The sequence below is a fragment of the Stenella coeruleoalba genome, assembly GCF_951394435.1.
Source record: "Stenella coeruleoalba genome assembly, chromosome: 8".
Taxonomy (NCBI): domain Eukaryota; kingdom Metazoa; phylum Chordata; class Mammalia; order Artiodactyla; family Delphinidae; genus Stenella; species Stenella coeruleoalba.
In genome coordinates, this window is record NC_137154.1 from 8,724,059 (window position 1) to 8,796,147 (window position 72,089).

At 38.6% G+C, this 72,089-nt stretch overlaps 1 protein-coding gene across 1 annotated transcript; it reads right to left on the minus strand.

Annotated features, from left to right (window-relative positions):
- Positions 1-1,162: 1,162 nt before the first annotated feature.
- LOC307190785 (solute carrier family 22 member 10-like) lies at positions 1,163-40,606 on the minus strand. Its single transcript, XM_079930204.1, has 10 exons — positions 39,961-40,606; positions 38,927-39,030; positions 12,465-12,619; positions 12,194-12,362; positions 10,711-10,834; positions 10,130-10,245; positions 6,884-7,098; positions 4,710-4,818; positions 3,708-3,911; positions 1,163-1,554 (listed from the first exon to the last, which is right to left on the minus strand). The coding sequence occupies exons 1-10, from the start codon at positions 40,360-40,362 to the stop codon at positions 1,494-1,496; spliced, it is 1,659 nt and encodes a 552-aa protein (XP_079786330.1). The 5' UTR covers positions 40,363-40,606; the 3' UTR covers positions 1,163-1,493.
- Between the last annotated feature and the right edge of the window lie 31,483 nt (positions 40,607-72,089).

A 72,089-nucleotide genomic window follows, 5' to 3' on the forward strand; every position in this document is an offset into this window, starting at 1 on the left:
CTAGTCATATATGTTTAATTTTGATATATATGGTGTATATATGTGTCTTTTTAAAACTGTTTTCTGTAGATAATTAAGTTCTGTAATTAAAAATTTTTAAAAGAAAAAATAAAGAATAGGACAAAAGGGAAATTAACAGGAAGCAGAGAAACACATAAAGTTTGGTAGCAAGAGAGAGAAAGATGATGAAGAGGGAGAAATTATGACATCATGCTCCATAGGATTAATGGAAGCTGGTGTTTAACAGAAATCATTGAATATGTCTAACATAGCAGCAGATAAGGGAACAGTTTCTGAGAAAACCCTCTGCTTGTAACCTGCCTGTACTGATTAAGCCTACTTCATTTGTATTTTTCCCCTTTCTCTAACTGCAAACCCTCCAAACTTTATGAACCCTACATAGTTTATCATCAGACTTCTAACCACCCCTATAGATAATACTTCTGATGTATGAGTCACTAGAGTAATGGGGGCTTAAGTTGTTTTCCAAAAATTTGGAGTCAGCTCCTGCCCAATACACCTGGCTAAGACTAGTTGAGCCCACTGACCCTAAAGCTGGGCCTGCACAGAAATGAGTTACTTCATCTTTCCCCAATCTCCAATCACCTTTCCACATGCCTGAGACCACTCTGCTTCTTTATATCATAAATATCTCAAGCCTCTGGCCTTGGAGATGCATATCTGAGATTTATTCTCCTGTGTTCTCACTTGGCTACCTCACAAATAACACTTTCTCTGTTGCAAACGCCAGTGACTCAGTGTTTGGCTTGTTGTTCGACGGGCAAACAAACCTGGTTTGGTTACATATTTGGTGAGCAAGCCGGGAGATAACTCCAGGCAATCCTTTTGCCCATGGTTCTTCAGCCCCTTACCAGTATTGATAGCCTGTGGATGAGTCCAAACAGCTGCCTGGTAGGCACTCCACAGGATTTCCCCCAGACCCAAAAAGATCAGTGTTTTCAAGTCGCTTAGGCATATCCCAAACAACTCAATAATATTTTTAGGAATAAAAAGTATCTAGCATCCAAGAAGTTAAGACACAGTGCTTGGCATCCATCAAAAATCAGGTAAGTAAAGTTATAGGAAAATAAAATCCATGATAAGGAGAGAAACTATTAATGAAGAAAAAGATAAACTAAATAGTCCTATATCTATTACATGAAATAAATTTATAGTTAAACATTCTCCCACAAAGAAAACTACAGTGGAAATTTTACCAAATATTTAAGGAAGACATATTACCCATTTTACGCCAACTCCTTCAGGAATACAAGAGGAAAACATGTTTCCTAACATTCTACGTGGGCACCATTTTTCTGATCATGGAATTACATGTTCCAAGAAATCATATGTTTAATTGCAAATTAATGCCATGATTGTAAATGAGATTCATGTTCCAGTATACTTCCTTGCTAGTATGTAAAGATAAAGGAAAACTCCCATTTTTTTCTGCATATTTTTATTTTCCTCACCAGTCATCTCATGAAATCCACTTAAAATTTTGTCACTTTAATGTAGAAATCTTTTTCATGTGCTTCTCTTGAGAATTTTTTGCTGGAAAAACAAAACAGAAAAAACCAAATCAACCAACGAGTTAGCAAATAAAAACACACATTAAAAAATAGAAAATAATAAAAGTAAGTTTGGATGCCATCCGTGCACAAGTACAAACTGATCCTTAACCATCAGCTTTTTATGATACAATAAAATCCATGAGAGATTGACACTCGTCCTGCAAAAGGCTCTGCTGACTGTGCAGACCCAAGAAAGCAGTTAGAAAGTGCTACTCTCACTTGGTCTTTTTAGATCTCTGACAAAAGACACCTTTGGAAAGTCAAGGGGTGAGTTGAAAATCTTAATCCCATTTGTTATGCAGTGAAATGTGTCCCTTCAAAAATTCATATGCTGAAGCCTTAACTCTCAGTATCTCAGAATATGAGATTACCATATTTAGAAACATGGTTCTTGCAGATATAATTAATTAAGATGAAGTCATACTGCAGTAGGTTGGGCCCCTAAACCAATTTGACTGGTGTCATTATACAAAGGGGATATTTGGACCTAGAGACATGCCAGGGAGATGCCATGTGGAGATTGGAGTTAAGCTGCCACAAGCCAAGGAACTACCAGAAACCAGGAGAGACCTGGAACAGACCCTTCTCTAGAGCCTTCAGAGGGAGCATGGCCCTGCCAACAACTTCAGCTCAGACTTCCAAGCTCCAGAACCGTGAGACAATGCATTTCTGTTGTTTAATTCACTCAGTTTGTGGAACTTTATTATTGAGGCCCTAGGTTACGAAGATAGCATATTTCTCATATTAAAAGACTTTTACTAGTTTCTTTTTTCCCCTGTCCTTGATACTTTCCATTACTTGTAGTGACAAAATTTGCCTGAATCTTACAAGCACCTACACAAGATTTATTTCTTTATTATCTTATCAAAGAGAGTCTTTATATTTTTTCTTTAAAAAAATTTTTTAACATCTTTAATGGAGTATAATTGCTTTACAATGGTGTGTTAGTTTCTGCTGTAGGACAAAGTGAATCAGCTATATATACACATATATCCCCATATCCCCTCCCTCTTGTGTCTCCCTCTCACCCTCCCTATCCCATCTCTCTAGGTGGTCACAAAGCACCGAGCTGATCTCCCTGTGCTGTGTGGCTACTTCCCACTAGCTATCTATTCAATATTTGGTAGTGTATACATGTCCATGCCACTCTCTCACTTCGTCCCAGCTTACCCTTCCCCCTTCCCGTGTCCTCAAGTCCATTCTCTACGTCTGCATCTTTGTTCCTGTCCTGCCCCTAGGTTCTTCAGAACCTTTTTTTTTTTTTTAGATTCCATATACATGTGTTAGCATACGGTATTTGTTTTCCTCTTTCTGACTTACTTCACTCTGTGTGACAGACTCTAGGTCCATCCACCTCACTACAAATAACTCAATTTCATTTCTTTTTATAGCTGAGTAATATTCCATTGTATATATGTGACACATCTTCTTTATCCATTCATCTGTGAATGGACACTTAGTTTGCTTCCATGTCCTGGCTATTGTAAATAGTGATGCAATGAACATTGTGGTACATGACTCTTTTTGAATTATGGTTTTCTCAGAGTATATGCCCAGTAGTGGGATTGCTGGGTCGTATGGTAGTTCTATTTTTAGTTTTTTAAGGAACCTCCATACTGTTTTCCATAGTGGTTGTATCAATTTACATTCCCACCAACAGTGCAAGAGGGTTCCCTTTTCTCCACACGTTCTCCAGCATTTATTGTTTGTAGATTTTCAGAATGGCCATCATCAAAGAGTCTTTAGCTCAACATGATCTTCCTAACATTGTTCCTTCACTGGTCATCCCATTTCTTTTCCCTTTATATCCCCTGCTCTATGGATCTGAGGATCATGAAATACTATCATGAGGGCAGGTAGGATATGCCCTCACAGTAGAGCTAATTACTGTCTCTTCAGCACTAAAACTACCAATGAGAACAGGGCAGAGAGGAATCTCTGCAGTCTAGACTGGAACTCACAATGGTTAGAAATGACCTTGCCACTTGTGAAGGCCATGGCCCAAGATGGAAGTATCCCAGGCAGGCTCAGCCTTTCCAGTGATCTGAGGGACCCACTCTGTGTTTTGTCTTTCTCACTCACAGATCCAAAGCACACAGTCTCTCCCAGGGGATGGCTAGAAGCATTACTCACTTATTTTCCACATCCTGGATGGTGTCAAGCAGAGGCAGATTTCTGGTTTCAGGTTGGAAAGGGACAACAAGACTCGCAATAATGGGACATACTCCATAGATGATCCAGGGCAGAGTGGGTAGATACACCACCAGGGTCATCAAGAGGGGAGCCAGTGCTGACCCACACCTACTAGCCATTACATCTAATCCCAAAGCTTTTGCCCTGAAAGATAAACAAGGATACATAATAATCCAGTAAAAATCCACACGGGTAACTCATGATCTATTATTTTGATGTGATTATGGAACACACTAAAACACAATTATTACCCATGTGGGCTTTACGAAACACTGGTTTTTGTGATTCGCTCTGTGATTTTCTAGCTGTCTTGGACAGGGTCAAAATGTGTTAAGACGCGTTTTCATCATTTTAATAAAAACAGATGTACTGAAGTACTGCTTAGCACAGTACCCGACACCAGGTCAGCTTTTCTGATAAACTGTGGTGATAATTGTTTTTTAGTATATTGTTACTATTACAAATAATTGCTTTATAATTAACATTTCTTATTATGTTATTCCACGATAAGCATCAATTAGCTGGGAAAGCCCTATTTTTTGGCCCTGGAGGGATATTCAAAGTTCTTGGTTTTTTATTTTTCATTTTCTATTCTTGTAGTAGTACATTTTCTATTCTAGTAGTACAGTTTACAGCTATTAGATGATAAACGATAAAAAGTCACTTTTTAGAAAATCCGTATCCAAAGCCAACCTCAAGTACACAGCAATTAAGGTTAAATCCACTTTTTTGGTTTGTTTTTATTTTCTAATATGTTTGGTGCTTTATATTTCTGTTTTACACTCATAACTGGAACTTACAAATGGGCAACTACTACCTTATTATTAGTGGAATTAGAACATTTTCCTGGTCCCTTTCCTAAACCACAAATTATATTAAACTACTGGATACTATATATCAATCTTTACTCAGGCTTTGGAAGGATATAAAAAATCCTTATACCTGAGGAGAGTGGGGATGAGTTCATTACAGTGGACAGAATAACTGGTGATAGAAGCGGCACCACAGCTGATTCCCACACTTGCCAAAGTCACACACAGGGTCTGCATTTCTAGAGAGAGGAAGACCAGTGAGGTTAAGAAAGCTGTGTTAAAGGAATCAGCCACCACCAACTTTATTCAGGACAAACAACTCTACAGGTTATTTGTATGTTTGAAATAGATTGTAGAAAATATCACAGTAGCAGGATCATGGAGTCTTATCAACTGAGAAAGATAAAGTTATCAACATAGGTTGTAAAATGTACATAAAATTGTCTCGGTTAATTGTAGCAAATCTCTCTGTATATCTGAGATTTGCCAGAGAAGAAGAAGAAAAGGTGAGTGTGGCAGAAATTTGCTTTTAGTTATTCTGTCCAGTACTTGCTCTATGCTTATTATAGAAGGTAGGACTGTCACGTGGACAATTACTGTGTCTAAGCCTCAGCTTTGACCTTGAGGACTTTACAATTAAAGTGCAGAATTTAAAGTGACCAGTCATCCTGGTTTTCCTGGGAATTAGGAGGTTTTAGCGATGTGAGATTTTCATTAATAAAACCTGGAAAGTCCCAGACAAACCTCAGTGAGTCAGTCAACCTCGTGTAGATACAGAATTGCCATGGGGTGAGTGTGGCCCAAGAGAGTAATAGAGGGACAGGGCTTTTCTGTTAGTGGACAGGCTGAAGAGAAGCTGGGTCTACATCAGTGTTAGACATGAGGAACCAGGAACGGAAACTTCTATTTGGAAAAAAAGAATTGGGGACCACTAAAAAAAATTTCAGAGAACCAGTTTTCTGCACAGTATAAAAAGAAATCTAATTATAGCTTTATCATATTGGAAAGAACTCTCGTGCAAGGGAGTAAGCCTGCATCATTAAGGATATTCTAAAGAGCAGAGTCCGCCCATCTGTAATGCTGTGAAGCATATTCTTGCATTGGGAGATGGTGAAGCATAGCGCTCACTAAGGTTCTACTAATCATTACATATCATTTCTCTATTAACTTGTAAAGTAATCTAACAGGGAATGGACAAGGATTTTTTTTAATACCTATTTTAATTAATTTATTTTTGGCTGTGTTGGGTCTTCGTTTCTGTGCGAGGGCTTTCTCTAGTTGCGGCAAGCGGGGGCCACTCTTCATCGCGGTGCGCGGGCCTCTCACTATCGCAGCCTCTCTTGTTGCGGAGCACAGACTCCAGACGCGCAGGCTCAGTAGTTGTGGCTCACGGGCCTAGTTGCTCCGCGGCATGTGGGATTTCCCAGACCAGGGCTCGAACCCGTGTCCCCTGCCTTGGCAGGCAGATTCTCAACCACTGCGCCACCAGGGAAGCCCCGGACAAGGATTTTAATCTGCTTAAATTCTATTCCTACTGTTCACTCCTTCATTCCTTGAAAAAGGGGGATTTTTTTCATTTCCTGGGAGACTCTCATGAGCAAGAGCTGCAGTCATGGTGACTTAACACCACATTCATATGTGGGTATGTAGAGACGGGGAAGTGACTAGTCATCAAAGCTGGTAATGAAGAACCCAAACAGAGGGAGTGACCATGCTGTGTCCTCACCTGGGGGATCATTGCAAGGCTTCACTCCTCCATACTTGTTATTTGAAGTGTGAATGGACAAAAGGCAGGTAAACAATTGCTGTCTTAGAGAAATAATCTGGGATAGATTGTACCAGTTTAAGACACTTCACAATGTGATGAGATGAACATATGCCTGATTTGCCCCTCGCTGACCTTTAGTATTTTTCCCAAAAAATTTTTAGCAGAATTTCTCATAAACCATCAGATTGGTTTGGGGGGAATACTTAGCACATAACTGGTACGTTTTTTTTTTTTTTTTTTTGCGGTACGCGGGCCTCTCACTCTTGTGGCCTCTCCCGCTACAGAGCACGGGCTCCGGACGCGCAGGCTCAGCGGCCATGGCTTACGGGCCCAGCCGCTTCGCAACATGTGGGATCTTCCCGGACCGGGGCATGAACCCGTGTCCCCTGCAGCGGCAGGCAGACTCTCAACCACTGCGCCACCAGGGAAGTCCCTGGTACCTCTTTTTAAACCTGACTTCAGACAAGTGTGACCAATACAATCCCTGAAGGGTGGGAAAAAGACACTTTTTTCCCCAAAGTCCAGTCTTCTCTCACCTTGGGGCACAAACGTGTTGGTCAAAATGGAAAGTCCCACCAGGAACATGAAAAGCATCTGGGTTGGTCGACGGCCCATATAATTCAATACTAGAAGTGCAAGACATCGGGCTAAGGCAGTGAGAACGCCAAAGATTACCTGGAACAGGAAAATATTGCTCCCAAAGTGCTGTAGGTTGATAAAGATGCCAAAAACGGGTATTGTGCTTGCAAATCTGTAGTGAACAAAAGAGGAAAGACACAAGCTGTAAGATTTAGAGCCAACATGTTGCAATCGATTATTATATTGACACAGGTAGCCAATGACCAATGTTTGACAATTAAGGTGTAGTCTGATTTGTATAACACTTCCTTTTAGGGTGATAACGTTACCATTAAAATAACAAGGAAAACGATATTCCTTTTGTCCTTCTTTTTTTGAGTCCCTAAGCATAGAGTTAGCAGTGACGGGAAAACATAACCTGACTCAATCACCGAACTGGATGGTATAGAGAATTTGAATATATAAGCATTAAAACTTAAAATTTAGGGAAATCATTTCTTTTTGAGAGTCGTCTGTATGATGTGAGTCCTCCCTCTATTCCGCCAACCCCAATACTGTAAAGCATTTCCCTTTCCTCAACTAGTGACTGGAACTGCAAAGAAACTACCTGTGTCCCTTGACTGGGAGCATAGTGTCCTGGTTTCAAACACAGTTCTGGGAAATTTAAAGTTCATATCAGAGTTCTTGGGATAAAAGAAAATGTAAGAATTCAGGAAAGCAAACATGTACCAACTGTACCATCAGAAGTGGAATCAAAGATTCCCACTGAGGATCTACCTTTTACCCAAAGAGCATCTAAGGGAAAGGAGTCCACATAAAAGATCTATTTCACCCAGAGAGAGACAGATTTAGGTATTGCCATAGAAGAAACCATCACACTAAATAGACATTTCTCCAAAGAAGATATACAGACTGCCAACAAATACATGAAAGGATGCTCAACATCATTAATCATTAGAGAAATGCAAATCAAAACTACAATGAGATATCACCTCACACTGGTCAGAATGGCCATCATCAAAAAATCTACAAACAATAAATGCTGGAGAGGATGTGGAGAAAAGGGAACCCTCTTGCACTGTTGGTGGGAATGTATACTGATACAGCCACTATGGAGAACAGTATGGACGTTCCTTAGAAAACTACAAATAGAACTACCATACGACCCAGCAATCCCACTACTGGGCATATACCCTGAGAAAATCATAATTCAAAAATAGTCGGGGATTCCCTGGTGGCGCAGTGGTTGAGAGTCCGCCTGCCGATGCAGGGGACACAGGTTCGTGCCCCAGTCCGGGAAGATCCCACACGCTGCGGAGCGGCTGGGCCTGTGAGCCATGGCCGCTGAGCCTGCGCGTCTGGAGCCTGTGCTCCGCAACGGGAGAGGCCACAACAGTGAGAGGCCTGCGTACCGCAAAAAAAAAAAAAAAAAAAAAAATAATCATGTACCAAAACGTTCACTGCAGGTCTATTTACAATAGCCAGGACATGGAAGCAACCTAAGTGTCCATCAACAGATGAATGGATAAAAATGTGGCACATATACACAATGGAATATTACTCAGCCATAAAAAGGAACAAAACTGAGTTATTTGTAGTGAGGTGGATGGATCTAGAGACTGTCATACAGAGTGAAGTAAGTCAGAAAGAGAGAAACAAATACCGTATGCTAACACATATATATGGAATGTAAAAAAAAGAAAAAAAAAGGTCAGAAGAACCTAGGGGCAAGACGGGAATAAAGATGCAGACCTACTAGAGAGTGGACTTGAGGATACGGGGAGGGGGAAGGGTAAGCTGGGACAAAGTGAGAGGGTGGCATGGACATATATACACTACCAAATGTAAAATAGATAGCTAGTGGGAAGCAGTCGCATAGCACAGGGAGATCAGCTCGGTGCTTTGTGACCACCTAGAGGGGTGGGATAGGGAGGGTGGGAGGGAGCGAGATGCAAGAGGGAAGAGATATGGGGACATATGTATATGTACAACTGATTCACTTTGTTATAAAGCAGAAACTAACACACCATTGTAAAGCAATTATACTCCAATAAAGATGTTTAAAAAGAAACCATCACAGAACACAGCAATTGCAAACAGATCTTTTCTTATCATTGTAGGTACTTTTTCCTTCCACTGTGATTATCTAGAATTCAGAAACGTAAGTCTGTGTCCTAGTGGATGTGAAAAGGTCAAAAAGCACAATGGAATTAAATGAATAAGCAGTCTACTAGGATATGTCTGGGAAAGATAAATTACACTATTCAATAGTCACTTTCTTAAGCTTGGCAGTGGGTGTTTATCGTCCTGTGTGCTTTTTGTCCATGTGTGTGAATCTTCAAAAATTCAGAATTTAAAATTTCTCCTCCTGACGATACCAAAGTAAATACTTATGTCCCCTCAAGAGATAATGAGCAAGACTTTAACAGAAGCCCTTGTGCTAACACACAAAAAACTGTATCCAAATTGGAAACAAATAAAAGTCCATCGATATTGAAGTACATAAAGAAATTGTAGTGTATTCATCCAATGGAGACTAAAGCACTGGGGAGGAGAACAACCTACTGTCACGTGCAACAGAATGGATGAATCTTCATGAATGAGCATGAGGAGAGACGGCCTGTCACAGAACCCTTCCATCATTTATATTATGTGAAGGTCAAGGTCAGGCAACACTCATCTGCAGTGAAGGAGATCAGAACCACTGTTAAGTTTTATTTGGCACAGGAGAGGGCGATGAGCAGAGAACAGTGTCGGGCAAAGGTGTGGAGGTGAATATTGCTGAACCAGAGAGTTGAGGGGAAGTCTTGGGGAATTAGGATTTTCTATCTTGATCTGTATGTTGGCTACCTTTTTACATACTGACATATTCATTGATTTGTAGATATTTCTGACCTCTTCATGTTTCTGTTTGCAACGTTTGCTTCAATTAAAATTGAAAGAAAAATGCAGAAAATTAAGTGCCCAAATCTGTACCGTGATGGAAGTTCTCAACATCCATCTCCAGAGAAAAGACTGATAGTGTGATACGACCTAACTAAATTTTCATCATATAAGCAGTTCCATGTGAGTGTTATTTGGTGTGATTTCCTCATTTTTTCTCCAAATCAGCACCTCCCTCTCACAGCACTGTTAAAACCTATGAAATACATAGACTCATGTCCCCACTCTTTGAATGTTGTCATGCACTGCGTGGCGCCCACCTCACAAAGAGCAGGAGACAGATCCTCTTACGCAGGTTGGGTGTACGGAACAAGTCAAATACAGTGGTTTGGGTCTGTGCGGCCTCCAGCTCCTCCTGCATGGTCGCTCTCAAACCCTTCAAGAACGACAAACGTGTCATTTGCCAACACAGTGCCAGGTACTGTGATGAGCACTGGCACCCGATAGGAGAGGAGAGATGTGTTCCCTTTCTTTATAACGTAACATATTACACATGCAATCACAGGAGTGAGCATGGTATGAAGAAGGATGCAGGGAGTTAAGGGAGACTCCAGGAAATTAAATGGCAACAATGATATTTTGAAAATGAGGCCACAGAGGTGGGTAGGGCACCCAGGAGAGTACATAGGGTTTAGAGTCAGATCAGGAATTGAGCTATAGGAAGAAGCTCTGTACAGTGCTCACAGCTTCTTTTCTATGAGATGGCCATGAAAGACCAGGGAATTTGCATTCTCGACTAGCTGCCCTTGTTAGAAAAGCAGTTTGTCTATAATAAGGAGAAGGCACGTGTCAATTTGTATCTTCTCTCCAACCCAATAACCACCTTCCCCTTCCTGCTCACCTCCATGTTCAGGGCTGCTTCAGCATTCTTTATTCCATTTCTGTGAGCAACCTTTTTAAGTTCCTTTAAGCCCTCATCTGGTTTATTGGTGATAATCAGCCACCGAGCAGATTCCACCAGCCACCTGATGAGAGACGGACACACTAGTGCAGGCAGCTATCTCTCGCTTATTCGTCCTGCGGTTAATTACAACATCTGCTTTTTGCCTTCCATCCAATATCCACCACCAATTGAAGTGGTGGCTATTAGATGGAAGGCAAAAAATGTACTACATGCATAGGATCACAGACTTTGTTTTCAAATTGCCTCTCTGCTTATTCACCAGGAGATTTTCCAAGAGGCTTATGAAGCTTAAGTTTGAGAGTCCCTCACTTGCATAATTCCCTTCCAAAGCTTAGCATGAGATCTGGCAAATTTGTGCCGTAGTATATATTCTATATATAGTATATATAATGTATATTATATATATTATTATATATAATGTATATAATGTACATTATATATATATTATTATATAGTGTATATAATGTATATTATATATAGTATATATAATGTATATTATTATATATAGTATATATAATGTATATTATATATATATTATTATATATAGTGTATATAATGTATATTATTTTGACAAAAGAAGTCCCCAAATTATGTAAACTTTTAGGCCAACAAATATTGTGAATACTCCTGCCACTACCAGAAGTGTCGGTAACTAACTACATAAATGAGTCACTTATTTACATCTGCTTTAGTTTTCTTATAACTAAATGGAAACAATAAGCACATCTTCCTTGTTATGAGAAAAGAATGACTTAGCAGATGAGTCTGACATGGATTACACTCTTCTTTCTCTCTGTACTCATCTCACTATAGTAATTCTGTAGTCATCTTTCTGCGATCTACTAAAGCTAATTCTCCCTAGAGTGGTTTTAAGTGTAGGGATGGAATTATCCATAAATAAATATTTGTTAAAATTATTTAAGGGAAGAGGGAGTGTTGAACACGTAATGTAAGTCATCCAATCTGCATGTCATTTTCACTTCTGGAGAAATACTGTTGCTATTTTGTTAAATTGCTCTATGAATAAATTTTCTGCCTCTTCCTTTATCCAATTTCATCTGCAACATAGAAGATCATGGAAAACTTTATTGTACCTTATTCATTCCAAAGCCAAAAAATTGAAGGTATATCTTCAAGTCTATAAGAAAAATAATACTGGAATAACTCAATGACCACAATACTGGGTAAGACTTAGGAAGCAAAATGGCAGAAAATACCTTGAGCTCCCTGGAAGGAAGATCACTGTTACTCCCTATTCTACTTCTCAAATCTCAAATTGATCAGAGTGAACAAATGAGAAATGCTGGTTTAGGTCAAAACAACAGGAAATGGTCCAGGGAATAAGAAAATCAGTATATCCCAATTCAATATGCATTTTCATCCTAGGTTCCCTTAAGTGGAGTGAGAGAGAGGCTCATACCTTGAGGAGAAAAAGAAGACAAAGAATGGTATAGACACCACCAGCTGCAGGGTATGCCAGTCTCGAAAGACAAAAGCCAGTCCTCCCAGCATTATCTGTCCAATACTAATGGCACAGGTTATCAGTGTTATTACCATGGCTTTTGACTGGGACCTTGTCCACTCTACAACTGAAAGAAAACCCAAATGGGATATTAATGTTACATAAGGGTGAAATTTCAAGGTTAAATTCAAGGCTTGCAAAATCAAGAAAATCAAAACTGTTGACTTACTGAGCATCCAGTTATTTGTTATGATGACCACAGCAGAACAACCTGACCAGAAGCGTAGTGAGCAGTAAATGAGGAAGGTGGGAGCAAAGGCTGCACAGGTCCCAGAGACGGCGAGCTGGAGCGAACACCACCTGAGAATCAACTTTCTTCCAAACCTAAGAAACAGAGAGGCAGGTTAGATTATGGGAGCAATGATAATTTGTGGTAAAAAAAAAATTAAGAAAACAAAGCATACATTGAAATTTAGACAATGTTTTAGCAAGTGATTCTTTGTACCTGAAACCTTGAGTAAACAAGAGCTAAATCAACAATGGAAATCGCTTCATATTAACACTCTGGTTTACAGACTAACATTACTATACTAAAACTTCATCATCCAATCCCCAGGAGGACTCTGACAGGAAGTGATACCATACGAAAGAAACTACAATGTTGGAAATTGGAATATACCATGAGCATTCATTGTACTAACATATGTATTTACCATAGTGGAGAGTCTGTATAGTGAGCTAAAAGTGTACTTTGGTCTCTAGCACCAGACAGGTGAAGATGCAACTGATACAAATGATCAGTGAAGCAATGCATCAAAGTTGTTGAAGATTTATGTAAGAGTCACTCTTTGTTGAATCTGTATTTATAAACCTCAAGTAATGTGCTTTCCTAGAATAGAATATAGGAGCGCCATAACCCAGACAGTGACTATTGTATCAACCTCTCACAGGAAAGAATTATGTAAAATAGAGAATGAAGGGAAAAAGAATGTGAAAGACAAATAAGGAAAAGTGAATTTTGTCTTTCATTGGGCATCAAGAGAAGAGGGTCTTAGTAGAGACATCGTGGACTAAACGAGATGTGGTAATGTAAATATAAGCCCATTGTCTGAAATAAAAACAGACAGACAGTGTTTGGTATTAGGAATTCCTCTGCAATATTTTAAAATAGAATCAAATAATTTCCCCCCAAACAGAAAATGGGATACATGAGAACAAACACAACACCAAATAATCATGTTCATAATCACTATCATCATCAAGAAAATAATTTAGAAAACAAAAAATGAAATGGTAGATGGAAAGAAAATTCCAAAACAATCACATCAAACTAATTGCTAATGACCTAAACACTCCATCGAATGATAGAGATTACCAGAGTGAGTTAAAAAACAGATGTACTAGGCTTCCCTGGTGGCGCACTGGTTGAGAGTCTGCCTGCCGATGCAGGGGACACGGGTTCGTGCCCCGGTCCGGGAAGATCCCACGTCCCGCGGAACGGCTGGGCCCGTGAGCCATGGCCGCTGAGCCTGCGCGTCCGGAGCCTGTGCTCCACAATGGGAGAGACCACAACAGTGAGAGGCCCGCGTACCGCAAAAAAAAAAAAAATTTCATTCTTTTACATGTAGCTGTACAGTTTTCCCAGCACTTCTTATTGAAGATGCTGTCTTTTCTGCATTGTATATTCTTGCCTCCTTTATCAAATATAAGGTGGCCATATGTGCATGGGTTTATCTCTGGGCTTTCTATCCTATTTCATTTATCTATATTTCTGTTTTTGTGCCAGTACCATACTGTCCTGTTTAGTGTAGCTTTGTAGTATAGTTTGAAGCCAGGCAGCATGATTCCTCCAGCTCCGTTTTTCTTCTCAAGATTGCTTTGGTGATTTGGGGTATTTTGTGTTTCCATACAAATTGTGAAATTTTTTGTTATAGTTCAGTGAAAAATACCATTGGTAGTTTGATAGGGATTGCATTGAATCTGTAGATTGCTTTGCGTAGTATAGTCATTTTCACAATGTTGATTCTTCCAATCCAAGAAAGTGATATATCTCTCCATCTGTTTGTATCATCTTTAATTTCTTTCATCAGTGTCTTATAGTTTTCTGCATACAGGTCTATTGTCTCCGTAGGTAGGTTTATTCCTAGGTATTTTATTCTTTTTGTTGCAATGGTAAATAGTAGTTTTTCCTTAATTTCTCTTTCAGACTTTTCATCATTAGTGTATAGGAATGCAAGAGATTTCTGTGCATTAATTTTGTATCCTGCTACTTTACCAAATTCATTGATTGGCTCTGGTAGTTTTCTGGTAGCATCTTTAGGATTTTCTATGTATAGTATCAGGTCATCTGCAAACAGTGAGTTTGCTTCTTCTTTTCCGATTTGGATTCCTTTTATTTCTTTGTCGTCTGTGATTGCTGTGGCTAAAACTGCCAAAACTATGTTGAATAATAGTGGTGAGAGTGAGCATCCTTGTCTTGTTCCTGATTTTAGGGGAAATGGTTTCAGTTTTTCACCATTGAGAATGATGTTGGCTGTGGGTTTTTCATATATGACCTTTATTATGTTGAGATAAGTTCCCTCCCTGCTTACTTTCTGGAGGTTTTTTTAAATCATAAATCAGTGTTGAATTTTGTCAAAAGCTTTTTCTGCATCTATTGAGATGATCATATGGTTTTTCTCTTTCAATTTGTTAATATGGTGTATCACATTGATTGATTTGCATATATTGAAGAATCCTTACATCCTGGGGTAAACCCCACTTGATCATGGTGTATGGTCCTTTTAATGTGCTGTTGGATTCTGCTTGCTAATATTTTGTTGAGGATTTTTGCATGTTTGTTCATCAGTGATATTGGCCTGTAGTGGTCTTTCTTTGTGACATCTTTGTCTGGTTTTGGTATCAGGGTGATTGTGACCTCGTTGAATAAGTTTGGGAGTGTTCCCCTCTTTGCTATATTTTGGAAGATTTTGAGAGGGATACGTGTTAGCTCTTCTCTAAATGTTTGATAGAATTCACCTGTGAACCCATCTTGTCATGGGCTTTTATTTGTTGGAAGATTTTAAATCACAGTTTCAATTTCAGTGCTCGTCATTGGTCTGTTTATATTTTCTATTTCTTCCTGGTTCAGTCTCTGAAGGCTGTGCTTTTCTAAGAATTTTTCTATTTCTTCCAGGTTTTTCATTTTATTGGCATATGGTTTCTTGTAGTGATAAAAAAAAAGTGATGTACTTTTATACTGCCCACTGTAGTACTTAAAATATTGTCAGTTGAAAGATGGACCTAGAGTCTGTCATACAGAGTGAAGTAAGTCAGAATGAGGAAAAAAAAATACCGTACGCTAACACACTTATATGGAAACTAAAAAAACAAAAAACATTACTGATGAACCTAGTGGCAGGGCAGGAATAAAGATGCAAACGTAGAGAAAGGACTTGAGTACACAGACGGGTGAAGGGAAAGCTGGGACGAAGCGAGAGAGTAGCATTGACATATATACACTAACAAATGTAAAATGGATGGCTAGTGGGAAGCTGCTGCATAGCACGGGGAGATCAGCTCGATGCTTTGTGAGGACCTAGAGGGGTGGGATAGGGAGGCTGGGAGGGAGGGGATATGGGGTTATATGTATACATATAGCTGATTCAACCTTTTATACAGCAGAAACTAACACAACATTGTAAAGCAATTATACTCCAATAAAGAGGTAAAAAAATGTAAATTGACAGAAAAAGATATAGAATTAAAATAGTAATAATAATGTGGGAGTCTTTATATTAATATCAAATAAAATAAATTTCAAAACAAAATACATTTCCAGAAAAGATAATGCTGGAAATGTCAAATGTACCTTAACTTAAAAAAAGTTTGAAATACATGAAACAATATTGACAGAATTAGACACATAATTCACAATGATATTTGGAGATATGTTTGAATGTTTTTAATGTCATATGATAGATACAATACTTGTCATTTTAATCTTTTTTAGATGTACAAACCTGTGATTAATTACATTCGTCATGTTGTGCTACCATCATTGTCTTTTTTCTGAGACATTTACGTCAACACAAAGAGAAATTCTATCACCATCAAGCAGTAATTTCCCATTCATTCCTGCCCTCTTATTCTTCTGATATCACTAATCTACTTTCTGTCTCCCTTAATTTGCCTATTCTAGATATATTTCATATAAGTGGATGCCTACAACATTTGTTCTTTTGTGTCGGGTTTATTTCATTTAGCATAATTTTTTCAAGGTTCATTCATGTTGTACCATGTACCAGAACTTCATTCTTTTTTGCTGTATTTGATATACAGCTGTCTAAGTCCCTGTGTTTAGAGTATACACCTAGGAGTGGAATTGCTGGTTCAGATGGCAATTACATGTTTAGATTTTTGAGGATCTGTCAAACTGCTTTCCACAGTGGTTTCACCAATTTATATTCCCACCATCAATGGACAAGAGTTTCAATTTCTCCACATGCTCACCAACACTTGAAATTTCTAATTTTTTTGAAGTACTGTTGATTTACAATATTATATTAGTTTCTGGTGTACAGCACAGTGATTCAGTATTTTTGCAGATTATATTCCATTATAAGTTATTATAAGATAATGGATATAATTCCCTGTGCTTTAAAATATATCCTTGTTGCTCTTCTGTTCTATGCACAATAGTCTTAACTCTCTTAATACCATACCTCTAATATCTTCCTCCCCACTTTCTGTCCCCTTTTGTAACCACTAGTTTGTTTTCTGTATCTGTAAGCCTGTTTTTTTTTTTTTGCATACATTCATTGGTATTATTTTTTAAGATTCCACATATAAGTGATGTTATAGAGTATTTGTCTTTCTCTCTCTGACTTATTTCACTAGCACAATATTTTCTAGGTCCATCCACATTGCTGCAAGAATTTCATTTTTATCATGGCTGAGTAATATTCCATTTTAAATATATACTACATCTTCTTTATTAGTCTGTTAATTGCTCCCGTGTCTCAGCTATTATAAATAGTGCTGCTATGAATATTGGGGTGCATGTATCTTTTTGAATTAGTGTTTTCATTTTTTTCTAGATATTATCCCAGGAATGGAATTGCTGGGTCATATGGTAGCTCTATTTTTAGTTTTTTGAGAACCTTCCATACTGTCTTCCACAGGGGTTGCATCAATTTACATTCTCACCAATAGTGTACAAGAGTTCCCTTTTGTCCACGTTCTCACCAATATTTGTTATTTGTATTCTTGTTGATAGCCATTTTGACAGGTATGAAGTGATATCGCATTTTCTTTTTAATTAACATTTCTCTAATGATTAAAGATGTTGAGCATCTGTTCATGTGCCTATTGATCATCTGTATGTATTCTTTGGAGAAATGTCTATTTAGATCTTCCTATTTTTTTATCTAGTTGTTTGGTTTTTTTGATGTTGGTGTGTATGAGTTATTTACATGTTTGGATATTAACCCCTTATCAGTCATATCATTTGCAAATATTTTCTCCCATTCAGCAGGTTGTCATTTCATTTTGTTGATGATTTCCTTTACTGTGTGAAAGCTGTTAAGTTTAATTTTGTCCCAACTGTTTATTTTTGGGTCTATTTCCTTTACTTTAGGAGACAGAGCCAATAAAAACATTGCTTTGATTTATGTCAGAGTGTTCCACATATATTTACTTCTAGAAGTTTTATGGTTTCTAGTCGTACGTTTAGGTCTTTAATCCATTTTCTTTTTTTATTTAAGTGTATATGGTTTTAGAAAATGTCCTAATTTCCTTCTTTTACATGAAGCTGTCCAGTTTTCTGAGCACCACTTATTGAAATGACTGTCTTTCCTCCATTCTATATTCTTGCTTCCTTTGTTGATCAGAAGTGTATGGGTTTATTTCTTGGCTCTCTATTCTGGTCCATTGATCTATATGTCTGTTCTTGTGCCAGTACCACATTGTTTTGATTACTGTAGTTTTGTAGTATACTCTGAAGTCAGGGATCATGATTCCTCCAGCTCCGTTCTTTCTCAAGATCATTTTCGCTATTGATGGTCTTTTCTGATTCCATTCAAAATTTAAAATTATTTGCTCTAATTCTGTGAAAAATGTTCTTGGTATTTTTATAAGGATTACTTTGAATCTGTAGATTCCCTTGGGTAGTATGGTCATTTTAACATTAATTCTTCCAGTCAATGAACACAGTATATCTTTGCATCTGTTTGTGTCCTCTTCAATTTCTTTCATCAGTGTCTTGTAGTTTTCCAAGAACAGGTCTTTCATCTCCTTAGGTAGGTTTATTCCTAGGTATTTTATTCTTTTTGATTGATTGGAAATTGAATTTTGTGTTTGATTTCTCTTTCCGATAGTTTTTTGTTAGTGTATAGAAATGCAACAGATTTCTGTATGTTAATTTTGTATCCTGCAACATTGGTGAATTCATTGGTGAGCTCTGGTAGTTTTCTGGTGGCATCATCGGATTTTCTATGAATAGTATGACATCAGCAAACAATGACAGTTTTTTTAAAAAATTGTTTTCTTTTATTTCTTTTTATTGTATTTGCAAGGTTAGGACTTCCAATACTATTTGGAATAAATGTGGCAAGAATGAGCACCCTTTTCTTGTTCCTGAACTTATAAGAAATGCTTTCAGTTTTTCACCAGTGATTATGATGTTAGCTATGTGCTTGTCATATATGGCTATTATGATGTTGAGGTATCTTTCCTCTATGCCCACCTTCTGAAGATTTTTTACTGTAAATGAATGTTGAATTTTATCAAAATCTTTTTCTCCATCTATTTAGATGACCATATGGTTTTTCTTAATTCTTCAGTTTCTTAATGTGGTATATCACATTGATTTGTTTGCAGAAACTGAAAAATACTTGCATCCATGCAATAAAGCACACTTGATTATTGTGTATGATCCTTCTGATATATTGTTGGATTCAGTTTCCTAATAACAACATGTTATTCAGGATTTTTGCAACTATGTTCTTCAGTGATATTTGCCTCTAATTCCTTTTTTTGTGACAGCTTTGTCTGGTTTCGGTATCAGGGTGATGATGGCCTCATAGAATATGTTCAGAAGTGCTCCTTCCTCTGAAATTTTTTGGAATAGTTTGAGAAGTATATGTGTTTTTGTTTTTTATTTTATTTTATTGAGGTATAGTTGTTTTACAATGTAGTGTTAATTTCTGCTGTACAGCAAAGTGATTAGTCATATATATACATGACTATATATATGAATATATATATTCATTCTTTCTCATATTCTTGTCTTTTTTGGTTTATTACAGGACATTGAATATAGTTCCCTGTGCTATACTGTAGGAACTTGTTTGTCCATTCAGTATATAATAGTTTGGTTCTGCTAATCCCAAATTCCCAATCTATCCCTCCCCCACCACTCCCCCTGCTTGGCAACCACAAGTCTGTTCTCTGTATCTATGAATCTGTTTCTGTTTTGTAGATAAGTTCTTTTGCATCTTATTCTAGATTCCATATATAAGTGATATCATATGCTGTTTGTCTTTCTCTTTCTGACTTACTACACTTAGTATGATAATCTCTAGGTCCATCCAAGTTGCTGCAAATGGCATTACTTCATTCTTTTTTGTGGCTTAGTAGTATTCCAATGTATATATGTACCACTGTATATATTTACCTTCTTTAGAGAAGGATAGATATTAACTGTTCTCTACATGTTTGGTAGAATTCCCCTTTGAAGCCATTTGACCCTGGACTTTTGTTTGCAGGAAGTTTTTAAATTAAAGATTCTATCTCACTTCTACTGATCAGTCTGTTCAAATTGTCTGTTTCTTCTTGACTCAGTATTGGCAGGCTGCATGCTTTTAGAAATTTGTTAATTTCTTCTAGGTTGTCCAATATTTAGATGTACAACTAGTCATAGTATTCTTTTATGATTTTTTTGTTTCTCTGTGGTATCAGTTGTTATTTCCCCTCTTTCATTTCTTATATTGTTTATTTGGGTCCTCTCTCTTTTCTTCTTAGTGAGCCTGGCTACAGGTTTATCAATTTTGTTTATATTTTCAAAAAACCAACTCTTGGTTCCATTGATCTTTTCTATTCTTTTAATCTAAATTTATTTATTTTCTTTCTGAACTTTATTACTTCCTTCCTTCTAGTGACTTGTGTTTTGTTTGTCTTTCTTTTTCTAATTATGTTTAGGTGATTTATTTGAGAATTTTCTTGTTTTGGGGGGAAGACCTGTATTGCTATAAACTTCCCTCCTAGAACTGCTTTTGATGCATCTCACAGTTTATGGAAAGTGTGCTTCATTTTCACTTGTCTCAGGGTATATTCTGATTTCCTCTTTGATTTTGTCATTGACCCAGTGGTTTCTTAGTAGCATGTTATTTAGTCTCCACATGTTTGTTCTTTTCCCATTTTTCTTCCTGTGGTTGATTTCTGGATTCATACTGCTGTGGTAGCAAAAAATGTTTTATATTATTTCTATCTTAAATTTGTTGAGACTTGTTTTGTGGTCCAATATGTGATCTATCCTGGAGAACATTCCATGTGCACTTGAAGAGAATGTGTATTCTGATTTTGGGGGGAGGGGGATGTACTGTCCTGTAGATATCAACCAAGTCCAACTGGTCTATTGTGTCTTTAAGACCACTTTTGCCTTACTGATTTTCTGTCTGGATGATCTGTCCACTGATGTTAGTGGAATGTTAAATTTTCCTACTATTATTGTATTATTGTCAATTTCTCCCTTTATGTTTGCTAGTGTTTGCTTTATATATTTAGGTGTTCCTCTATTGAGTGCATATATGTTAGCTAGTGTAATATCCTGTTCTTGTATTTATCCCTGTATTATTATGTAAAGCCTTCTTTGTCTTTTTCTATAGGCTTTGTTATAAAATCTATTATGTTTCATATGAGTACTGCTACTTCTGATTTCTTGTCGTTTCCCTTTGAAATATCTTTTTCTATCCCTTCACTTTCAGACTCGCTCTCAAGTTGTCTCATGTGGGCAGCATACTGAATGTCTTGGTTTCTTTTCCCAATTAGCTACTCTATATCTTTTGATTGGAGCAGTTAGTTAATTGATATTTAAAGTAATTATTGATAGTGGTGTACTTTTGCAATTTTATTACATATTTTCTGGTTGTTTTTATAGATCTGCTTTCTTCATTTTATCTTCTTTTAGTTCCTACTATTGTGATTTGATAATTTTCTTTTTTAAATATTTTTCTTAATTTTTATTGGAGTATAGTTGATGTACAATGTTGTGTTGGTTTCAGGTGTACACACTACTATATATAAAATGATGATTTTCTTTAGTAGTGGCTTGGCTTTCTCTCTTTTTGATTTTTTTATATTCTTTTTATAAATTTATTTATTATTTATTTTTGGCTGCGTTGGGTATTCCTTGTTGCACGCAGGCTTTCTCTAGTTGCAGCGAGCAGGGGCTGCTCTTCCTTGCACTGCACGGGTTTCTCATCGCGGTGGCTTCTCTTGTTGAGGAGCATGGGCTCCAGTCATGTGGGCTTCAGTAGTTGTGGTGCATGGGCTTAGTTGGTCCGTGGCATGTGGGATCTTCCCCGACCAGGGCTCGAACCTGTGTCCCCTGCCTTGGCAGATGGATTCTTAACCACTGTGCCACCAGGGAAGCCCTAAAAATATTTATTTATTTATTTATTTATTTGGTTGCACCCTGTCAGTTGCGGCAGACGGGTTCCTTAGTTGTGGCATGCATGTGGGATCTAGCTCCCTGACCAGGGATTGAACCCAGGCCCCCTGCACTGGGAGCATGGAATCTTAACCACTGCACCATCAGGGAAGTCCTGATTTTTGTGTATTTACTATAGGCTTCTGATTTATTTTTACCATGGGGTTCGTGTATGTTGACTCATAATTATACCCACTTGTTTTAAACTGGCTGTTAATTTAAGTTCAAACACATTCTAAGACATACACATTTTTATTCCCCTCCCCCACATTCCCCTCCCCCACATTTGTGGTTTTGATGTCATATTTTACATATTCATGTTTATCTCTTAACTGTTTATCTCATAGTAGTTATGGTTGTTTTTACAATTTTTTGACTTTTAATGTACAACTGGCACACTTAGTGATCTTAAATTCTTTCTATATATTTGTGTTTCCTAATGGGATTTTCCCTTTCTTATAGATCCTTACTTCTTTTCTATTTGGAGAAGAATATTCAACATTTCTTTTACGATATGTTTATTATTGATTAATTCTTTCAGTTTTGCTTTTCTAAGAAGTTCTTTATTTCTCTTTCTATCCTAAATGGTACTCTTGCTTGGTAGAGTATCCTGGGTTGCTGTTTTTTTCCTTTCAGCACTTCGAATATGTCATGGCACTCCGTTCTGGCTTGCAAATTTTCTGCAGAAAAATCAGTTGATAGCCTTATGGGAATTCTCTTGTATATAACTCATTGTTTTTCTCTTGCTGCCTTTAGAATCCTTTCTTTATCTTTCACTTTTATCATTTTAATTACGATATATCTTGTTGTGGGTCTGTTTGGTTTAATCTTTTCTAGGACCCTCTGTGCTTCCTGTGCCTGGATATCTGTTTCTTTCTCCAGGTTTGGGAAATTTTCAGACATAATTTCCTTATATCTATTTTCAATCTACTTATCTTTCTCTTCTCCCTCTGGAACCCCAATAATGCAAATGTTGTCATGCTTCATGTTATCTCAGAGATCTTGTAGATTGTGATCATTTTTTTTTTTATGTGTCCGGAGCCTGTGCTCTGCAACGGGAGAGGCCACAACAGTGAGAGGCCCGCGTACCGCAAAAAAAAAAAAAAAAAAAAAAAAAAGACAGTTGGCTGTAAATGTATGGGTTTATTTCTGAACTCTCAGTTCTATTACATTTGTCTGTATGTCAATCCTTATACCAGTACCATAACATTTGGTAACTGTAGCTTTATTGTAGTTCTGAAACCGAGATGCATGAGTCCCCTGAATTTACTCTTCTTTTTCAAAATTGTTTGGCTATTTGGAGCCCTGATTTCATATGAATATAAGTTTCAGCTTTTCTGTTTCTAGAAAAACATTACATTGGAGTTTTGATTGTGATTTCATTGAAACTGTAGCTGCATTAAATATGATTGACTTCATTGATAATATTAGGTCTTCCTACCTCATTAACATGGGATACTTTCCATTTATTTAGGTCTTCTCTAATTTCTTTCAACAATGCTGTATAGTTTTCAATGTGCAAGTCTTTCACATCCTAGGTTAAATTTATTTCTAAGTATTTTATTCCTTTAGAAGATGATGTATGGGTAATAAATTTCCTAATTTCTTTTCAAATTGTTCACTTTGAAAAACAACTGATTTTTGTGTGTTCGTTTTGTACTCTGCAACTTTCTTAAATTCGTTTATTAGTTCTAATGAATTTCTTGGGCATTCTCTATATCTATATGATCATGTCATCTATATATATATATATATATATATAATTATATTATTATTCTTCCTTTTTACTTTGGGTAAATTTTATTTCTCTTTCTCTCTAATTGCTCTACATAGGTTTACAGTATGATGTCAAATGGCAGCAGTGAAAGCAGACCTCTTTATCTTTCTCCTTACCTTAGTGTGAAAGTTAATATTCTTTCACCATTGACTATAGTGATAGTTGTAGCTTTATTCCTAAACACCCTTTAAAATATTGAGGAAGTTACATTTAATTCCTATATTATTTTCACCAAGAAAATTGTTTGATTTTATAAAATGTCTCCTAAGCATCAGTTGACATTATATAGGTTTTTTTCCTTCATTGTATTGATGTGGTATATTATATTGGATGATTATCTTATGATGAACCACTTTGCATTTCTGTGATAAATCCTATTTTTTTACAGTATATAAACATTTTAATATGAAGTTGGATTCAGTTTGCTTGCATTTTGTTGAATATTTTTAGGTCTATATTCAGAGGGGATATGGCTCTGTAATTTTCGTTTTTCTGAAGTCATTATCTAGCTTTGATATCATAAGAACACTGGTCTTATAGTATAAGTTAGGAAGTTTTCCTACTCTTCTGCTTTATGGAAGAGTTCAAGAAGTATTGGCATTGGATTTGAGATAGTGGAGTAAAAGGACTTGCACTCACTCCCTCTTGCAAGAGCACTGGAATCACAACTAACTGCTGAACAATCATCAACAGGGATACACTGAAACTCATCAAAAAATATACCTCACATCCAAAGACAAAGGAGAAGCTGCAATGAGATGGTAGGAGGGGCACAATCACAATAAAATCAAATCCCATAACCACAGGGTGCATGACTCGCAAACTGGAGAACAATTATACCACAGAAGTCCGTGCACTGGAGTGAAGGTTCTGAGCCCCAGGTCAGGCGTCCCAACTTGGGGCTCTGGCAATGGGAGAGGAATGCTCAGAGAATCAAACTTTGAAGGCTAGCAGGATTTGATTGCAGGACTTTGACAGGACTTGGGGAAACAGAGACTCCACTCTTGGAGGGCACACACAAAGTAGTGTGCACATCAGGACCCAGGAGGAAGGAACTATGACCCCATAGGAAATTGAACCAGACATACCTGCTAGTGTTGGAGGGTCTCCTGCAGAGGACAGGGCTGTGGCTTACAGTGGGGACAAGGACACTGGCAGCAGAAATTCTGGGAAATACTCCTTGGCATGAGCCCTCCCAGTGTCTGCCATTAGCCCCACCAAAGAGCCTGTAGCCTCCAATGCTATGTCATCACAGGCCAAACAACCAACAGGGAGGGGACTCAGCCCCACTGATCAGCAGACAAGCAGATTAAAGTTTTACTGAGCTCTGCCCAAAAGAGCAACATGCAGCTCTACCCACACTAGCCCCTACCATCGGGAAGCTTCCACAAGCCTCTTAGATAGCCTCATCCACTAGAGGGCAGACAGCAGAAGCAAGAAGAACTAAAATCCTGCATCATGTAGAAGGAAAACCACATTCACAGAAGAACAGACAAAATGAAAATGCAGAGGGCTACGTACCAGATGAAGGAACAAGGTAAAACCCCTGAAAAACAATTAAATGAAGTGGAGATAGGCAACCTTCCAGAAAAAGGATTCAAAATAATGATAGTGAAGATGATCCAGGACCTCAGAAAAAGAATGGAGGCAAAGATCGAGAAGATGTAAGAAATGTTTAACAAAGACCTAGAAGAATTAAAGGACAAACACCTAGAAGAATTAAAGAACAAACAAACAGAGATGAACAATACAATAACTGAAATGAAAAAAATACACTAGAAGGAATCAATAGCAGAATAACTGAGGCAGAAGGACGGACAAGTGACCTGGAAGATAGAATGGTGGAAATCACTGCCATGGAAAGAATAAAGAAAAAAGAATGAAAAGAAATGAAGAGAGCCTAAGAGACATCTGGGACAACATTAATAAACCAGCATTCACATAATAGGGGTCCCCAAAGGAGAAGAGAAAAAGAAAGGACACAAGAAAATATTTGAAGAGATTATAGTTGAAAACTTCCCTAACATGGGAAAGGAAATAGCCATCCAAGTCCAGGAAGCACTTGGATGATTGTTCATCCAAGCCAGAGACTCCCAGGCAGAATAAACCCAAGGAGAAACATGCCAAGACACACAGTAATCAAATCGAAAAAATTAAAGACAAAGAAAAATTATTGAAAGCAACAAGGGAAAAATGACAAATAACATACAAGGGAACTCCTATAAGGTAGTGGCTGATTTCTTAGCAGAAAATCTACAAGGCAGAAGGGAGTGGCATGATATATTTAAAGTGATGAAAGGGAAGAACCTACAACTAAGATTACTCTAGCCAGCAAGGATCTCATTCAGATTCAACAGAGTAATCGAAAGGTTTACAGACAAACGAAAACTAAAAGAACTCAGCACAGCCAAACCAGCTCTACAACAAATGTGAAAGGAACTTCTTTAAGTGGGAAACACAAGAGAAGAAACGGACCTACAAAAACAAAACCAAAATAATTTTTAACATGGTAATAGGAACATACATACTGATAATTACTTTCATTGCGAATGGATTAAATGCTCCAGCCAAAAGACACAGGCTGCCTGAATGGATACATAAAGAAGACCCATATATATGCTGTCTATAAGAGACCCACTTCAGACCTAGGGACACATACAGTCTGAAAGTGAGGGGATGGAAAAAGTTATTCCATGCAAATGGAAATCAAAAGAAAGCTGGAGTAGCAATACTCATATCAGACATAATACTCTTTAAAATAAAGAATGTTATAAGAAACAAGGAAGGACACTACTTAATGGTCACGAGAGTAATCCAACAAGAAGTTATAACAAGTATAAATATATATGCATCCAACTTAGGAGCACCTCAATACATAAGGCAAATGCTAACTGCTATAAAAGAGGAAATCTACAGTAACACAATAATAGTTGGGGACTTTAACACCTCACATAAAACAAAGGACAGATCATCCAAACAGAAAATTAATAAGGAAACAAAGGCTTTAAATGACACAATAGACCAGATAGATTTCACTGATATCTATAGGACATTTCATCCGAAAACAACAGATTTCACTTTCTTCTCAGGTGCACACGGAACATTCTCCAGGTGAGATGACATCTTGGGTCACAAATCAGGCTTCAGTAAATTTAAGAAAGTTGAAATCATATCAAGCATCTTTCTAACCAAAACTCTATGAAATTAGAAATAAATTGCAGGGGGAATAAAGTAAAATACACAAACACATGGAGGGTAAACCATACGTTACTAAATAACTAAGAGATCACTGAAGAAATCAAAGAGGAAATCAAAAAATACCTAGAGACAAATTACAAAGAAAACACGATGATCCGAAACCTATGGGAAGCAGCAAAAGCAGTTCTAAGAGGGAAGTTTATAGCAAATATAATCCTACCTCAAGAAACAAGAAAAGTCTCAGATAAACAATCTAACCTTACACCTAAAGGAACTAGAGAAAGAACAAACAAAACCCAAAGTTAGTAGAAGGAAAGAAATCATAAAGATCAGAGCAGAAATAAATGAAATAGAAACAAAGAAAACAATAGCAAAGATCAATAAAACTAAAAGCTGGTTCTGTGAGAAGATAAACAAAATTGATAAATATTTAGCCAGACTCATCAAGAAAAAGAGGCAGAGGACGCAAATCAATAAAATTACAAATGAAAAAGGAGAAGTTACAACAGACACTGCAGAAATACAAAGCATCCTAAGAAACTACAACAATCAATTCTATGCCAATAAACTGGACAACCAGGAAGAAATGGACTAATTCTTAGAAAGGTATGACCTTCCAAGACTGAACCAGGAAGAAATAGGAAATATAAACAGGTAAACACTACAAAAAAAGAAAATTGCAGACCAATATCACTGATGAATATAGATGCAAAAATCCTCAACAGAATACTTGCAAACAGAATCCAACAACACATTAAAAGCATCATAGACCATGATCAAGTGGGATTCATCCCAGTGATGCAAGTATTCTTCAATATACACAAATAAATCAGTGTGATTCACCGTATTAACAAATTGAAAAATAAAAACCATATGATCATCTCAATAGATGCAGAAAAAGCTTTTGACAAAATTCAACAACAATTTATGATAAAAACTCTCCAGAAACTGGGCATAGAGGGAACCTATCTCAACATAATAAAGGCCATATGTGACAAACCCATAGCAAACATCATTCTCAATGGTGAAAAATTGAAAGCATTTCCTCTAAGACCAGGAACAAGATAAGGATGTGTACCCTCGCCACTATTATTCAACATAGTTTTGGAAGTCCTAGCCATGACAATCAGAGAAGAAAAAGAAATAAAAGAATACAAATTGGAAAAGAAGAAGTAAAACTGTCACTGTTTGCAGTTGACATGATACTATACATAGAGAATCCTAAGATGCTACCAGAAAACTACTAGAGCTAATCAATGAATTTGGTAAAATTGCAGGATACAAAATTAATGCACAGAAATCTCTTGCATTCGTATACACTAACAATGAAAGATCAGAAAGAGAAATTAAGGAAACAATCCCATTCACCTCTGCAAAAATAAGGATAAAATACCTAGGAATAAACCTAGCTAAGGAGGTAAAAGACATGTACTCAGGAAACTGTAGGACACTGATGAAAGAAATCAAAGATGATACAGATGGAGAGATATACCATGTTCTTGCAATGGAATAACCACTATTGTGAAAATGACAATACTACCCAAAGCAATCTACAGATTCAAATTACCAACAGAATTCTTTACAGAACCAGAACAAAAAAATCTTAAAATTTGTATGGAGACACAAAGGCCCCATATAGCCAAAGCAATCTTCAGGGAAAAAAACAGAGCCAGAGGAATAATACTCCCTGGCCTCAGACTATACTACAAAGCTACAGTAATTATGACAATTTAGTACTGGCACAAAAACAGAAATATAGATAAATGGTACAGGATAGAAAGCCCAGAGATAAACTCACACACATATGGTCAACTAATCTATGACAAAGGAGGCAAGGATATACAATGGAGAAAAGACACACTCCTCAATAAGTGATGCTGGGAAAACTGGACAGCTTCATGTAAAATGATGAAATTAGAACACTCCCTAACACCATACACACACACACAAAAAAAACTCAAAATGGATTAAAGACTTAAATGTAACACCAGACACTATAAAACTCTTACAGGAAAACATAGGAAGAACACTGTTTGACATAAATCACAGCAAGATCTTTTTTGACCCACATCCTAGAGTAATGGAAATAAAAACAAAAATAAACAAATGGACCTAACAAAACTTAAAAGCTTTTGCACAGCAAAGCAAACTATAAACAAGACAAAAAGACAACCCTCAGAATGGGAGAAAATATTTGCAAAAGAAGCAACAGACAATGGATTAATCTCCAAAATATACATACAGCTCATGCAGCTCAATATTAAAAAAACAAACAACCCAATCCAAAACTGGGCAGAAGACCTAAATAGACATTTCTCCAAAGAAGACATACAGATGGCCAAGAGACACATGAAAAGCTGCTCAACATCACTAATTATTAGAGAGATGAAAATTAAAACTACAATGAGGTATCACCTCACTCCAGTTAGAATGGACATCACTAGAAAGTCTACAAACCACAAATACTGGAGAGGGTGTGGAGAAAAGGGAACCCTCTTGCATCTATTGGTGGGAATGTAAATTGATACAGCCACTATGGAGAATGGCATGGAGGTTCCTTAAAAAACTAAAAATAGAGCTGCATTACAACCCAGCAATCCCACTACTGGGCACATACCCAGAGAAAAACCTAATTCAAAAAGTCATATGCACTCCAATGTTCATTGCAGCATTATTTACAATAGCCAGATCATGGAAGCAACCTAAATGCCCATCGACAGATGAATGGGTAAAGAAGATGTGGTACATATATACAATGGAATATTACTCAGCCTTAAAAAGGAACGAAATTGGGTCATTTATAAAGACGTGGATGGATGTAGCAACTGTCATACAGATTTAAGTAAGTCAGAAAGTGAAAAACAAAAATAGTATATTAACACATATATGTGGAATCTAGAAAAATGGTACAGATGAACCGGTTTGCAAAGCAGAAATAAAGACACAGATGTAGAGAACAAATGTATGGACACCAAGCGGCGAAAGTGGACGGGTGTGTGGTGGGATGAATTGGGAGATTGGGATTGACATATATACACTGATATGTATAAAATAGATAACTAGAGGGGAACCTTCAAGAAGGCAGGCTAGTAAGAGGTGGAGATCACCTTCTTCCCAACAAATACAACAAAAATGCATCTACATGTGGAACAACTCCTACAGAACACCTACTGAGCGCTGGAAGAAGACCTCAGATTTCCCAACAGGCAAGAAAATCCACACATACCTGGGTAGGGCATAAGAAAAATAAAAAACAGAGACAAAATAATAGGGATGGAACCTGCACCCCTGGGAGGGAGCTGTGAAGGAGGAAAAGTTTCCAACACTAAGAAGCCTCTTCACTGGCAGAGACAGGGAGTGGGTGGGGGAGAAGCTTCAGAGACCCAGAGGAGAGCTTAGCAACAAGGATGCAGAGGGCAAAGCAGAGAGAGTCCCACACAGAGGATCAGTGCTGACCAGCACTCATCAGCCTGAGAGGATTGTCTGCTCACCCCCCAGGGCAAGTGGGGGCTGGGAACTGAGGCTTGGGCTTCAGAGGTCAGATCCCAGGGAGAGGACTGGGGTTGGCTGCATGAACACAGCTTGAAGAGGGCTAGTACACCACAGCTAGCTGGGAGGGAGTCCGGGAAAAAGTCTGGACCTGCCAAAGCGGCAAGAGACCATTGTTTCAGGGTGCGTGAGGAGAGGGGATTCCTTCCCTGTCTGCCCACAGAAGGCAGAGCACTGCCTAAACGAGCTCCAGAGACAGGCGTGAAATGCTAACACTGCTGCTGCAGCCACAAAGAATCCTGTGTGCAAGCACAGGTCACTATCCACACACACACCCCCAGGAACATGTGCAGCACGCCACTGCCAGGTCTCGCGATCCAGGGACAACTTCCCGAGGAGAAAACACTACACACCTCAGGCTGTTGCAACATCACGGTGACCTCTGCCACCACAGGCTCACCCCGCATTCCAGTTAAAACTACCGTACCCCTCTCTGCTCCTGGCATGAGTAAGCAAGAGCCCCCTAATCAGCCACTGCTTTAACCCCTTCCTTCCTGTGGGGAACAGATGCCTGAGAGCGACGTACATCCAGAGGTGTGGCCAAAACCAAAGCTGAACCCCAGGAGCTGTGCGAACAAAGAAGAGAAAGGGAAATTTCTCCGTGCAGCCTCAGGAGCAGTGGACTAAATCCCCACAATCAAGTTGATGAACCCTGCATCAATCAATAGCAGAAAAATTGAGGCAGAAGAACGGATAAGTGACCTGGAAGATAAAATAATGTAAATAACTGCTGCAGAGCAGAATAAAGAAAAAACAATGAAAAGAATTGAGGACAGTATCAGAGACATCTGGGGCAACATTAAATGCACTACCATTTGAATTATAGGGGTCCCAGAAGTAGTAAACAAAAAGAAAGGGTCTGAGAAAATATTTGAAGAGATTATAGTTGAAAATTTCCCTAATATGGAAAAGGAAATAGTCAATCAAGTCCAGGAGGTGCAGAGACTCCATACAGGATAATTCCAAGGAGAAACACACCAAGACACATATTAATCTAACTATCAAAAATTAAATACCAAGAAAAAATATTAAAAGCAGCAAGGGAAAAGCAACAAATAATGTACAAGGGAATCCCCATAAGTTGAACAGGTGATCTTTCAGCAGAAATTCTGCAAGCCAGGAGGAAGTGGTAGGATATATTTAAAGTGATGAAAGGGGAAAATCTACAACCAAGATTAATCTACCCAGTAAGGATCTCATTCAGATTCAACAGAGAAATTAAACCTTTACAGACAAGCAAAAAATTAACAGAATTTGGCACCACCAAACCAGCTGTACAAATGCTAAAGGAATTTCTCTAGGCAGGAAACACAAGGGAAGGAAAAGACCTACAAGGACAAATGCAAAACAATTAAGAAAATGGTAATAGGAACATACATATCGATAATTACTTAAAATGTAAAAGGATTAAATGCTCCAATCAAAAGATATAAACTGGCTGAACGGATATGAAAATAAGACCCGTATATATGCGGTCTACAAGAGACCCACTTCAGACCTAGGGACACATTCAGACTGAAAGTGAGGGGATAGAAAAAGATATTTCATGCAAATGGAAATCAAAAGAAAGCTGGAGTAGCCATTCTCATATCAGACAAAATAGATTTTAAAGTAAAGAGTATTACAAGAGACGAAGAAGGACAGTACATAATGATCAAGGGATCAATCAAAGTAGAAGATATAACAATTGTAAATATTTATGCACCCAACATAGGAGCACCTCAATACATAAGGCAAATGCTAACAGCCGTGAAAGGGAAAATCAACAGTAACACAATCATAGTAGGGGACTTTAACACCCCACTATCACCAATGGACAGATCATCCAAAATGAAAACAAGTAAGGAAACACAAGCTTTAAATGATACATTAAACAAGATGGACTTAATAGATATTTATAGGACATGCCATACAAAAACAACACAATACACTTTCTTCTCAAGTGCTCATGGAACATTCTCCAGGATAGATCATATCTTGGGCCGCAAATAAAGACTTAGTAAATTTAAGAAAATTGAAATTGTATCAAGTATGTTTTCCGACCACAACACTATGAGACAAGATATCAATTACATGAAAAAATCCATAAAAAATACAAACACATGGAGGGTAAACAATACACTACTAAACAACCAAGAGATCACTGAAGAAATCAAAGAGGAAATCAAAAAATACCTAGAAAAAATGGGCCCGCATACCCCCCCCAAAAAAAAAAAAACTACAATGAGGTATCATCTCACACCAATCAGCATGGACATCATCAAAAAATCTACAAACAATAAAGGCTGGAGAGGGTGTGGAGAAAAGGGAACACTCTTGCACTGTTGGTGAGAATGTAAATTGATACAGCCACTATGGAGAACAGTATGGAGTTTCCTTAAAAAACTACAAATAGAACTACCATACGACCCAGCAATCCCACTACTGGGCATATACCCTGAGAAAACCATAATTCAAAAAGAATCATGTACCAAAATGTTCACTGCAGCTCTATTTACAATAGCCAGGACATGGAAGCAACCTAACTGTCCATCATCAGATGAATGGATAAGGAAGATGTGGCACATATATACAATGGAATATTACTCAGCCATAAAAATAAATGAAATTGAGATATTTGTAGTGAGGTGGATGGACCTAGAATCTGTCATACAGAGTGAATTAAGTCAGAAAGAGAAAAACAAAGACCGTATGCTAACACATATATATACGGAATCTAAGAAAAAAAATGGTCAGAAGAACCAAGACAGGAATAGGGGCAAGACAGGAATAAAGATGCAGACCTACTAGAGAATTGACTTGAGGATACGGGAGGGGGAAGGGTAAGCTGGGACAAAGTGAGAGAGTGGCATGAACCTACATACACCACCAAACGTAAAACAAATAGCTAGTGGGAAGCAGCCACATAGCACAGGGAGATCAGCTCGGTGCTTTGTGACCACCTAGCAGGGTGGGATAGGTAGAGTGGGAGGGAGGGAGATGCAAGAGGGAAGAGATATGGGGACATATGTATATGTATAACTGACTCACTTTGTTATAAAGCAGAAAGTGAACACACCATTGTAAAGCAATTATACTCCAATAAAGACGTTAAAAAAAAAAAGAAGATATACAGATTGCCAACAAACACATGAAAGGATACTCAACATCACTAATCATTAGAGAAATGCAAATCAAAACTACAATGATGTATCACCTCACACCAGTCAGGTGTGAGGCCGACATCAAAATATCTACAAACAATGCTGGAGAAGGTGTGGAGACAAGGGAACCCTCTTGCACTGTTGGTGGGAATGTAAATTGATACAGCCACTATGGAAAACAGTATGGAGGTTCCTTAAAAAACTAAAAATAAAAAAAATTTTTGAATAAACTAAAAATAAAACTACCATATAATCCAGCAATCCCACTATTGGGGATACACTATGAGAAAACCATAATTCAATGAGTCATGTACCACAATGTTCATTGCAGCACTATTTACAGTAGCCAGGACATGGAAGCAACCTAAGTGTCCACCGACAGATGAATGGATAAATGGGATGTGGCACCTATATACAATGGAATATTACTCAGCCATCAAAAGAAATGAAAATGAGTTATTTGTAGTGATGTGGATGGACCTAGAATCTGTCATACAGAGTGAAGTAAATCAGAAAGAGAAAAACAAATACCGTAGGCTAACACATATGTTTGGAATCTAAAAAAAACCAAATGGTTCTGAAGAACCTGGGGGCAGGACAGGAATAAAGATGGAGATGTAGAGAATGAACTTGAGGACATGGTGAGGGGGAAGGGTAAGCTGGGAAGAAGTGACAGAGTAGCATTGACATATATACACTATCAAATGTTAAACAGATAGCTAGTTGGAAGCAGCTGCATAACACAGGGAGATCAGCTCAGTGCTTTGTGTCCACCTAAAGGGGTGGGATAGGGAGGGTGGGAGGGAGACGAAGAGGGAGGGGATTTGGGGATATATGTATATGTATAGCTGATTCACTGTTTTATACAGCAGAAACTAACACAACAATGTAAAGCAATTATAGTTCAATAAAGATGTTTTAAAAAAAGAAAGCTCTCAAATAACATTAATTTACACCTGAAGGAACTGGAAAAGAGGAGAAACTAAGCCCAATGTTAGCAGAAGGAAAGAAATAACTAATAGCAGTTCAGAAATAAATAAAATAGAAACTAGGAAAACAATAGAAACCATCAACAAAACCAAGTCGGGATTTTTTGAAAAAGCAAACAAGATTGAGAAACTTATTTGACTAAGAAAATGAGAGAATATTTAAATTAAAAAATTTAAAATGAAAGAAGATAGATTACAGCTGATACTACAGAGATACAAAGAGGCTACTGCAGATATTTATAAGTGACAACGTGGATAACCTAGAATAAAGGGAAAAATTTCTAGAAACATACAATGTACCAAGACAGAAACATTAGCAAGTTCAGTATCTGAACACACCAATAATGATGAAAGATATTGAATCACTAATCGAAACCTCACCCATCCTCAAAAGAAAATATCCAAAATATTTAAACAACATATATAACTCAATATCAAGAAAAGTAAACAACCCTATATAAAAATGGGCAGAAGAACTGATTAGACATTTTTCCAAATACAAAAACAGATGACCAACTGGCACATGAAAAGATACTCAACACTAGGAATCATCAGATAATGCAAATCCAAATCACAATGAGATATCACTTCAAAGCTATCAAATACTTATCATGAAACAGACCACAAACAACAACTCTTGGTGAAAATACGGAGAAAAGGGAACTTTTATACATTGTTGGTGGGAATGTGAATTGGTGCAGAAACTATGTAAAACAGTATGGAGTTTCCTCAAAAAACTAGAAATAGACTACCGTATGATCCAGGAATACCACTTCTGGATACATATCTGAAAAGAAAAATACACCATTCAAAAAGATAAGTGCATACAAATGTTCATAGCAGCATTATTTACAATAGAAAAGATATGAAAGCAACCTAAGTGTCCATCAACAGACGAATGAATGAAGAAGATATTATATATATATATATATATATATATATATATACACACACACATATATCTACATACAATGGAATATTACTCAATGATAAAAGAAGGAGGGGCTTCTCTGGTGGCGCAGTGGTTGAGAGTCCGCCTGCCGATGCAGAGGACACGGGTTCGTGCCCCGGTCCGGGAGGATCACACATGTCGCTGAGCGGCTGAGCCCGTGAGCCATGGCCGCTGAGCCTGCGCATCCGGAGCCTGTGCTCCGCAATGGGAGAGGCACAACAGTGAGAGGCCTGCGTACCGCAAAAAAAAAAAAAAAAGGAAATTCTAAAATTTGCAACCCTGTGGATGGGCCTACAGAGTATTATGCTTAGAGAAAAAAGTCAGACAGAAAAAGACAAATACTCTGTGCTTTCATTTATATGTGGAATCTAAAAAATAATACAAATGAATTATGTAATTATACAGAAACAGACTCACAAACTAGTGGTTACCAATGGGGCAAGGGAAGGGCGGGGGAGGCAAGATAGGGGATGAGATTAAGAGACATAAACTACTATGAATAAAATAGATAAGCCACAAGGATAAATTGTAGAGCACAGGTAAATGTAGCTGTTAATTTGTAATAACTTTAAATGGAATATAATCTATAAAAATATTGAATCACAGTTTTATGTACTTGAAACTAATACAATACTATAAATTGACTATATTTAAACTTTTTTAAAAAGACCTGATAATTTAACAGGTGAATTCTTACAAATATTTGAAGAATAAACACCAACTCTTCTCAAACATTTCCAAAACACTAAAGAGGAGAATACAGTCTCAAACTCATTTTATTTATTTATTTATTTAATATCTTTATTGAAGTATAATTACTGTACAATGCTGTGTTAGTTTCTGCTGTACAACAAAGTGAATCAGCTATATGTATACATATATCCCCCATCCCTTCCCTCTTGAGCCTCCCTCCCACCCTCCCTATCCCACCCCTCCAGGTCATCACCAAGCACCAAGCTGATCTCCCTGTGCTATGCAGCAGCTTCCCATTAGCCATCCATTTTACATTTGGTAGTGTATATGTCAATGCTACTCTCTCACTTCATCCCAGCTTCCCCTTCCCCCTGTGTCCTCAAGTCTGTTCTCTATGTCTGCGTCTTTATTCCTGCCCTGCCACTAGGTTCATCAGTACCATTTTTTTAGTTTACATACATGTGTGCTAGCATACATTTTCCTGTTGTTTTTCTGACTTACTTTACTGTGTATGACAGACTCTAGGTCCATCCACCTTACAAATAACTCAATTTCGTTCCTTTTCATGGCTGAGTAATATTTCATTGTATATATGTGCCACATATTCTTCATCCATTCATCTGTCGATGGACATTTAGGTTGCTGCCATGTCCTGGCTATTGTAAATAGAGCTGCAATGAACTTTGTGGTACATGTATCTTTTTCAATTATGGTCAAACTCATTTTAGAAGACCACCATTTTCAAGATATCAAAATAAGATAAGGACACAACAAGAAAACTACAGTCCAACATCTCTGATGAATATAGATGCAAAAAATTTCTCATCAAAATAATAGCAAACCAAATTTAACAGCACATTAAAAGGGTCATACAATATGATGAAGTGTGATTCATCCCTAAGATGCAAGGAGTTCAACATATGGAAATCAATATACGTGATACACTATATTAATGGAATGAAAGTTAAAAATCATATGATCATTTCAAAAGATAAAGAAAAATCCATTTATATAATACAATATCCTTTCATGGTAAAAATGCTCGATTAATTAGGTGTAGAAGAAACATAACTCAACACAATAAAAGTGATATATGACAAACCTTCAGATAACATCATACTCAGTAGTGACAGTTTGCAAGATTTTCCTCTAAGTTCAAGGGAATAAAGGGAGCCCACTCACACCACTCCTATCAGCATAATCCTGGAAGTCCTAATCAGAGCTATCAGACAAGAAAAAGAAGTAAAATGTATTCAAATGGGAAAGAAGGAATTATATTCTTTTTGTTACAGATGATATGAACTTGTATATAGAAAACCCTGAAGACTCAACCAAAAACTTTGTTAGAACTTGTCTACAAATTCAGTACAGTTGCAGGAAACAAAATCAACTTATGAAAATCAAACACATTTCTATATACCAACAATGAAATATCTGAAAACAGTAATAAAAGAAACAATCCCATTTACTATAGCATCAAAAACAATAAAATGATTAAGGAGATGAAAGATCTGGACACTGAAAAAAACAAGATGATGAAAGAAATTGAAGTGGACAAAAATAAATGGAAAGAACTCATGTTCATGGATGAGAAAAATTAATATTTTTAAAATGTTCACACTACCCAGAGCCATCTATAGATTAAGTGCAATATCTATCAAAATTCCAGTGGCATCTTTCACAGAAACAGAAAAAAACTGTCCAAAAATTTATATGAAATCACAAATGAACCCAAATAGTCAAAGCAATCCTGACAAAGAAGATCCAAGCTAGAAGCAGAACACTGTCTATTTCAAGCTATATTACAAAGCTATAATAATCAAAAGAGTATGGTACTGGCATATAAAGAGACAGATAAACCAATAGAACAGAATCATGATTCGAGAGGTGACACATTCAGAGTCCACAATTTTCAGCTGTAAGATTAAAGGACGTTAGGCTTACAGATGACAAGGGGTACTTTAAGCCTCCCATTTCCCCTATGGGAGACTTGAGTATGTGGCAGCCATGCTGGTCCTCTTACTTTTGGATGACCCCTGCCAGGCACAGGATAACCCAAACTTCTGACTCCAAAAATTATGACTCCTGAGTTCTATAGATTAGTTACCTTATATTGTTGAAAGTATTACCTCTAATGAGGCTTTTTATCTCTTACAAAATTAAACATACAGATTATAGCCACAATTATTTCTAATTCAACTTCAGTACCATCTCACTGAGCACACAAATTTTATAGAAATCAATACTAATTACAGTGGGGTAACCATGATATGAGGACTAATGTGAGAACCCACAAACATTTAGCTCACTGAATCCTTGGGAAAGGCCTACAATGCTGTTTCTTCAAACAGGCAGAACCTCCTACCTTGAAGCACCTTCCTCTCACTTCCCATTGGTACCTCCTTCTCACCTTTATAAATGAAGTTTATGGTAACTCACCTCAAACTACTATTCTGAAATGCACCCAGATCTTACGAAGAGGCCATTTCTGTGACCAGTACAGAGAGCTCTGTGGCAACAAAATGACACTCAGCACAATGATTCTAATTCTGCATTTCCATCTATAGCTCCCTTGGAACCAAGACAGCCCACAACAGTATAAATTGTATATTGGGACTCAATAAAGAATCTTTATGAAGCAATTAATCATAAACTGTGAAAACACCACAGAGGAAGGGCAGCAGTGATCTGGAGACACTCACCTGTCTGAGAGATGGCCATATATGAGGCCCCCCACCAGCATTCCAGCCATGAATAAGGATTGAACCACTGGTTTCTGTGACTGATAATCACATACGAGGTCCCACTGGAAGAGAAGGAAACCAGCACAGAGGAGCTTCACAGCATCTTTTACCATTCGATGCGCACTGACTCCAATAGCCCTCAGTGAACACGCCCTCTGGTTTCCTTTACTACATCTACTCATCTGTATCATTCATGTCTCAGCTTAAGCATGGCTTTCGCTAGATCCTCAGCTCACTCTACCAGGTTATACCAGGGACAGTCTTCATATTGACTGAGCACTGCATACCTCAGTGGTTCTCAATCTTTGTCACACATTGGAAAAATTGAGGTTTGTTTATTTTTTTTTAATCATTGATGCCTGGATCACACCTATAGTGAAATACATTCTGATTTGTTTCTCTGACAATTAGTCAGGAAAAGGAATTTTTTTAAGTTAATACAAATATTTCCAATTGCAACTAGACTGAGAACAAGTGACCAAGAATAATTTTTCAGGACTTCCCTGGTGGCGCGGTGGTTGGGAGTCCGCCTGCCGATGCAGGGGACACGGGTTCGTGCCCCGGTCCGGGAGGATCCCTCATGCCACGGAGAGGCTGGGCCCGTGAGCCATGGCCGCTGGGCCTGCGCGTCCAGAGCCTGTGCTCCGCAATGGGAGAGGCCACAACAGTGAGAGGCCCGCGTACCACAAAAAAAAATAATAATAAATAAGAATAATGTTTCACACATTATATCAAGTATGTCCTTGTCTAAACGTCAATCTTCACATTAAATTTTAAGCTTTGTGATAGTAAAATTCATGAGCAGTTTGTTGATTTCATCATCCTCAGTTGTAATGTAAGTGTTTGGCAATTAAAAAGATAAACAATCACTGAAAGAATAAAAGAAAGCTGGTTATACTAGCTACTCAGTAACTGAATATTTGAACAGTGCCTATTCATGTTATTCTAAACACCCACACCACGTACTCAGAAGAGGTAAATGGGGCCTTTACCTCAGTCACGATGGTGGAGGAGAAGGAGCTTCGGTCATACACCCAGCCGTCCACACAGGGTTCCGTGTCCAGGTCACTCATGTTGGGGAAGGTCCCGTTCAGTTGAAGGAGCTGCCACTGAGGGAGGAGGAAACGATGACATTTCTCTGGTTTCAAGTTAGAATCCAACGGGATGAAGATTCTCAGGAGGACATCAGGGCTGAAGATCCCAGTGTCATTATCAGAGACAGTGTCATTATCAAGGATGGGGACCCAGCAGCGATGACCAGGAATGGCTGCAGTGAAGTTTTCCAGCAGTATGTGACAGGCTGCTATCATGACCGGAGGAAGAACGAAAACCATCTGAAGGATCTGGAATTTTCCCAGGCCACCAACTTCATTCAGAAGCTCCTCAAAAGCCATTGTGAAGAGGCAATTTTCAAGAAAACTCACAATGAATTTGTAGAGGTAAGTTCAAAGGGGGAAAAATGTTTCCTTGCATTAACTCACACTAAATCTATGTGACCTCACATCAGTTTCTCATCAATGGTTCTCGTCACTTCGCTACTGCACCAGAACATCGGAAGCAGTTTCCCCAATCTGTCTGGAATCACGAGGTATTAGTTTTTTAGGTAAAGTCATAGAGAAAATTATTTACCAAAGATACTTCTATCTGATGAACATTAAATCTGTTTAAAGGTTTACTCACTTAACGTGTTTCTTCTCAGTGATTCTGTGAAATCAACATTGGACTTTGGCGTGTACATGGTCTCTAAATAATCTAAAATATGCCTGCTACAGTCTTTAGTCATTTCCAGAAAATGGAATTTGAGAGACACAGAAGTGAATGCTTTATGATTTTTCTGGGGAAAGAACAGAAACAAGTGTTTTTCTTGTTTATACTGACTTTAAGTTACAATAATTAACAAAATATAATCCTTTGTTTCTAATTAAAGCATAGTGGAATATAGTGCAATTGCTACCTTTTAGCAACTGATATGTGCTTCAGTTTCAGTCACACCCAGAACTCAAAATAATTTTAAATTCCTTCAAATAAAGATAGTGGAGAAAGAGAGGTGAGCTCACCTAAGGATTTATCTTCTGAGGTTTTCCCTTACAGAATATATTAAGGATCTTTTATGCATTACCGGTCAGAATCCTGATGAATTTGTCACTTTATCAAGATGCTCCTGGCCTCTTTACCTCTAGTAATGCTTCTCGATTTCCAGTATGTATTTTACTTATATTAATATAACAGTTCCAGGTTTCTTATACTTACAGTTTACATGCTACAACTTCCAATCTGGTATACTTTTTTTTTTTTTTTTTTTTGCTGTACGCGGGCCTCTCACCGCTTGCGGCCCCTCCCGCTGCGGAGCACAGGCTCCGGACGCGCAGGCTCAGCAGCCATGGCTCACGGGCCCAGCCGCTCCGCGGCATGTGGGATCTTCCCGGACCGGGGCACGAACCCGTGTCCCCTGCATCGGCAGGCAGACTCTCAACCACTGCGCCACCAGGGAAGCCCCCCAATCTGGTATACTTTTAATTGAAGTGTTTATTGGTATTATTGAAGATTCACATGCAGTAGCAAGAAAAAATATAATGAGAATCTGCCTACACTTCACTCAGTTTGCCCCAATAATAATATTTATAAAATTATAGTATAATAATCACAGCGAAGATATTGAGAGTGACACAGTCTACTGATCTTATTCAGATTTCCCCAGTCAGGTTTTCCTGTACTTGTGTTTGTGTGTGCATGTAATTAGAACTGTATAGTGTTATCACCCGTAGCTTCCTGTGTCCACCGCCATAGCCCAGACACTAAATAATTCCCTCTCACAGGAAATCCTGTTTTAGTACTCTTATAAATGTACCACCAACCCTTGCTCCCGTCATTCCCTTTCCTACCTTTGGCATCTAGTGATCTGTTTTCCATTATTTAACCTCTGTCATTTAAAAGTTGCTATATAGAGGGGAGGGATCAAAAGGGTGCAGTGGGAGGACGTGGAGCTCACCAATCCTAACACACATGAAAAATACATCAACATGTGGAATAATTCTCACAGAATACTGAATGCAAATTGTCAGAAGAACTCCTAAACAAACAAAGCTTCAAGAAAGATTTCCACGTAACAGAGGAGGACAGAAAAAAATGCCTATGGTCAGGATCCCAGCCCTGGAAAGGAATCTTCAAGTAAGAGAGAAATTTTGCAGGGACAGACCCTCACCCTGAGGAGCTATCTGGTTGAGTCACAGCCTGGACATCCCAATCTGGGTTCCTGCGTGGATGAGACAAGACCTCTTGGTGGCTGGGAGAACCTCTGGGACAGATAGATGAGCTGGAGGAGCCTTGACCCTACGCACAAGGAGAGCACACATTTTGGCTCCAATAATCAGGGTGGACAGAACTTTGAACTGGCAGCTACCGCCTCGCTGCACTCCCCAATCTGAGGGGGCAAACATCCCACCCCCACTCACTCCACAGCACATCTTACTGCTGCATCTGGGGCAGAGAGGTCCTGGGAGAATACTGCCAGTGAGGCAGCCCATATACCTGACAGAAGTGCAGCCACCTCGATTCCTGCTGCCATAGCACCCTGACCCCAAGCCCCAGTCTAGTGAACGCGCCAGCCTGGCCCCTCCACACCACAGCCTTGCACTAGATTTGGGATGAACACATCAGGGAAAAGGATGGGGTGCATCTGAGTGGAGCTGTAGACACCAACACGGCAGTGCTTCAGTTCTCTGTGAGCACACGGACCTCTATTGCTTCCATACTCCCCTCTTTTGGGGCAGGGCATGCACTCAAGGGGAAAGAAACCAGATGGAACCTGACTTTCAGAGCTTCTACTCCAAAAACTGGGGAGCAGACCCGCCCATGAGAGCATGGTGATAGGCATGGAGCAGAGAGGAATTCCTGCCTCACTCTGGACTGGCTTTAGATCCCCCAAAACCAACCGCACCAACCTGAGAGAAGACATGGCTAGCATCCATTACAAACCAGCCCTTGAACCAAAGATATTGGACACACAGGGTCTACACCAGTATGCTCCCATCTAAAACACCCCTTCAACAGCACAATACATAACTGTTTCCCCTAAATTCATAGAGATAGAGAATGTTAAGTAAAATGAAAATTCAGAGGAACTACTCCTAATTAAAAGAACATGAGAGATCCTCTGAAATAACAAAGCAGACCTCACCAGTCTATTACAACCCCAGTTTTAAAAGGAGGTAATAAAGATGCTAAAGGAATTAAGAAAATATATCAGTAGAAACACAGATCACTGTAACAAGGGACTAGAAACTATATAATAACACTTATCTGTTATTACAGAATATTGAATATAGTTCCCGGTGCTATAGAGTAGGTCCTTGTTTGTTATCTATTTCATATATAGTAGTGTGTATATGTTAATCCCAACCTCCTAATTTATCTCTCCCCCCACCCCCTTTCCCCTTTGGTAACCATAAGTTTGTGTTCTATGTCTGTGAGTCTCTTTCCGTTTTGGAAATAAGTTCATTTGTATCTCTTTTTTTAGATTACACATATAAACGATGTCATATGATATTTATCTTTCTCTGTCCAGTTTACTGCACTTAGTATGACAATTTCTAGGTCCATCCATTTTGCTGCAAATGGTATTATTTCATTCTTTTTTATGGTTGAGTAATATTCCATTATATATATGTTTATATACATACATATATATATATATGTTTATACACATGCATATCCATTCATATGTTGATGGACATTTAGGTTGCTTCCATGTCTTGCCTATTGTAAATAGTACTGCTATTTACATGGGGTGCATGTATTTTTTCAAATTATGATTTTCTCCAGATATTTGCCCAGGAGTGGGATCGCAGGATAATATCGTAGCTCTATATTAGTTTCTTGCAGAACCTCCATACTGTTCTCCATAGTGGCTGTACTAATTTACAATCCCACCCACAGTGTAGGAGGGTTTCTTTTTCTCAACACTCTTTTCAGCATTTGCTACTTGTAGACTTTTTTGATGATGGCCATTCTGAACGGTGTGAGGTGATACCTCATTGTACTTTTGATTTGCATTTCTCTAATAATTATCGATGTGGAGCATCACTTCATGTGCCTTTTGGCCACCTGTATGTCTTCTTTGGAGAAATGTCCATTTAGATCTTGTGCTCACTTTTTTGATTGGGTTGTTTGTTTTTTGATATTGAGCTATATGTGTTGTTTGTATATTTTGGAGATTAATCCCTTGTTGGTTGCATCATTTGCAAAAATTTTCTCCCACTATGTATGTTGTCTTTTTATTTTGTTTATGGTTTCCTTTGCTGTGCAAAACCTTTTAAGTTTAATTTGGTCCCATTTGTTTATTTTTGTTTTTATATCCATTACTCTAGGAGGTGGACCCAAAAAGATATTGCTGCAATTTATGTCAAAGAGTGTCCTACCTATATTTTCCTCTAGGAGTTTTATGGTATCCTGTTTTACATTTAGGTCTTCAATCCATTTTGAGTTTACTTTTGTGTATGGTGTTAGAGAATGTTCTAATTTCATTCTTTTACATGCAGCTGTCCAGTTTTCCCAGCACCACTTATTGAAGAGACTGTCTTTCCACCATGGTATAGTCTTGCCTCCTTTGTCTTAGATTAATTGACCATAGATGCGTGGGTTTATCTCTGGGCTTTCTATCCTGTTCCATTGATCTATATTTCTGTTTTGGTGTGCATGTCATACTGTTTTGATTGCTGTATCTTTGTAGTATAGTCTGAAGTCAGGGAGCCTGATTCCTCCAGCTCTGTTTTTCTTTCTCAAGATTGCTTTGTTGGTGGTCTCTTGTGTTTCCATATAAATTTTAAAATATTTTGTTCTTGTTCTGTGAAAAATGCCATTGGTAGTTTGATAAGTATTGCATTGAGTCTGTAGATTGCTTTGGGTAGTATAGTCATTCTGACAATATTGATTCTTTCAATCCAAGAACACCATATATCTTTCCATCTGTTTGTGTCATCTTTGATTTCCTTCATCAGTGTCTTATAGTTTTCAGAGTACAGGTCTTTTGCCTCCTTAGGTGGGTTTATTCCTAGGTATTTTATTCTTTTTGATGTGATGGTAAATGGGATTGTTTCCTTAATTTCTATTTCTAATCTTTCATAGTTAGTGTATAAAAATGCAACAGATTTCTCTGCATTAATTTTGTCTCCTGCTGCATTACCGAATTCATTGATGAGCTCTAGTGGTTTTATGGTACATCTTTAGGATTGTCTATGTATAGTATCATGTCATTTGCAAACAGTGACAGTTTTACTACTTCTTATCCAGTCTGAATCCCTTTTATTTCTTTTCCTTCTCTGATTGCTGTGGTTAGGACTTCCAAAACTATGTTGAATAATATTGGCAAGAGTGGACATCCTTTTCTTGTTCCTGATCGTAGAGGTAATGCTTTCAGCTTTTCACCATTGAGTATGATGTTAGCTGTGGGTTTGTCATATATGGCCTTTATTATGTTGAGGTTGGTTCTCTCTATGCCCACATTCTGGAGAGTTTTTTTAATCATAAATGGATGTTGAATTTTATCAAGAGATTTTTCTGCCTCTATTGAGATGATCATATGGTTTGTTTTTTTTTTTTTTTGATCATATGGTTTTTATTCTTCAGTTTGTTAATGTAGAATATCACACTGATTGATTTGTGGATATTGAAAAATCCTTGCATCCCTAGGATAAATCCCACTTGGTTATGGTGTATGATCCTTATATTGTATTGTTGAATTTGATTTGCTAGTATTTTGTGGAGGATTTGTATATCTATATTAATCAGTGATATCGGCCTGTCATTTCCTTTTTTGTGTAGTATCTTTGTCTGATTTTGGTATCAGGGTGATGGGGACCTCATAGAATGAGTTTAAAAGTGTTCCTTCCTCTGCAATTTTTAAAAATAATTTCAGAAGGATAGGTGTTAATTCTTCCCCAAATGTTTGATAGAATTCACCTGTGAAGCCAGCTGGTCCTGGACTTTTGTTTATTGGGAGTTTTTAAATCACAGATTCAATTTCAATACTTGTAATTTGCCTATTCATATTTTCTATTTCTTCCTAGTTCTGTCTTGGGAGAGTGTACCTTTCTAAGAATCGGTCCATTTCTTCTAGGTTTTCCATTTTATTGGCATGTAATTGCCTGTAGTACTCTGTTATGGTCTTTTGTATTTCTGTGGTGTCTGTTGTAAGTTCTCATTTTTCATTTCTAATTTTACTGATTTGGGCTGTCTTTCTTTTTTTTTCTTGATGTGTCTGGCTAAAGGTTTTTCAATTTTGTTTATCTTTTCAAAGAACCAGCTTTTGGTTTCATTGATCTTTTCTATTGTTTTCTTAGTCTTTCATTTATTTCTGCTCTGATTTTTATGATTTCTTTCCTTCTACTAACACTGGGTTTTGTTTTCATTTCTCTATTTGCTTTAGGTGTAAGGTTAGGATGGTTATTTGAGATTTTTCTTTTTTCCTAAGGTAAACTTGTATCACTATAAAGTTCCCTCTTAGAACTGCTTTTGCTGTGTCCCATAGGTGGTAGACTGTCATGTTTTTGTTTTCATTTGTCTCTAGGTATTTTTTAATTTCCTCTTTGATTTCCAAGTGATCCATTTGTTGTTTAGTAGCATATTGTTTAGGCTACATGTGTTTGTGTTTTTCACAATTTTTTTCTTGTAGTTGACTCCTAACCTCATAGCCTTGTGGTTGGAGAAGTTGCTTAATATGATTTCAATTTTCTTAAATTTACCAAGACTTCCTTTGTGGCCCAGCATGTGACCAATTCTGAAGAATGTTCTATTTGCACTTGAAAAGAATGTGTATTCTGCTCCTTTTGGATGGAATGCTCTATAAATATCAAGTCTATCTGGTCTAATGTGTCACTTAAGGCCTGTTTCCTTATTGATTTTTTGTTTTTTGTCTAGATGAACTTCCATTGATGTAAGTGGGGTGTTAAAGTCCCCCACTATTATTGTGTTACTGTCAATGTCTCCTTTTATGACTGTTTGTGTTTGCCTTATATATTGAGGTGCTCCTATGTTGGGTGCATATATATTTACAATTGTTATATCCTCTTCTTGTACTGATCCCTTGAGCATTTTGTCATGTCTTCCTTTGTCTTTAGTTTTAACAGTCTTCATTTTAAAGTCTATTTCGTCTGATATAAGTATTGCTACTCCACTTTACTTTTGATTTCCAATTGCATGAAATACCATTTTCCATCCCCTTATTTTCAGTCCGTTTGTGTCTCTAGATCTGAAGTGGGTCTCTTGTAGACAACATATATATGGGTCTTGTTTTGTATCCATTCAGCCAGTCTATCTCTTTTATTTGGAGCATTTCATCTGTTTACATTTAAGGTAATTATCCATATATATATTCTTATTGCTGTTTTGTTACTTGTTTCAGATTTGTTTTTGTATGCCTTTTTTTTTTCCTTTCCTCTTTTGTGTTCTCTTCTCTTGTGATTTGCTTGGATTCACTTTTCTTTTTTGCATGTATATTATAGATTTTTCATTTGCAGTTACTATGAGGTTTTGATATAGCAGTCTATATGTATACAAGATTGTTTTACATTGCTGATCTCTTCATTTGAAATGCATTTCTAATATCCTGCATTTGTACTCTCCTCCTCTCATGTTTACTGGTTTTGATATCATATTTGTGTGTGGATGATTGCCTGCCTTTACTGTATGTTTGCCTTTATTGGTGAGCTTCCCCATTTTGTAATTTTCTTGTTTCGAGCTGTGGCCTTTTGTATTTCACTTAGAGAAGTTCCTTTAGGATTTGTTGTAAAACTGGTCTGGTGGTACCGAATTCTCTTAGCTTTTGTTTATCTGTAAAGCTTTTGATTTCTCTGTCAAATCCGAATGAGAGTCATGCTGGGTAGAGTATTCTTGGTTGTAGTTTCTTCCCTTTCATTACTTTAGCTAAATTGTGCAACTTCCTTCTGGCCTGCAGAGTTCCTGCTGAAAAATCAGCTGATACTCTTATGAGTATTCTGTTGGGTGTTATTTGTTGCTTTTCCCTTATTGCTTTTAATATTTTCTCTTTGTGTTTCATTTTTGTCAGTTTAATTGCTATGTGTCTTGACATGTTGCTCCTTGGGTTAATCCTGTATGGGACTCTGTGCTTTCTGGACTTGGGTGACTGTTTCTTTTCCCATGTTAGGGAAGTTTCCAGCTATTATCTCTTCAAATATTTTCTCAGGCCCTTCTCTCTCTCTTCTCCTTCTGTGACCCCTATAATTCTAATGTTGTTGTGTTTGACATTGTACCAGAGGTCTCTTAAACTATCCTCATTTCTTTTCAACTTTTTTCTTTATTCTGTTCTGTGGCAGTCTTTCCACCACTCCGTCTTCCAGCTCATTGATTTGGTCTTCTGCCTCTTTTATTCTGTGATTGATTCCTTCTAGTGTATTCTAAATTTCAGGTATTGTATTCTTCATCTCTGGTTATTCTTTGTATTTTCTAACTCTTTGCTAAAAACTTCTTGTAACTTCTCACTCTTTGCATTCATTCTTTTCCTGAGTTCTTGGATCATCTTTGATCATTATTCTGAACTCTTTCTCAGGTAGATTGCCTATCTGCACTTCACTTAGTTGTTCTTCTGGTGTTTTATCTTGTTCCTTCATCTGGAACATATCCTTTAGGCGTCTCATTTTGTTTAAAATTGTATTTGCATTTTGTGTATGTAGTAGCTTAGTTACATTTCTCGACTTGGAGAAGTGGCCCTCTCTAGCAGATGTCCTATATGTCCCAGGAGTACATTCCTTTCTCGTCAACCTAGGGCCAGGGACCAGCTGGCCCCAGGCTCATCTCTGACCCGTGTTTGCAAACTCAGTGCTATAGGCTGAAGGATTGTAGTTTTCTTGCTTCTGGTGTTTGCCTCCTGGTGGGTGAGACTGGTCTAGAGGCTTGTACAAGCTTCCTGGTGGGAGGGGCTGGTACCTACCCACTGGTGGGTGGAGCTGGGTCTTGGCCCTCTGGTGGACAGGGCTGTGTCGAGTGGCATGTTTAGAAGTGGCTGTGGGTTCAGGAAGTCTTTAAGCAGCCTATTTGCTGATGGGTGGGACCTTGTGCTGACCCTGTGATTTGTTTAGCCTGGGGCATTCCTGCACTGCTTTCTTTCAGGTTTCAAGGTGCATTTAGTCAAAGAGACCAGAGCCAGTATGCTTAGTCTATCATCCCCAGCATCAGAGCCTTCCTCCTTCCTCCTTTCTTAAGGAAAGCTCTGTACTATGAACTACTAATACCTGTTTAATTTTTGTGTATATGGTGTATATATGAGTGTCTTTTAAAAAATTGTTTTCTGTAGATAAGTAAGTTCTATAATTAAATTTTTAAAAAAAGAAAAGCAAAAACTTGGACAAGATGGAGATGAACAAAACTCATAAAGTTTAGTAACCAGGGAAAGAGGGATGTTGAAGAGAGAATAGAGATATTCATGGAAGCCAAGTCTTTGAGTAGATGTGGGGAAATGAGATTCTTTTAAAAATGAAATGTTTGGCTTTGGTCAGGAGAAGGTCATGCTGTGCAAATGAAAAAATGCAGAGTTTGTGGGTAAAGATATGAGTAAAAATGACGTCTCCTCTGTTATTTTTACCCTTATTGAGATAACTAACTGGGTGCCCATCAGGTAGTACACCTGTAGGAGAAGCAGTGTTGTAAGTCTGAGGAGAGAGGACTGGGTACATAAACTGGAAGACTGGTCCTGCTCTAAAGTTAGGGTTAAATCATCCTGCAAATATAGTAGAATTGCCAGGGAATTCCAAGGATTTACTTTGTAGTTACAGTCTCACATTTACTGGGAAAAGTGAGCAACCACATTCAGTGACTTGAGTCCAAAGTGCAAAATGGAGCGAAGTTACCTCAAACCACATACCTAAGTTCACTGAGTTGTGTAGGTAACACGTGGCAGTTTCAAAGAGCACAGATGGGATGGGATTGACATCTTCATCAACAACCTCTTCCCCTGCCTGCACAACTCCATGCACTTCCCAGTCTCACAGAGAAGGGTCCTGTGTAGGGAAAGGCCAGTCTATTCAGAATTTTTTTTCAGGGAGGGGGGATATTCAAGGAGCCTTTGGGTGATCCCTGGCCTTAGAGTAGATGTCCCCAGAGGGGCACCTTGGCAGGATAAGGAATGGGAGCTTGATTCAAGGGGGGGTCTGATGAGTGCCTAAGGAAGAGGGGTCAGGGTTAGGAGGGGCTGCTGAGCCTCCACAAGCTGAAATGAGTAGTTGTTGGAAGAAGTGGGTTGGCCAGCTTGGCCAGGACTTGCCATAAATTGGGTTCTGGAAGGTCCCAGCTTTAGATTCATAGAGGCAGGAAAGGGTGGTGAGATGGGGCTCCTGTAAGTCGCACAGCCCCATTATAGAAAACTATGACTTCTTTCCCCAAGGACAAGGAAATTGGCAAATATACACAAATAATCTTTTCTTTCCACTATGGAAAATAGTTCTTTTATTTTCTATCACTATAGAATTAAAAATTCTTCACAGAAAAAGTTGGAAATAAAATTTTACTTCACATAAGATCTAGGCTATATTAACACACATAGATACTGTTAATATTTTGGCTAAATATATAGAACTTTATTTCTGGCCATAAGAATAGTGTCCTGTTATACATTTTGGGTTTTTCCTCATTTCCTAACTTAACATGTTCTTTTTTTCCCCCTCTTCAATGCATACAGTTATCCTTTGTAATGACAGAAGTGAAAGCAGTTTGGATGGATATATTTGAATTTATTAAATGAGAAAATTAAGGTCGTTTTCAGTTTTACTTTGAAACTTTCATTTATGAGCAGCCTAGTACATGTTTTCTATTCCTTTTCATTAATTACTTCTTTAAGGTTAAGTTCTTCCCATTCAGTTTCTAAAATAAAGGTTAAGCCCTTTTAATTTAGTTGTATTTTTAAAATAGCCTCATAAAGATTGTGCCTAATTATATTACTGCAAGTACCCCCAGAAATTTTGGTTTTCCCACATCCTCTATAATACTGTTCCACTTTAATCTGATGAACCTCATAAGTTTTAAGTGACATAAAAATTTTAATTTTCTAATCTTGTTATTATTGAGCTTGACCATCTTTTCATATTTTTTAGTCTCTCGCATGTCTCTCAGTAACTGTTCAGGGTCCCTTGAGCAATTTCTTTAAAACTCCAGTGTTTATTATACTTCTTTCCTTAAAAGGACTCATAATACTAGAATAAATACTAGACTCTAAAAATGTTACAAAGAGTTTTAAAATTAATTGTTTGCTTTTTCTTTTTCTTTTTTTTTTGCGGTACACGGGCCTCTCACTGTTGTGGCCTCTCCCGTTGCGGAGCACAGGCTCCGGACGCGCAGTTTCAGCGGCCATGGCTCACGGGCATGTGGGATCTTCCCGGACTGGGGCACAAACCCATGTCCCCTGCATCGGCAGGCGGACTCTCAACCACTGCGCCACCAGGGAAGCCCCAATTGTTTGCTTTTAACTATTAAATTATTAGATTTCACTAAAAGCATGTTTTTTAATATATGTGAAATATAAATATTATTTTTTAATTTTAAAAAATTCTTTTTAATTTTTTTTTTACATCGTTACTGTAGTAAAATTGCTTTACAATCTCGTGTTAGTTTCTGCTGTATAACAAAGTGAATCAGCTATACATATACATATATCCCCATATCTCCTCCCTCATGCAACTCCCTCCCACATTCCCTATCCCACCAGTCTGGGTGGACACAAAGTACCAAGCTGATCTCCCTGTGCTGTGTGGCTGCTTCCCACTAGCTATCTATTTTACATTTGGTGGTGTATATATGTCCATGCCACTCTCTCACTTCATCCCAGCTTACACTTCCCCCTCCCCATGTTCTCATGTCCATTCACTACTTCTGCATCTTTATTCCTATCCAGCCCCTAGTTCTTCAAACCCCCTCCCTTTTTTTTAGATTATATATATATATATATATATATATATATATATATGTGTGTGTGTGTGTGTGTGTGTGTGTTAGCATACGGTATTTGTTTTCCTCTTTCTGACTTACTTCACTCTGTATGAGGGACTCTAGGTCCATCCACCTCACTACAAATAACTCAATTTCGTTTCTTTTTATGGCTGAGTAATATTCCAGTGTATACATGTGCCACATCTGAATCCATTCGTCTGTGAATGGACACTTATTGGCTTCCATACCCTGGCTATTGTAAATAGTGATGCAATGAATATCGTGGTACATGACTCTTTTTGAATTATGGTTTTCTCAGGGTATATGCCCAGTAGTGGGATTTCCGGGTCATATGGCAGTTCTATTTTTAGTTTTTTAAGGAACTTCCATACTGGCCTTCATAGTGGCTGTGTCCATTTACATTCCCACCAACAGTGCAAGAGGTTCCCCTTTTTTGACACCCTCTCCAGCATTTATTGTTTGTAGGTTTTCTGATGATGGCCATTCTGACGAGTGTGAGGTGATACCTCATTGTCGTTTTGATTTGCATTTCTCTAATAATTAGTGATGTTGAGCATTCTTTCACGTATTTGTTGGCAATCTGTATATCTTCTTTGGAGAAATGTCTATTTAGGTCTTCTGCCCATTTTTGGATTGGGTTGTTTGGTTTTTTTGATATTGAGCTGCATGAGCTGCTTGTATATTTTAGAGGTTAATCCTTTGTCCATTGCTTTGTTTACAAATATTTTCCCCCATTCTGCGGGTTGTCTTTTCGTCTTGTTTATTGTTTCCTTTGCTGTGCAAAAGATTTTAAGTTTCATTAGGTCCCATTTGTTTATTTTGTTTTTATTTCCATTTCTCTAGGAAGTGGGTCAAAGAGGATCTTGCTGTGATTTATGTCATAGAGTGTTCTGTCTATGTTTTCCTCTAAGAGTTTTAGAGTGTCTGACCTTACATTTACGTCTTTAATCCATCTTGAGTTTTTTTGTGTGCATGGTGTTAGGGAGGGTTCTAATTTCATTCTTTTACATGTAGCTGTCCAGTTGTTGCAGCACCGCTTATTGAAGAGGCTGTCTTTTCTCCATTGTATTCTCTTGCCTCCTTTATCAAAAACAAGGTGACCATATGTGTGTGGGTTTACCTCTGGAATTTCTATCCTTTTCCATTGATCTATAATTCTGTTTTTTTGCCAGTACCATACTGTCTTCATTAATGTACCTTTATAATATAGTCTGAAGTCAGGGAACTTGATTCTTCCAGCTCCAATTTTCTTTCTCAAGATTGCTTTGTTTATGTGGGGTCTTTGTGTTTCAGTACAAATTGTGAAATTTTTTTGTTCCAGTTCTGTGAAGAATGCCATTGGTAGTTTGATAGGGATTGCATTGAATCTGTAGATTGCTTTGGATAGTATAGTCATTTTCATAATGTTGATTCTTCCAATCCAAGAACATGGTATATCTCTCCATTTTTTGGTATGTATCATCTTTAATTTCTTTCATCAGTGTCTTATAGTTTTTGGCATACAGGTTTTTGTCTCCTTAAGTAGGTTTATTCCTAGATATTTTATTCTTTTTGTTGGAATGGTAAGTGGGAATGTTTCCTTAACTTCTCTTTCAGATTTTTCGTCGTTAGTGTATGGGAGTACAAGAGATTTCTGTGCATTAATTTTGTATCCTACTACTTAACCAAATTCATTGATTAGCTGTAGTATTTTTCTGGTAGCATCTTTAGGATTTTCTATGTATAGTATTGTGTCATCTGCAAACAGAGACAGTTTTACTTCTTCTTTTCCGATTTGAATTCCTTTTATTTCTTTGTCATCTCTGATTGCTGTGGCTAAAACTTCCAAACTATGTTGAATAATAATGGTGAGAGTGGACAACCTTGTCTTTCTCCTGATCTTAGTGGAAATGGTTTCAGTATTTCACCATTGAGAATGATGTTGGCTGTAGGTTTGTCATATATGACCTTTATTATGTTGAGGTAACTCCCTCTATGCCTACTTTCTGAAGGGTTTTATAATAAAACAGTGTTGAATTTTGTCAAAAGATTTTTCTGCATCTATTGAGATGATCATATGGTTTTTATCCTTCAGTTTGTTAATATGGTATTACACACTGATTGATTTGCATATATTGAAGAATCCTTGCATTCCTGGGATAAGCCCCCTTGATCATGGTGTATGATCCTTTTAATGTGTTGTTGGATTCTGTTTGCTAGTATTTTGTTGAGGATATTTACATCTATATTCATCAGTGATATTTGTTTATAATTTTCTTTTTTCGTAGTATCTTTGTCTGGTTTTGGTATCAGGGTGATGGTGGCCTCATAGAATGGGTTTGGGAGTGTTCCTCCCTCTGCTATGTTGTGTAAGACTTTTAGAAGGATAGGTGTCACCTCGTCTCTAAATGTTTGAAAGAATTCGCCTGTGAAGTCATCCAGTCCTGGGCTTGTTTGTTTTTGGAAGATTTTTAATCACAGTCTCAATTCCAGTGCTTGTGGTTGGTCTGTTTATATTTTCTATTTCTTCCTCATTCTGTCTCAGAGAGTAGTGCTTTTCTAAGAATTTGTGCATTTCTTCTAGGTTGTCCATTTTATTGGCATATAGTTCCTTGTGGTAATCTCTCATGATCCTTTGTATTTCTTCAGTGTCAGTTGTTACTTCTCCACTTTCATTTCAAATTCTGTTGATTTCAGTCTTCTCCCTTTTATTCTTGATGAGTCTGGCTAATGGTTTATCAATTTACTGTATCTTCTCAAAGAACCAGCTTTTAGTTTTACTGATCTTTGCTATCGTTTCCTTCATTTCTCTTTCATTTATTTCTGATCTGATCTTTATGATTTCTGTATTTCTGCTACCTTTGGGGTTTTTTGTTCTTTCTCTAATTGCTTTATGTGTACAGTTAGGTTGTTTGAGATTTTTCTTGTTTCTTGAGATAGGATTGTATTGCTATAAACTTCCCTCTTAGAATTGCTTTTGCTGCATCCCATAGGTTTTGGGCCATCGTGTCTTCATTGTCATTTGTTTCTAGGTATTTTTTGATTTCCTCTTTGATTTTTTCAGTGATCTCTTGGTTATTTAGTAGTATATTGTTTAGCCTCCATGTGTTTGTATTTTTTACAGATATTTTTCCTGTAATTGATATCTAGTCTCATAGTGTTGTGGTCGGAAAACATACTTGATATGATTTTTCTTAAATTTACCAAGGCTTGATTTGTACCCAAGATATGATCTATCCTGGAGAATGTTCCATAAGCACTTGAGAAGAAAGTGTATTCTGTTGTTTTGGGATGGAATGTCCTATAAATATCTATTATGTCCATCTTGTCTAATGTGTCATTTAAAGCTTGTGTTTCATTATTTATTTTAATTTTGGATGATCTGTCCTTTGGTGAAGGTGGGGTGGTAAAGTCCCCTACTATGATTGTGTTACTGTTGATTTCCCCTTTCACGGCTGTTAGCATTTGTCTTATGTATTGAGGTGCTCCTTTGTTTGGTGCATAAATTTTACTATTGTTATATCTTTTTCTTGGATTGATCCCTTGATCATTATGTAGTGTCCTTCTTTGTCTCTTGTAATAGTCTTGATTTTAACGTCTTTTTTGTCTGATATGATAATTGCCACTCAAGCTTTCTTTTGATTTCAATTTACATGGAATAATTTTTCCATCCCCTCACTTTCAGTCTGTATGTGTAACCAGGTCTGAAGTGGGTGTCTTGTAGACAGCGTATATATGGGTCTTGTTTTTGTATCCATTCATCCAGTCTATGCCTTTTAGTTGGAGCATTTAATCAATTTACTTTCAACGTAGTTATCGATATATATGTTCCTATTACGATTTTCTTAATTGTTTTGGGTTTGTTAGGTTTTTTCCTTCTCTTTTGTTTTCTGCCTAGAGAAGATCCTTTAGCATTTGTTGTAAAGCTGCTTTGGTGGTGCTGAATTCTCTTAGTTTTTGCTTCCCTGTAAAGGTTTTAATTTCTCCGTCGAATCTGAATGAGATCCTTGCTAGAGAGAGTAATCTCGGTTGTAGGTTTTTCCCTTTCATCACTTTAAATATGTCCTGCACTCCCTTCTGGCTTGTAGAGTTTCTGCTGACAGATCAGCTGTTAAACTTATGGGGATTCCCTTATATGTTAATTGTTGTTTTTCCCTTGTTGCTTTAATATTTTTTCTTTGTATTTGAGTTTTTATAGTTTGATTAATGTGTCTTGACGTGTTTCTCCTTGGATTTAGCCTGTATGGGACTATGTATTCTTCCTGTACTTGACTGACTATTTCCTTTCCCATTTTAGGGAAGTTTTCAAATATAATCTCTTCAAATATTTTCTCAGTCCCTTTCTTTTTCTCTTCTTCTTCTTGGACCCCTATAATTCAAATGTTGCTGCCTTTAATGTTGTCCCAGAGGTCTCTGAGACTGTCCTCAATTCTTTTCATTCTTTTTTCTTTATTCTGCTCTGCAGTAGTTATTTCCACTATTTTATCTTCCAGGTCACTTATCCATTCTTCTGCCTCAGTTGTTCTGCTTGATTCCTTCTAGAGAATTTTTCATTTCATTTATTGTGTTGTTCATCATTGTTTGTTTGCTCTTTAGTTCTCCTAAGTCCTTGTTAAAGGTTTCTTCTGTTTTCTCCATTCTATTTCCAAGATTATGGATGATGTTTACTATCATTACTCTGCATTCTTTTTCAGGTAGACTGCCTATTTCTTCTTCATTTGTTTGGTTGGTTGGGTTTTTACCTAGCTCCTTCATCTGTTCTGTGTTTCTCTGTCTCCTCATTTTGTTTAACTTAATGTGTTTGGGGTCTACTTTTTGCAGTCTGCAGGTTCGTAGTTCCCGTTGTTTTTGGTGTCTGCCCCCAGTGGCTAAGGTTGGTTCAGTGGGTTGTGTAGGCTTTCTGGTGGAGGGGACTGGTGCCTGTGTTCTGGTGGATGAGGCTGGATCTTGTCTTTCTGGTGGGCAGGATGGATTTTGGTGGTGTGTTTTGGGGTGTCTGTGAACTCATTACTATTTTAGGCAGCCTCTCTGCTAATGGGTGGGGTTGTGTTCCTGTCTTGCTAGTTGTTTGGCATAGGGTGTCCAGCACTGTAGCTTGCTGGTCACTGAGTGGAGCTGGGTCTTAGCATTGAGATGGAGATCTCTGGGAGAGCTTTCGCTGTTAGATATTATGTGAGGCTGGGAGGTCTCTGGTAGACCAATATCCTGAATTCAGCTCTCCCACTTCAGAGGCTCAGACCTGACACACAGTGAGAGAACCAAGAGCCTATCAGCCACACGGCTCAGAAGAAAAGGGAGAAAAGAAAAACAAAGAAAGAAAAAAATAAAATAAAGTTATTTAAATGAAAAATTAAAAAATTATTATTAAAAACAAAAAAATTAAAAAGTAATTTTAGGGCTTCCCTGGTGGTGCAGTGATTGAGAGTCCACCTGCTGATGCAAGGAACATGGGTTCGTGCCCCAGTCCGGGAGGATCCCACATGCCGCGGAGCGGCTGGGCCCGTGAGCCATGGCTGCTGAGCCTGTGCATCCGGAGCCTGTGCTCCGCAACAGGAGAGGCCACAACAGTGAGAGGCCTGAGTACCGCAAAAAAAAAAAAAAAAAAAGTAATTTTAAAAAGGGGTGGGGGGGGAGAAAGAAAGAAAGAAGAGAGCAAGTAAACCAAAAATCCAATCCACCAATGATAACAAGTCTTAAAAACTATACCAAAAAAAGTAATCATCAACAACAACAACACAAAAGTAATGAACAGACAGAGCCCTAGGACAAATGGTAAAAGCAAAGCTTTTATATAGACAAAATAACACAAAGAAACATACACACTCACAAAAAGTAAAAAACAAAAAAATATAGAAAGAGAGAGAGAACAAACAAACCAGTAAACAAATCTACCAATGATAATAAGCTCTAAATACTAAACTAAGATAAACATAAAACCAGAAACAAATTAGATGCAGAAAGCAAATCCCAAGTCTACAGTTGCTCCCAAAGTCCCCTGCCTCAATTTTGGGATGATTCATTGTCTATTCAGGTATTCCAGAGATGCAGTGTACCTCAATTTGATTGTGGAGACTTAATCCACTGCTCCTGAGGCTTCTAGGAGAAATGTACCTTTTTCTTATTTGTTCACACAGCTCCTGGGGTTCAGCTTTGGATTTGACCCTGCCTCTGTGTGTAGGTGGCCTGAGGACGTCTGTTCTCTGCCCAGACAGGACAGGGTTTAAATAGCATCTAATTAGGGGGCTCTGGCTCACTCAGTACAGGGGGATGGAGGGGTACAAAATGTGGGGCAAGCCTGCAGCGGAAGAGGTCAGTGTGACGTTGCAACAGCCTGAGGTGCATAATGTGTTCTTCCGGGGAAGTTGTCCCTGGATCACGGGACGCTGGCAGTGGCGGGCTGCACAGGCTCCCAGGAGGGGAGGTGTGGATGGTGACCTGTGCTCGCACACAGGCTTCATGATGGCTGCAGCAGCAGCCTTAGTGTTTCATGCCCATGTCTTGTGTCCACACTGATAGCCTGGCTCGCGCCTGTCTCTGGAGCTCATTTAGGTGGTCCTCTGAATCCTCTCTCCTCGTGCACCCTGAAACAATGCTCTCTTGCCTCGTAGGCAGTTCCAGACTTTTTCTGGACTCCCTCCAGCTAGCTGTGGCACGCTAGCCCCCTTCAGGCTGTGTTCACACAGCCAACTCCAGTCCTCTCCCTGGCATCTGACCCCTGAAGCCTGAGCCTCAGCTCCCAGCACCCACCTGCCCCGGCGGGTGAGCAGACAAGCCTCTGAGGCTGGTGAGTGCTGTCAGCACTGGTCCTTTGTGTGGGAATCTCTCTGCTTTTCCCTTTGCACCCCTGTTGCTGCACTCTCCTTGGTGGCTCTGAAGCTTCCCCCCGCTCACCCCCCATCTCCACCAGTGAAAGGGCTCCCTAGTGTGTGGAAACTTTTCCTCCTTCACAGCTCCCTCCCAGAGGTGCAGGTCCTGTCCCTATTCTTTTGTCTCTTTTCTTTTTTCTTTTGACCTACCCATGTTTGTGGGGAGTTTCTTGCCTTTTGGGATGTCTGAGGTCTTCTGCTAGCGGTCAGTAGGTGTTCTGTAGGTGTTGTTCCACATGTAGTTGTATTTTTGATGTATTTTTGGTGAGGAAGGTGATCTCCACATCTTACTCCTGTGCCATCTTGAAGGTCCCCCAATATATATGTTTTTAAAAGTCATGAAATTAAGAGAATCTATACAAAAAAATATAAAAATTTCCTAAATATCAATGACCCCGAAATTTAAATTAATATTTTTATACTTTATTCTTTCTAATTAATCTGTAATTAGATGTAGTCTCCTTAGAAATATTTAAATGTTACTGTAAGCAAAATCTTGATCTTTACATCTTTGATCACTTAAATTGGATTTATGATACAAAAACTCTTCACACTCTGAAACTTTGATGTTCTTCTGTACTTTCTCATAGTATTTTATGACTTACATTAGATTTTTTAACTTTTAAATTAGTTGGAATTTTTTCTGATGTAATATAAAGCTATAATATTACTTACCCAAAATATTTAAATATTTTTTCTAGGACTATATTACTTTCCACACTGTTTTCAACTTCAACTATATCATAAATTCTCCTACATACTTCATGCCATTTTTCCTGAGCTATCTTGTTCAATTGGCTTTCTTAGAAATTATTTTGATTCTGAGATCTGTAGAGAGATTCCATTGAGCATTAGGCAGAGCGCACCTCACTGAATTTATTCAAGTATTTATGCATGTGGAAAAAACACAAAAGATTGAGAAAGAGCTATCCTAGATTGTTAGAGGTAAAACTCATTGCATTTCGTACAAGGATGGGAATAGTGCCAAATCCTATCAACAAAAGTAGAAAAGCCTGATAATTCCCATGAGTTTTTTGGTAGTATTTGCAGAAGATTTTCATTCATTAGGGGGAAAAATTAACCCTAGGTTAAATGTTGCTCTGTGGTACCTAAAGACGTTTAAAAGCAAGAACCCCCAAAGTCAGTGTCTGCAAATAACTTAATCACATCCCATACAGCTAAAAAATATTTTTAAGAATACAAAAATATGCAACACCCAGGAAGTGAAGAGTCATAACACTTGGCTTCCATCAAAAATTACCAGGCATATACTCCAATAAAGATGTTTTAAAAAAAAATTACCAGGCAATGGTGGTGCAGTGGTTAAGAATCCACCTGCAGATCAGGTAAGCAGATGCCACTGGGAAACTCTGAGGGCATGGAACCACTGACAGGTGGTGGCTTGAGAATCAGAAGATGAGGGACAAAAACAGCCTGCCGTGTGGCTGACAGGGTCTTGGTGCTCCGACTGGGTGTCCAGCTTGTGCCTCTGAAGTGGGTGAGCTGAGTTCAGGACATTGGTTCATCAGAGACCACTCTGCTCCACGTAATATCAAACAGTGAAAGCTCTCCAGGAGATCTCCATCTCAATGCTAAGACCCAGCTCCACTCAATGACCAGCAAGCTACAGTACTGGACACCCTATGCCAAACAACTAGCAAGACAGGAACACAATGCCACCCATTGGTGGAGAGGCTGCTTAAAATCATAATAAGGTCAAAGGCACCCCAAAACACACCACCGGACATACTCCTGCCCACCACCAACACAAGATCCAGCCTCATCCACCAGAACACAGGCACCATTCCCCTCCACCAGGAAGCCTACAAAATCCACAGAACTAACCTTAGCCACTGGGGGCAGGCACCAAAAACAATGGGAACTACGAACCTGCAGCCTGCGAAAAGTAGACCCCAAACACAGGAAGTTAAGCAAAATGAGAAGACAGAGAAACACACAGCAGATGAAGGAGCAAGGTAAAAACCAATCAGACAAAACAAATGAAGAGGAAATAGGCAGTCTACCCGAAAAAGAATTCAGAGTAATGATAGCAAAGTTGATGCAAAATCTTGGAAATAGAATGGAGAAAACAGAAGAAACATTTAACAAAGACTTAGAAGAACTAAAGAGCAAGCAAACAATGATGAACAACACAATAAATGAAATTAAAAATTTTCTAGAAGGAATCTATAGCAGAATAAGTGAGGTAGAAGAACTGATAAGTGACCTGGAAGATAAAATAGTGGAAATAACTACCACAGAGCAGAAAAAAGAAAAAAGAATGAAAAGAATCACGGACAGTCTCAAAGACATCTGGGACAACGTTAAATGCAGCAACATTCGAATTATACGGGTTCAGGAAGAAGGAGGGGAAAAGAAAGGAACTGAGGAAATATTTGAAGAGATAATAGTTGAAAACTTCCCTAACATGGGAAAGGAAATAGTCAGTCTAATCCACGAAGAGCAGAGAGTCCCATATAGGATAAATCCAAGGAGAAACACTCCAAGACACATATTAATCAAACTATCAAAACTCAAATACAAAGAAAAAATGTTAAAGCAGCAAGGGAAAAACACAAATAACCTACAAGGGAATCCCCATAAGGTTAACAGCTGACCTTTCAGCAGAAACTCTGCAAGCCAGAAGGGAGTGGCAGGACATAGTAAAAGTGATGAAAGGGAAAAACCGACAACCAAGATTACTCTACCTAGCAAGGATCTAATTCAGATTTGACAGAGAAATTAAACCTTTACAGACAAGCGAAAGCTAAGAGAATTCAGCACCACCAAACCAACTTTACAACAAATGCTAAAGGAACATCTCTAGGCAGGAAAAACAAGAGAAGGAAAAGACCGACAAAATAAACCCAAAACAATTAAGAAAATGGTAATAGGAACATACATATTGATAATTACTTTAAATGTGAAAGGATTAAATGCTCCAATCAAAAGATATAAACTAGCTGAATGGATACAAAAACAAGACCCATATATATGCTGTCTACAAGAGACTCACTTCACACCTAGCGACACATTCAGACTGAAAGTGAGGGGATGGAGAAAGATATTCCATGCAAATGGAAATCAAAAGAAAGCTGGAATAGCCATTCTCATATCAGACAAAATAGATTTTAAAGTAAAGAGTATTACAAGAGACAAAGAAGGACAGTACATAATGATCAAGGGACCAATCCAAGAAGAAGATATAACAATTGTAAATATTTATGCACCCAACATAGGAGAACCTCAATACATAAGGCAAATGCTAACAGCCATAAAAGGGGAAATTGACAGTAACACAATCATAGTAGGGCATTTAAAGACCCCACTATTACCAATGGACAGATCATCCAACATGAAAATAAATAAGGCAACACAAGCTTTAAATGATACATTAAACAAGATGAACTTAATTGATATTTATAGAACATTCCATCCAGAAACAACAGGGTACACTGTTTGCAAATGCTCATGGAACATTCTCCAGGATAGATCATATCAAGGGTCAGAAATCAAGCCTTGGTAAATTTAAGAAAATTGAAATCACATCAAGTATGTTTTCCGAACAAAACGCTATGAGACTAGATATCAATTACAAGAAAAAAATCTGTAAAAACTACAAACACAAGGAGGCTAAACAATACACTATTTAACAACCAAGAGATCACTGAAGAAATCAAAGAGTAAATAAAAAAAAACCTAGAAAAAAATGACAATGAAAACACGACAACCCAAAATCTATGAGATGAAGCAAAAGCAGTTCTGACAGGGAAGCTTACAGCAATACAATCCTACCTTAAGCAACAAGAAACATCGCAAATAAACAACCTAACCTTACACCTAAAGAAACTAAAGAAAGAAGAACAAAAAAAAACCAAAGTTAGCAGAAGGAAAGAAACCAGAAATATCAGATCAGAAATAAATGAAAAAGAAATGAAAGAAGCAATAGCAAAGATCAATAAAACTAAAAGCTGGTTCTTTGAGAAGGTAAGTAAAATTGATAAACCATTAGCCAGACTCAACAAGAAAAAAGGGAGAAGACTCGAATCGAGAGAATTAGACATGAAAAAGAAGTAACAACCGACACTGCAGAAATACAAAGGATAATGAGAGATTACTACACGCAAATATATGCCCATAATATGGGAAACCTGGAAGAAATGGACAAATTCTTAGAAAAGCACAACCTTCCAAGATGGAATCAGGAAGAAATAGAAAATATAAAAAGACTAATCACAAGCACTGAAATTGAGACTGTGATTAAAAATCTTCCAACAAACAAAAGTCCAAGAGCAGACGGCTTCACGGGTGAATTCTATCAAACATTTGGAGAAGAGCTAACACCTATCCTTCTCAAACTCTTCCAAAATATAGCAGAGAGAGGAACACTCCCAAACCCATTCTATGAGGCCACCATCACCTTGATACAAAACCAGACAAAGATGTAACAAAGAAAGAAAACTACAGGCAATAACAATGATGAACATAGATGCAAAAGTCCTCAACAAAATACTAGCAAACAGAATCGAACAGCACATTAAAAGGATCATACACCATGATCAAGTGGGGTTTATCCCAGGAGTGCAAGGATTCTTCAATATACGTAAATCAATCAATGTGATACAGCATATTAACAAATTGAAGGAGAAAAACAACTTGATCATCAAAATAGATGCAGAAAAAGAAAATTCAACACCGATTTATGATAAAAACCCTCCAGAAAGTAGCCAAAGAGGGAGGACACCTCAACATAACAAAGGCCATATATGGAAAACCCACAGCTAACATTGTTCTCAATGGTGAAAAACTGAAAGCATTTCCACTAAGATCAGGAACAAGACAACGCTGCTGACACTTACCACTGTTATTCAACATAGGTTTGGAAGTTTTAGCCACAGCAATCAGAGGAGAAAAAGAAATAAAGGAATCCAAATCAGGAAAGAAGTAACGCTGTCACTGTCTGCAGATGACATGATACTGTACATGGAGAATCCTAAAGATGCCACCAGAAAACTACTAGAGCTAATCAATGAATTTGGTAAAGTAGCAGGATACAAAATTAATGCACAGAAATCTCTGGCATTCCTCTACACTAATGATGAAAAATCCAAAAGAGAAATTAAGGAAACACTCCCATTTACCATTGCAACAAAAAAAGAATAAAATACCTAGGAATAAACCTACATAAGGAGACAAAAGACCTGTATACAGAAAACTATGCCACTGATGAAAGAAATTAAATATGATATGAACAGATGGAGAGATAGACCACGTTCTTGGATTGGAAAATCATCACAGTGAAAATGACTCTACTACCCAAAGCAATATACAGATTCAGTGCAACCCCTATCAAACTACCAATGGCATTTTTCACAGAACTAGAATAAAAAATTTCACAATTTGTATGGAAACACAAAAGACCCCGAATAGCCAAAGCAATCTTGAGAACAAAAAACGGAGCTGGAGGAATCAGGCTCCCTGACTTCAGACTATACTACAAAACTACAGTAATTGAGACAGTATGGTACTGGCACAAAAACAGAATTATAGATCAATGGAAAAGGATAGAAAGCCCAGAGGTAAACCCACGCACATATGGTCACCTTAATTTTGATAAAGGAGGCAAGAATCTACAATGGAGAAAAGACAGCCTCTTCAATAAGTGGTGCTGCAACAACTGGACAGCTACATGTAAAATAATGAAATTAGAACCCTCCCTAACACCATGCACAAAAATAAACTCAAGATGGATTAAAGACCTAAATGTAAGGCTAGACACTTGAAAACTCTTAGAGGAAAACATGGACAGAACACTCTATGACATAAATCACAGCAAGATCCTTTTTGACCCACCTCCTAGAGAATTAGGAATAAAAACAAAAATAAACAAATGGGACCTAATGAAACTTCAAAGCTTTTGCACAGCAAAGGAAACCATAAACAAGACCAAAAGACAACCCTCAGAATGGGGGAAAACATTTGTAAACAAAGCAATGGACAAAGGATTAATCTCCAAAATATACAAGCAGCTCATGCAGCTCAATATCAAAAAAAACAAACAACCCAATCCAAACATGGGCAGAAGACCTAAATAGACATTTTCCAAAGAAGATATACAGATTGCCAACAAACACATGAAAAGATGCCCAACATCACTAATCATTAGAGAAATGCAAATCAAAACTACAATGAGATATCAGCTCACACCAGTCAGAATGGTCATCATCAAAGCGAGAGAGAGGCATGGACATATATACACTACCAAACGTAAGGTAGATAGCTAGTGGGAAGCAGCCGCATAGCACAGAGAGATCAGCTCGGTGCTTTGTAACCGCCTGGAGGGGTGGGTTAGGGAGGGTGGGAGGGAGACGCAAGAGGGAAGAGATATGGGAACATATGTATATGTATAACTGATCTACTTTGTTATAAAGCAGAAACTAACACACCATTGTAAAGCAATTATACCCCAATAAAGATGTTAAAAATAAATAAATAAATAACGACAAAAAAGCATTAATTTATGTCATAGCCTTAAAAAAAAGATGGTAAAAAAATAGAAATAATAATAAATAATAAATAAAAATGAGATGGAAATCAGGAATTCACTGGCCATCCAGGGGTTAGGACTCTGCTCCTTCACTGCCAGGGGCTCGGGTTTGATCCGTGGTCAGGGAACCAGGATCTCATAAGCTTTGTAGCTAGCCAAAAAAAAAAAAGAGAGAGAGAGAGATGAAAATCACAAAGAAAGGACACACAGATTCTAGAAATGAGGAATACAGTGCATGGAATGAAAATTGCAATAGAGAGCATCAACAGCAGAATGGATCTTGCAGGAAAAAAATCTGTGGCTAAAAGACAATAACTTTGAAATTATCTAATCAGAGGAGAACAAAGAAAAAATAATAAAAAAGAGTGGCGCAGTGGTTGAGAGTCTGCCTCCCGATGCAGGGGACATGGGTTCGTGTCCCGGTCCGGGAAGATCCCACATGCCGCGGAGCGGCTGGGCCTGTGAGCCATGGCCGCTGAGCCTGTGCGTCCGGAGCCTGTGTTCCGCAACGGGAGAGACCACAACAGTGAGAGGCCCGCGTACCGCAAATAATAATAATAATAATAATGCTAAGAGACCAGTTCAGCATAATCGTAGTGACAGGACACCAGCCAAAGAGGATTCTAAAAGAACATCATTGGGGTTGGATCCAGGTTGTAATATCCAAAAATCTTCTTGATGTAACAAATTAAGTTAAAATACAAACAAAAGAAGGAAGCTAAGCCAGAAACTTGGATCTCAGTCACCTTGGAAGTCTCCTTCTCTAACCAAAAATCAGTCCATTTATAATCCAGGTTAATTAACCTAAGCTGGTTTGAGGATTTGTGGTCGAAACTGCTAATTAACTGCCAATATCCATTTTTCCCTTCTTCCATAATACAGAATTTTGGCCACCCAGAGGAAAGGTTACATTTCACATCCTCTCTTGCAGAAGAGTCTGGCCATATGAATCCTTAGCAGCAGTGTTTTCTGGACGGTGGGATGTGAGCAGAAGTAATGTATACAACCTCTAGGTTGTCTTTAAAGGGGAGAGATGTGTCCTCCTTTCCCTCCACTTTTGAACCCAGGCAGCCTACCTCCAAAAACAAACAAACAAAAATCTAAGTTCTTTTTTTAAATTTACTTTATTGAAGTATAGTTGAGTTACATTGTTGTGTTCGTTTCTGCTGTACAGCAAAGTGAGTCAGTTATACATATATGTACATCCTTTTTCAGATTCTTTTCATTATGGTTTATCACAGGGTACTGAATAGAGTTCCCTGTGCTATACAGTAGGACCTTGTTGTTTATCCATTCTGTACACAATAGTTTGCATCTGCTAATCCCAAACTCCCAACCCATCCCTCCCCCTCCTCCCCTCCACGCCTGGCAACCATAAGTCTGTTCTCTCTGAGTCTAAAAACCTGTTCTTAACCGTCGTGTTGTATGTTGTATATTGCTACTGGCCCCAACTTGCTCCTCCACTATCCCTAGGTTGTTGTCTTCATCATCATGATCCAAAATGATTCACTCTCCTGTCTGCATTCTACTCACCTGGAAGGGAAGAGACAAACTGAAAGGACTGCCTTCCGATCCCAAACTCCTAACACTGTGCTCTACGGCCCTCTAGTGGAATGATCTGGTACTTGACATAATCGTTGAGTCAAAGCACTGACGGGGCTGGAGGGAGGGTAGAGAGGGAAGAGAAAGTGTCCACAGCGTTCCAGCTCCCTCCAGGCATGTAGATGCCACCAGTCCCTCATCCCAAAAGGCCACTACCCAAGAGGCTTTAGAGCCACCTTAGAAGTCATCCGCAGGAGTCCTAGGGACATCCCCTCCTCCCAGTATGCCCAGGCAACAGCTCGGTATTCTGTGACAGGAACAACTACTAAAGGAATTGCCCCTCCAGCTTCAAGGGCCAAGAAGGGCCCAGGTGGAACGATTGCCATGTGTGGCAGCCCAATTAAATCCCTCCGATGGCTCAAACTGGGGGAGCCTTTAACCCGCCAGGCAAACCCTAGAGTCAAAAGTGTTAGAAAACGTCAAGCTGAATCAACTTCAAATCTCTCCTTTATTTGGTAAAACACAAGTCGTTTTTCTAACTCACCTGAGCCCAGGGGTCCTAAATGCTACTCTTTTCCATTCACTGGGAGTCCATTATGTAGAATTATATCCTCCCCAAAAAAGATAGGCTGAAATCTTATCCCCAGTACTGCAGAATGTGACCTTACTTGGAAAAAGGGTCATTGCAGATGTATTTAGTTAACATGAGTAAGGTGGGCCCCCAACCCTATATGACTGGTGTTGTTATAAGAAGACGCAGACACACAGGGAGAATGTCACGTGAAGACGGAGGATGGGAGTGATCCCAGACACAAGGAGTGTCTGGGGCTGCCAGGAGCTAGGAGAGAGAACAGACCCTCCCTGAGAACTTCCAGAAGGAACCAACCCTGCTGACACCTTGATTTGGGGCTTCTAGCCTCCAAAACTGTGAGACAATTTCTGTTGTTAAAAAGCACACAGTTTGTGATACTTTGTTACAGTGGCCCTGGGAAACTAACACAGGAGTCAACTGAGTGGACAAGAAGCTGAGGGTCCCTCATACAATCTTCTCTCCCCTCAAGGATCATCATGGCCCAATGGAAAGGGCACATCTAAGACCCGAGTTTGAATGCTGGCTTACTGTCTGTGTTTACTTAAGAAACGTTTTTGACTTCTCCAAGCCCTATTGCATCTAGAAAAACAAAGGGAGGAGGGAATAATGCCATCTAACTCAAAACCCTGCTGAGGCACTTGATGTCCGTTTAATCCCTCTCTCTCTCCCTCCCTCTCTCTCTCCCTCCCTCTCTCTCTCCCTCCCTCTCTCTCTCACTCATTGTGGAGGAAGCCGCCTGCCATGTTGTGAGGTGACCATGTGGAAAGGCTCCCTCACAACAACCACATAGAACCAGATGCCCTGCCCTGAGGAGAGCCTTCAGATAAGACCCCAGTCCTAGCCGGCAGCTTGACTGCAACTTCGTAAGACACCATGAGCCAGAGGCACCCAGCTAAGCCAGGTCCAGAATCCTGACCCACAAAAACTGTGAACTACTAAACATGTGTTTTAAGCCACTAAGCTGGAGGGTGATTTGTTACAAGGTAATGAATAGCTAATAGAGTATGTTCCACAGGAATCTGGGTCTGTGGAAGGATCTGAGATGTGTACTTTGGAGGCTGAAGTTTGGAGTTCCCTCTGATGCTGTGGAAGTTAAGGGGATGGATGAAGCAGCGAAGTGATGAAGCAATGCATTTTTGAGTCTGTGTGCTTTCCTCCATTGAAGAAAGTTCCTGACTCATGTTCTTAACAGCCACCAGCAGGTTCCTGATGAACCTACTCCCTCTTGAGCTTTCCTAGCACCTGCTCACGTACTCACCTGTACCCTCTCCTTCCACTCTTACTAAACTGAGCTAGGTAAATCCAGTTTTCCAAAATCGTCTTCGACTGAATAGTAGCTCCCAAAAAGATGTGTCTACATCCTGATCCTCAAAGTCTGTCAAAATTACCTTATATGAGGGCCTTCCCTGGTGGCGCAGTGGTTGAGAGTCCGCCTGCCGATGCAGGGGACGCGGGTTCATGCCCCGGTCCAGGAAGATCCCACATGCCGCAGAGCGGCTGGGCCCGTGAGCCATGGCCGCTGAGCCTGCGCGTCCAGAGCCTGTGCTCCGCAACGGGAGAGGTCACAACGGTGAGAGGCCCGCGTACCGAAGAAAATAATAATAATAATCATCATCATCACCTTATATAATAAAAGAGTAAATATTACCTTATATGACTAAAAATGTGGTTAAGGATTTTTAGAGGAAGGGCATATCTGGGTTGTCCAGGGGAACAAGTCTCCTTAAAAGAGTGAGAAGGAGGAAGATTCCACTGACGGAAGAGGAGGAGACAGAGATTGGAATGATACAGCCTCAAGTCGAAGAATGCCAGGAGGCAGCAGAAGCTGGTAGAGGCAAAGAACTGGTTTTCCCCTACAGACTCCAGAGGCAGTGTGGCCTTGCTGACACTTTGATTTCATACTTCTGGCCTTCAAAACTGTAAGAGAATAAATTTCTATGGATGGACCTAGAGCTGATCATACTAAGTGAAGTTAAGTCAGAAAGAGAAAGACAAACACCACATGATATCACGTATATGTGGAATCGAAAATACGACACAAATGAACTTGCCTACGAAACAAAAACAGACTCACAGGCATAGAGAACAGACTTGTGGTTGCCAAGGGGGAGGGGAGTGGGGAAGGGTTGGATTGGGAGTTCTGGGTTAGCAGGTGCAAACTATTATATATAAGATAGATAAACAAGGCCCTACTGTATAGCACAGGGAACCATATTCAATATCCTGTGATTAAACCATAATAGAAAAGAATATGAAAAAGAATATACATATAGGTATAACTGAATCATTTTGCTGTACACCAGAAACAAACACAACATTGCAAATCAACTATACTTCAATAACAAAACAAAAATAAAAAAATAAAAGTTTGTTGTTTTAAGCCACATAGTTTATCACAATGTGTTTCAGCAGCCTCAGGAAACTAATACACCAGTCTATTTCCATGTACAGACATCCTCTATGGTTCCCGTGTGTTGTGGGCTGAACGTCTGTGTCCTCCCAAAATTCATACGTTGAAGCGCTGACCCCCACTGTTATGGCATTTGGATGGGGGACCGTTGGGAGATAATGAGGTTTAGATTAGGTCATGAGGGTGGGACCCTCATGACAGGATTAGTGCCATTTTGAGAAGGAGAAGACAGAGCAATCTCCCTCTCTATGTGCACACACAGAGGAAAAGCCAAGTGAGCCCACGGGGAGAAGGGAGCTGTTGACAAGCCAAGAACAAGTTCTCACCAGGCACCAAATCTGTTGGCACCTTGATCTTGGATTTCCCAGCCTCCAGAACTGTGAGAAACAAATTTCTATTGTTTAAATGACCCAGTCCATGATATTTTGTTACCGCAGTCCACACAGGCTAAGACATCATAGTACACTGAAAATGGCCACAAGGCCTTGCCCCATCCGCTTTGCATCTATACTCTTGTAATGTGACATGGCCTTCCCATTGAGAAGTGTAATCTATTTCTCCACCCCTTGGCTGTGACTTGCCGTGGTCAAGGAGATACTACCAATCACGACACAAGCAGAAGCTTGAAAGGTACTTGCTCACAGGGTTTCCCTCTTGCTGCACTTTGGCAGCCCAGGCTCACTTGCTTCCTGTAAGAATGAGAGACCACCAGAGCAGAGGTGAGCCAACCCAGCTGAGGGACCTCCTGTTAGACCAACCAGCCTGCCAACTGACCCACCAGCTGACCACATCCACTTGAGCAAGCCAGGCAGAGATCAGATCAGGAAGACCCACAAACTCAGGAGTCAAATAAATGGCTGTTGTTTTAAACCACCACATTTTGGAGTTGTTTGTTACCCAGCAGTAGATAACTGATACAGTTCCTAAGGTCACCTCAATTCCATGATAAATGCTTACATCCACAGGGGTTCAAGCTCTGATATCATCATGGGTCATTTCCTGATTTTTTTCTCTTTTCCAGGGAAAAAATAGATTTTCATAGTCTTGCTTCAGATAGACCTATGTGCCAAGGAGGACCTTTGGTCTGCCCTGCTGTTCCTCTCTGGATGATCTTGGCCAGTCCCCTCTCTCTCTGGGTCTTGGTTCCCTCATCTGTACAATTAGGACAATGGATTTAACAAGTGGTTCTCAAACGCTGATTCAAGACAAAGTTCACAACTGGATGCATTAAGATAAGAAAGAATAAGACATTTTAAAGTTCCTATTTAATCTAGAATTCTTCCATTTAAAGGCCTTTTCTTTATTTTCAGATCATATCCTTCTTATGTTTGTATGTTTTTAAGTTGTCCTTTAAGAAATGATAAGGTATTGGGTGGGAGGGGATATAGGTGAAACAAAATTTGCAAAATGTTAATAGCTGTTGAAGCTGGGTGATCTTCGTATATGTTTGAATATTTCCATAAGAAACGGTTTAGTAAATGATGGTGGAAGTAAGTCATGATGGTGTTTGTATGTGCATCCGCGTGTGTTTTAATTCTAAAGTGGATGAAAGGGCAGTTCTAAAAATAAAGTAGAGAAGAAGGAGGTGGGGAAGGACAAGATGAGGAAGAAGAGTTGCTGTGGAAATTAGATACATGCAGACAGAGAGAGCTTAGTAGGCTCTCAGTAAATACCATTCATACACCGGCAATACAAGCTCTTCACACTTCTCTCTGCAATATCCCCCCCCCCCCAGCCCCAACTCCCTCCTTTCTCCCCTGTGTCCTGGAAGGGAAACTTTTTCACTCTGACTTGCAAGTGAGAAAAAGTCACATCAGGGCTCTCTATTTCACAGAAGGTCCGAGGAGAATGTGGCTGTGAACAGGCTGAGGGAGGGGATGGTTGCCTGCCCTTGCCTATCCTCCCACCTGCTGAGGAAAGCAGGTGGATTGACTGCCCGATAGCCCTGGCCACATGCCCCTCCAGGAGTCCTGTCAATATAGACATGGACAGGGACCTGCTATGCTGCCACCCCACCCTCCCCCTATACCTGTGACGGGCCAGCAGAGACCATCAACTCCCAGACCACGTCCCACTGGCCTTTTCTGTTTTAGTGATTGACAGCCTGACTTCCTGTTGCCGAGAACCTGCAACTCTTTGCTAATGGCTTTCCTGGACACCAGATCCTACTCTGCCCAAGTATGGCAGACTGGAAGTGCAGGGGAATTAACTTCCGTACAATAGCCCTCGACCCA

Excerpts from the sequence above, each read along its gene's own strand:
- LOC307190785 (XM_079930204.1), bottom strand. The coding sequence starts at position 40,362 with ATGGCTTTTGAGGAGCTTCTGAATGAAGTTGGTGGCCTGGGAAAATTC. Across the intron at positions 7,099-10,129 it reads TGTCTCCTGCTCTTTGTGAG|ATTTGCAAGCACAATACCCG; the intron begins GTGGGCGCCACG and ends TGTTCACTACAG. Across the intron at positions 4,819-6,883 it reads CAACACGTTTGTGCCCCAAG|AAATGCAGACCCTGTGTGTG; the intron begins GTGAGAGAAGAC and ends TCCTCTCTCTAG.